The sequence below is a fragment of the Phodopus roborovskii genome, unplaced genomic scaffold (assembly GCF_943737965.1).
Source record: "Phodopus roborovskii unplaced genomic scaffold, PHOROB, whole genome shotgun sequence".
NCBI lineage: Eukaryota > Metazoa > Chordata > Mammalia > Rodentia > Cricetidae > Phodopus > Phodopus roborovskii.
Window position 1 is genome coordinate 1922700 of NW_026125675.1, and position 67616 is coordinate 1990315.

General features: G+C 48.9%; 5 protein-coding genes across 14 annotated transcripts; 3 read left to right on the forward strand and 2 right to left on the reverse strand.

Annotated features, from left to right (window-relative positions):
* The first annotated feature begins 277 nt into the window (after positions 1-277).
* Plxnb3 (plexin B3) lies at positions 278-15038 on the forward strand. Of its 4 annotated transcripts, XM_051178301.1 has the most exons (35): positions 281-646; positions 2012-3028; positions 3430-3609; positions 4285-4413; positions 4505-4605; positions 5274-5403; positions 5555-5711; positions 5805-5913; positions 5996-6110; positions 6240-6365; positions 6450-6566; positions 6921-7014; positions 7100-7269; positions 7484-7635; positions 7853-7958; positions 8619-8749; positions 8957-9133; positions 9225-9420; positions 9535-9774; positions 9880-10041; positions 10110-10261; positions 10371-10471; positions 10548-10771; positions 10927-11105; positions 11274-11340; positions 11743-12070; positions 12198-12301; positions 12400-12496; positions 12857-13035; positions 13180-13340; positions 13684-13831; positions 13978-14042; positions 14110-14185; positions 14315-14389; positions 14707-15038. In XM_051178301.1, the coding sequence occupies exons 2-35, from the start codon at positions 2021-2023 to the stop codon at positions 14809-14811; spliced, it is 5661 nt and encodes a 1886-aa protein (XP_051034258.1). In that variant the 5' UTR covers positions 281-646; positions 2012-2020; the 3' UTR covers positions 14812-15038. The 4 variants fall into 4 exon arrangements, 3 of the variants coding, with proteins under 3 accessions (XP_051034257.1, XP_051034259.1, XP_051034258.1); XM_051178300.1 differs by having other exon boundaries at positions 280-646; positions 9225-9774; XR_007834089.1 differs by lacking the exon at positions 13978-14042 and having other exon boundaries at positions 278-646; positions 9225-9774; positions 14707-14781.
* Positions 15039-16999: 1961 nt separating this feature from the next.
* On the forward strand, positions 17000-21620 carry Srpk3 (SRSF protein kinase 3). Its single transcript, XM_051178308.1, has 15 exons — positions 17000-17258; positions 17340-17470; positions 17650-17758; positions 17859-17946; positions 18220-18307; positions 18792-18898; positions 18976-19141; positions 19238-19263; positions 19683-19812; positions 19901-20140; positions 20226-20326; positions 20672-20779; positions 20852-20921; positions 21001-21093; positions 21230-21620. Exons 1-15 carry the CDS (start codon positions 17131-17133, stop codon positions 21412-21414), a joined length of 1770 nt encoding a protein of 589 aa, XP_051034265.1. The 5' UTR covers positions 17000-17130; the 3' UTR covers positions 21415-21620.
* Positions 21621-21698: 78 nt separating this feature from the next.
* On the reverse strand, positions 21699-31020 carry Idh3g (isocitrate dehydrogenase (NAD(+)) 3 non-catalytic subunit gamma). Of its 2 annotated transcripts, XM_051178303.1 has the most exons (12): positions 30855-31020; positions 27185-27226; positions 26525-26622; positions 26002-26114; positions 23906-23966; positions 23648-23780; positions 23319-23452; positions 22910-23012; positions 22678-22824; positions 22318-22412; positions 22170-22230; positions 21699-21914 (listed from the first exon to the last, which is right to left on the reverse strand). In XM_051178303.1, exons 1-12 carry the CDS (start codon positions 30933-30935, stop codon positions 21813-21815), a joined length of 1170 nt encoding a protein of 389 aa, XP_051034260.1. In that variant the 5' UTR covers positions 30936-31020; the 3' UTR covers positions 21699-21812. The 2 variants fall into 2 exon arrangements, with proteins under 2 accessions (XP_051034260.1, XP_051034261.1); XM_051178304.1 differs by lacking the exons at positions 27185-27226; positions 30855-31020 and adding an exon at positions 26842-26860.
* Positions 31021-31109: 89 nt separating this feature from the next.
* On the forward strand, positions 31110-34701 carry Ssr4 (signal sequence receptor subunit 4). Of its 2 annotated transcripts, none has more exons than XM_051178306.1 (6): positions 31110-31380; positions 32907-33022; positions 33770-33844; positions 34001-34090; positions 34326-34391; positions 34546-34701. In XM_051178306.1, the coding sequence occupies exons 1-6, from the start codon at positions 31314-31316 to the stop codon at positions 34648-34650; spliced, it is 519 nt and encodes a 172-aa protein (XP_051034263.1). In that variant the 5' UTR covers positions 31110-31313; the 3' UTR covers positions 34651-34701. The 2 variants fall into 2 exon arrangements, with proteins under 2 accessions (XP_051034263.1, XP_051034262.1); XM_051178305.1 differs by having other exon boundaries at positions 31111-31380; positions 32904-33022.
* Positions 34702-37373: 2672 nt separating this feature from the next.
* On the reverse strand, positions 37374-62480 carry Pdzd4 (PDZ domain containing 4). Of its 5 annotated transcripts, none has more exons than XM_051178310.1 (9): positions 62337-62453; positions 54045-54071; positions 43318-43553; positions 42058-42148; positions 41496-41594; positions 40175-40237; positions 39708-39809; positions 39433-39543; positions 37374-39259 (listed from the first exon to the last, which is right to left on the reverse strand). In XM_051178310.1, exons 1-9 carry the CDS (start codon positions 62394-62396, stop codon positions 37730-37732), a joined length of 2319 nt encoding a protein of 772 aa, XP_051034267.1. In that variant the 5' UTR covers positions 62397-62453; the 3' UTR covers positions 37374-37729. The 5 variants fall into 5 exon arrangements, with proteins under 5 accessions (XP_051034267.1, XP_051034266.1, XP_051034269.1 ...); XM_051178309.1 differs by having other exon boundaries at positions 43300-43553; XM_051178312.1 differs by lacking the exon at positions 54045-54071 and having other exon boundaries at positions 62337-62480.
* Between the last annotated feature and the right edge of the window lie 5136 nt (positions 62481-67616).

The window sequence follows — 67616 nt, forward strand, 5'->3', positions numbered from 1 at the left end:
GAGAAGGTCTTCTTTATGGGCTGTCTTTGTCAGCGCCTCCTCTGCCTTAGCCTGGACAAAGGCAGGCATTGACAGCTGGGACCAAGGCTACTGAGGCCAAGGCTGGCATTTCAGAGGCTCAGCGCCTTTGGCCCTGTGGTGGGGGCTTCAGGGCTATCCTGTGCTCTTTACAGCGACCCAGGGAACCTCAGGGAGGGAGCATTCTGCACTGGTACTAGAGTTGTGGGCCACATGGGGAGAACTGGCTCAAGAAAACCTTGTCCCTTTGTCTCTCCATCCCAGTGGGTGTCTCCCTGGGGAGTGGCACGGAGCCCCCTGGCTAGAACAGCCTTGGTGGGGGTAAAGAGCACTAGATAGCGGGTCCCTGGCCTGGGCCTCTGGACAGAGGGGACATTGTTGGTGTGGAGGCAGGGCTGCCTTGGCCAGGCCACTATTGACAAAGCTGCCAGCTGTGGTGGAGCCTGGTCGCCAGGCCCTTGCCCCCTCCTCTGTCTCTTTCCTCCCCCAGGGCCAGCATGAATGGGGCTGAGCCTCCACTGTCTCCCTCCCACTCAGGACAATGCTCCCCACAGCCATTTTGTGCCCGTCGACACTGCCCTGAGGCAGCTGATGTGAGGAGACCCCATTTCTGCACTCCGTAGTGGTGGTAAGTGTCTGGGCCCTGTGTCCCCAAAGATGTCACTGAGAGATGACAAGAGGGGTAAATTTGCCCAGGCTAGACATAGGGCAGCCTTGCAGGGAGCTTCTATATCCTCTGCCTTTTTGGGTAACAACCTGTTCTCCCCCATTGCACACATTCAACTCTGTCACAGAGACACATGGCACTAGAGGAAATTGTCTTTCCTGTCTGTGTTCTCCAGATAAGGGAATCTGGGGTCTTTCTGAGTGACAGTAGGTGGCTTTTGGATGGCACATGCCCACATGACTAGCTGTCCAGATCCCAGCTCAGCTCAGGCTCTGTCACCGGCTTCTTCCCTTTTTCTAGAGCTCTACTCAGGGTCAAATCTGTCTGAACGTCACCTAGTTAGGCAGTTGGTCAGTGGCTAGTGCTGCTGCTCACTGTTCTTGGGCTGGAGGAGGGCTGGGGGCTGGCCCTTGCACTCGGCGTCTCAGATTCAGGATCCCCTTCACTCATACCCGAGGCTTCCTCTGTCCTGCCTCCCTACTCCCTTTCCCCTGCTTCAGTCAAGCTCTCTCTGACCTTTCTCTTATGGCTCTCCTCATCAGTGCTCCTCCATTCAGGACCCTTCTGGAGCTAGGGCTCCACTGACTCTAGCTGCTGGGCTCCATCACTCTGGCACCCTAAGCTGTGCCAGAGTGCCCCAGAGTTCTCCAGCACCCTACAGGCTAGCTTGAAGCTCTCCTGCTACCCCTGTGCTGGCCACCCACTGGTGGGCTAAGGCTCTGACCCTGGCCATCTGTTCATTACTGTTTCGGGGGTCAGTGTGCCTGTGTATGATTGCATCTTGGCCAGAAGCCAAAGCTTTTTTGTCTGTCTCAAGCTAGTGAAGATCCCTGTACGCATGTGGCTTTGACTGCCTAGAATGGGCTTTCTCTCTATCCCTTTTGCCATGAGTATCCTCCCGTGACACATGATGTCCTGGCTCCATGTTCTCTTTCTTTGTCTGGGTGACCTGTTGATATGGCTTCTTCCTCTCGTGTCTCTCCCCTCTCCTGCCCTCTATCACTCAGAGTCCCTCTGTCATGCTTCTCGGGATCTGTCTTCTTTATAGTTTACATATGAGGAAGAAGATAAAAGAATTCTTTCCTTGTGTGTACCCTCATCCCCATGCTGTCTCTTTCTCCAGAGCTAGAACACTCTTTTTGTCCTTTCTGTCCTCTCCCTGGCTGCCTCCCTCTGAGCCCCTCTATGTCTTACCCCCCATTTGGCCTTCTTCTGGTCCTTTCTCTTTCCCAGTTCTCATTCTCTCCTCACCTGCTTCTGCCTTTTGGGGAATGGAGTACCTTCAGCATTCTCCTATCAGGTTTCATACTGCCTGACTTCCTCTAGGCTCCTGGGATGGCTCCCTGGCCTCTGCTGCTGTTCCTGCTGCTGCTGCCCTTGACCAGAAACCAACGCTTCTCTCTTCCCAACATCAGCTTCAACCACCTGGTGCTGGCACCAGACCAGGGCACACTCTACGTGGGTGCAGTGAATCACCTCTTCCAGCTGAGCCCTGAGCTGAAGATGGAGGCTGTGGCTGTTACTGGCCCTGTCATCGACAGTCCTGACTGCTTGCCTTTCCATGACTTGGCTGAGTGCCCACAAGCCCAACTCACTGATAATGCCAACCAGCTCTTGCTGGTGAGCAGCAGGGCCCAAGAGCTGGTGGCTTGTGGACAAGTGCGGCAGGGTGTGTGTGAGAAGCGGAGGCTTGGGGATGTGACTCAGGTGCTGTACCAGGCTGAGGACCCTGGCGATGGGCAGTTTGTGGCTGCTAATACCCCGGGAGTAACCACAGTGGGCCTAGTGGTACCCTTGGCAGGCCGAGACCTCCTGTTGGTAGCCAGAGGTCTGGCAGGCAAACTGTCAGCAGGGGTACCTCCCCTAACTGTGCGCCAGCTGGCTGGGCCACAGCCTTTCTCCAGTGAAGGTTTGGGACGACTCGTGGTGGGAGACTTCTCAGACTATAACAATAGCTATGTGGGGGCTTTTTCTGATGCCCACTCTGCCTACTTTGTCTTCCGTCGCCGTGGGGCCCGAGCCCAGGCTGAGTATCGCTCCTATATAGCTCGTGTCTGCCTTGGAGATGTCAACCTTTACTCCTATGTGGAAGTGCCCCTTGCCTGTCATGGCCAGGGCCTTATCCAAGCTGCCTTCCTTGCTCTGGATACATTGCTAGGTGCATTTTCAGCAGGCACAAGTCAGGCACAGGCAGCCCTGTGTGCCTTTCCCTTAGCTGACCTGGACAAGAGTATGGAACAGGCCAGGCGACTTTGTTATACCACTGGTGGTCAAGGTTCCAGTGGCATGGAAGAAGCCACGGTGGAGTATGGTGTCACATCCCGTTGTGTCACCCTGCCTCCTGTGAGTGATGAGAGCCTGGCTCACAAATATTAACCAGGGGTTCTGTCTTCACTTTCTTTGCCTTGCTCTGCCCCTCTGGCCTTCTCCCTCTGTGATATGAAACAGGGGTATTCTCCAGGAATAGCTACTAGTTAACCTCTTGGCTAGGTATATCAATAGGTAGTGGATAGCTCTGTCTCCAAGCTCTGACCTGCTCCCAGTCTCTTTCTTTCTATCTCTCTTCCTCTATGGGACAAGTTGTGATGTTGTGAGGAACAGCCTTTTAGACCCTCCTGGCCAGCATGCTCTGCTTTCTGATTCCTCCCAACTTCTTTCTCACTGGCTATGGGGTATCCTCTGCTCTCAGGGGAGGGCCTGCCCACCCCTCCTAGGTACTGATTCTCTACACCTTGCCTATCCAGGACTCCCCTGAGTCATACCCCTGTGGTGATGAACACACCCCCAGCCCCATCGCAGGCCACCAACCCCTGGAGGCCCAGCCTCTGCTGCAGCTGGGACAGCCCATCAGTGCAGTGGCTGCTCTCCAGGCAGATGGGCACACGATAGCCTTCCTGGGAGACACCCTGGGGCAGCTACATAAGGTGAGACCCTGAGCAATGCGGGTGTTCTTGAATGGCCTCCACACTGGTTTTGCTGCTTGTTCAGGTGGCCCTGCCACCTGTGGCTCGGGAAAATCTCAGGACACCCCACCTCTCAGCTGTGCCCCGCTGGTGGGTCAGAAGGCTTCCTTGCACCTGGATGTCTGGTAGGATCCACCTTCTGCTCTAGTCCCCAAATGAGATATTACCCAGGAACCTCTAGAGGCATCTGTGCCATCTCTAACTAATGGGAGTGGTGCTGAATGTGGGTGGGGATGATATGCAGACAGGCCCAGAAGTAGCCTGGACTCAGGGTTCTCTCTGGAAAAAAAACCTGCCTCCCAGGGAACTTTTTAACTCTATGGCTGCCTTTCTTCTCATGTAGCAGAATGGCCTGATATTCAAGAGCCTCAGTAAGGGTGCTTCTGCTGCCTCAGCCTTGTTCCTTCCTGCGAAGTGGCTTAACCTTGAGGGTCCTGAATGAGAGAAAGTGCCATGTCTCTATCTTGGTGTCCTAGCAGGAAGGGTGTCTGGCTCTGGAGGAATATCCTGAGAGTCTTTATGTCCCTGTAAAGGAACCAGGAAATAGTGTGCCTTCAATGGCCAATATTAAGCCATCAAGAGAGCTGCCCTTGGCTTGGCAGAGTGGCCCAGTCCTATCTTTGTGTTCCTTTCCAGGTCTTCCTAAACAGCTCCCAAGGCCAGATATACCATTCCCAGCAAGTGGGACCGCCAGGCTCAGCCATCAGCCCAGACCTGCTGGTAGACAGTAGTGGGGACCATCTCTATGTCCTCACGGCCCAGCAGGTAAGGCCTGTCTCTGGGACAGGGTGGGATGTGTTTAAGTGACCTGAGTGTTTGGAAACCCACTTTTTTCTCTACGTTACTGCTCATCCAGGTAGACCGAGTTCTCGTGGCAGCCTGTCATCAGTTCCTCAACTGCACCACCTGTCTCCAGGCTAGGGACCCACTGTGTGGCTGGTGCATCCTTCAGGGCAGGTGAGCATGGGCCCAGCCTTGAACCAACAGGCACTGGGGGGCCAGGAAGCTGTCGACAGAAACAACTGTAGGTGTGCCAAGAGGCCAACTTGGCTCAGTGTTACTGAGCTCCTTAATCCCATTTGAGCTCATTGGCTCACTGTTCACCTCTCGTTCCAGTAATCCTATTTCAAGCCAGGCCTCTGCCACCTCTCCCAGGACCCATGACTTCCTTGATCCACTCCAGCTTTCCTCCATCCCTGGCTGTCAGCCCAGGACCCATTTATGTAAACCTGAAATGTGGGCTACGAATGGGGCTCAGTGGAGTGCTTGCCTAGCATGCATAAAACTCTGGGTTCATACTACATATAAGCTAGACATGGTGGTACGTACCTGTAATCCCAGCACCTGAGAGGCAGGATGATTAGAAATTCAAGATCATCTTTAGCTACATAGTAAAGTTGAGGCCAGCCTGGGAAACATGGGATCTTGTTGGAAAAGAGGTAAAGAGGAAGAAAGTAAGGATTTTCCTTCTACTCATAGTTAAGGCTAAAGCCTGCACGCTGGCCATGAAGTCCTATGTTCCCTTCACTCCTCCTCCTTACTGCGCCCCTGCCAGGCCATCCTCCTAACCCCATGCCAGGAAGCCTGAGACTCACATGGTGAATCAATAGGCTCCTGCCTGGCAGGTGTACTCGGAGAGGCGAGTGTGAACGGGCAACCCAGCCAAACCAGTGGCTGTGGAGCTATGAAAACAACTACTGCCTTCACATCCAGAGCCTGCTACCAGCCCAGCACCCCCGCCAGGAACAGGGCCAGGTGAGACAATGATGTCGCTGCTCTTTCAGCCAGTATGGCCATTGTGTGTGGGAACACAACCTTAGCTGCTTCCTGTCCATTTCTTCCCCAGCATGGCCTTACACCTCTCTGCTATAGAGCCATGCCCCTGTTTCTCTCTCATGTGTCATAGATCACTCTGTCTGTTCCCCGGCTGCCCACCCTGGCCATGGATGAGTACTTCCATTGTGCTTTTGGGGACTATGACAGTTTGGCTCAAGTGGAAGGGCGCCATGTGGTCTGTGTCACCCCTCCTGGAGATCAGGTGCCACCTAACCCTCTAGGCTCAGGTGAGTAGACCTTTGATTAGGGACCCTGAGGTGGAACTGGAGTGGGGAGGAGCTACAAGGCCTTCTCTGCCACCACTGACTGCCCCCTTCCAGATCATGTCACCTTGCCTCTGGCTCTGATGTTTGAGGATGTGGTTGTGGCTGCCACCGCCTTCTCCTTCTATGACTGCAGCGCGGTCCAGGCCTTGGAAGTGGCTGCCCCGTGAGTTCCTGGATCTGGCTCCTGATGGGTAAGGGTGGAAATCCCACATGGTACCCAGCCTGAGAGCACCCCCGCCTTCCAGGTGTCGCACTTGTGTGAGCAGCCTGTGGAGATGCCACTGGTGCCCTCAGAGTAGCCATTGTGTATATGGAGAGCACTGCCCAGAGGGTGAGAAGACTGTCTACAGTGCCCAGGAGGTGGGTATGACCGACATACAAGCTCCTTGCACCTGATCAACCCAGAAGGTCACCCCAGCAGGATAGGACCAGACCTATACAGGAGTGGTCCCATGCAATTTTGAAGAGCTAAGGATGTCCTTTCCCTAGGTGGACATCCAGGTTCGTGGCCCAGGGGCTTGTCCCCAGGTTGAGGACCTGGCAAGTCCCCAATTGGTACCTGTGGGTTGGGAGAGCCATTTGGCCCTGCACATTCAGAACCTTCACTATTTCCAAGTGAGTACTCAGGTGCAAGGGGGAATGTGAGGGGAGAGGAGACAGTGTCCACAAGGCTGAAACTATGTCATCTGCACCTTCCAGGGTCTGCCTGCCTTATACTATTGCTGGCTAGAGCTGCCTGGAAAACTGCAGAAGCTACCTGCATCCCTAGAGGAAACATCCAGAGATTCTGGCCTCATTCACTGCCAGGCCCAGCAGGTGAAAGGCTGCCTGATGCCTTAGGCAGCCCCATTCCTCCACTCAAACACACACACACTCACACACACACACAGAGAGAGAGAGAGAGAGAGAGAGAGAGAGAGAGAGACAGAGAGAGAGATAGAGAGAGACAGAGAGAGCTCTGACCAGTCTCTCTTCCTGTTATGGTTACTTATAAAAGCCCATCCTGCACAGTGCTCCCTGGGCATATATCAGGAACAGGGTACCTGCAGCCTCTGTAATTCTGCTTAGAGATGCAAATGACAATCACACCATTCTAGGGTGTTCTGGAGGAAGTAAGAGGATGAGATGTCCCAAGTGGGGGTTGATCCTGACCCTACCGTCTGCCCACAGTTCTACCTGCCTATGTCCCAGCGGGAGCTACCAGTGCCCATCTATGTAACCAGAGGTGAGAGCCAGCGGTTGGACAATGCCCATGATCTTCATGGTGAGCTCTGAGGTGACAAGGCAGATGGAGGGCAGGATATGTAACTCATGGGCACTGGCTCAACATGCTGTCCCACCTTACCCAGTGATTCTGTATGACTGTGCCGTGGGTCACCCTGACTGCAGCCATTGCCAGGCAGCCAATGGAAGCCTGAGCTGTCTGTGGTGTGGTGATGGACAGCCTTCTTGTCGCTATGGGCCATTGTGTCCACCAGATGCTGTGGAACAGCTATGCCCTACACCGATCATTGATATGGTGAGACTATCCCCCTGTAGAGCCTGGCTTCCCTACTCCCTAGGGTCCCTGCCTCCACTGTCCAGTAGTTCCCCTGTGTCGAGCTGCTTGCCTTAGACTCCCAGTCCCTAGTAGTTTAGTCCAGACATTTCCCAGTAGTTGGATGACCAGGCACCACCATTGCAGACTGGGCTGTGGGTTTGGGAACCCTATCTGTCATCTTTCTCTGCTACAGATTGAACCCCTGACTGGTCCCCCAGAAGGTGGCTTGGCCATCACCATCCTGGGTTCCAACCTGGGCCAGGCCTTTAATGATGTGCAAAATGCTGTGACTGTGGCTGGCCGGCCCTGCAATCCTGACTCTTCTCTCTACCGCATCTCTGCCCGGTGAGGCACCTCAGCAGGCTGGGGAGGGTAGGGATACTGTGCAGAGTATGCCTTTAAAAACTGGTTGCACACAGAGAGGGGAGGCTTGCAGCCAAGAAATGTGAGGTCCTGAGTCAGACCACAAAAGGGAAACAAATGGCAGAGGAAGAGCAGGCTCCAGGCAGCTCCTCATAGGTTCCCCCAGGGCTTGAGCAGCTACTGGACCTTGATTCACCAGGATTGTGTGTTTGACATCTCCTGCTCCGAATGGCACTTCTGGGCCTGTCCAAGTGGCCATTAAGAATCGTCCTCCCAGCGTTTCAATCCAGCACTTTATCTACCAGGTCAGTAACTCCTCTAAGGTGGTCCTAATTACAGGGTATTGTGGGAAGGAGGACTATGTAAAGATGTTAAACTGGATGTGAGAGCAGTAGGAAAGACTGCTGCCTTGTCCCAATAAGTAAATTACATGATCTCACTGGAGAGCAGTCTGGGGACAGCATTGTGATTACAAGGACACTGTCACTGGCAGCTGCCCAGGAGGCAGGCAAGTAGTGCAGAAGCCAGAACAGCAGACAACTAGGGTAAAGTGCATGCAAAAACTTGTACCTCTGGTAGATGATGTGGAGAAAGTAGGGTATCCACAGATGCTATCCTGAACTTTGGGCTCATGGTTGGACCACTGTGGAGTAGAAAGCTTAGGATTAGAGCAAGTTTTGCTGCAGTACCCCAAGTTGGTGACTGGATCCTAGAGCCTAGAACTTGGGAGTTCTCAGGTATAAACTGCCCCAAGAGGAGGGGAAGTGGTAGCAAGGGCAGGGGCAGAGAGGAGGGGAACGAGCCTAGGCAGAAAAGTTGGAAGAAGAAAGGCATGGTACTTCAAGAAGTAGGGTGCAATTGACTGAAGTTCCTGACTCAAGAAACCAATAAGTGGTCCTTCTCCTCAAAGCTGGAGGGACTTGAGGATGGGCCTTGTTTCTACTCCAGCCTACTCTGTTCCCTAGGACCCTGTCCTACTGAGCCTGAGTCCTCAGTGGGGTCCCCAGTCAGGGGGCACCCAGCTCACTATCCATGGGCAGCACCTCCAAACAGGAGGCAACATTACCGCCTTTGTGGGTGACCAACCTTGTCTTATGTAAGTATCCAACTCAGCTCACCTACTCCGGGCCTGGCCACTGTCGATGGGTCAATGGATGCAAGGATTCCTTGAAATTTTAAAAGTGGTACTATGCCTATTTCTAATAACCTCTGCCCCTGGTGAGGGAAGCAAGTGAGTCTGTTCCTGAAAGACTGGGCCAGGTCTAAGGTTGAGCCCCAAATGAGAATATCCTTTCCCCTGCAGCCAGGAGCCTGTGTGTCCTGAAGCCATCATATGCCAAACCATGCCCCAAGCAGAACCAGGAGAAGCAGTGGTCCTTGTAGTCTTTGGCCATGTTGAGCGCAAACTGCTCACAATACCATTTCGATATACTGCCAATCCCCAGCTGGTGGCAGCAGAGCCTACTGTCAGCTTCCGGGGGTGAGTACTTGGCTAACCTGCAGTGAGCCACTGGAAAGATAGGGTTGGGCGACCCAAGATCATCTAATCTCTGACTTCCATCCTGGCACAGGGGTGGACGACTGATTCGAGTCAGGGGTATAGGCCTAGATGTCGTGTGGCAGCCCTTGCTGTCTGTGTGGCTGGAGGATGAGGACCAGGTAAAAGCTTTGGGGGTCCAGGGCCAGGTTGTGAACCCAAGGAGGAGCTGCAGTGCCCCTGCTGCAGATCCCCAGGCTTGTATCCAGCTTGAGAGTGGCTTGCTACAGGTGAGTACCCTACCACCACTAGCAGAGAATAGGGTCATCCCCAGGGAATGCTTAGTGAGGGGTCAGGGAGGGTCACCAAGACCACTCACTGATTTGCATCCCTGTCCCCTCCAGTGCTCCACCCTGTGCTCTGTCAACTCATCTAGCCTCCTCCTGTGCCACAGTCCAGCGGTGCCAGATGGGGCCCTTCCAAAGCGGGTTTTCTTTGCCCTAGACAACATGCAAGTAGACTTTGCCAGTGCTAGTGGGGGCCAGGGATTTCTGTATCAACCTAATCCCCGCCTGGTTCCACTCAGTCATGAAGGGCTTGCTCACCCCTACCGCCTCAAGCCAGGCCACGTCCTGGATGTGGAGGTAAGTGTGCCACCACTGTGCCACTGCTTGGGCACTCACCATCCTGAGGAGGATGGTGGTAGGGATGGGGATTCCACAAGCTCAGGCTCCTACTATGTGTCCCAGGGTGAGGGCCTCAACCTGGGGATCAGCAAGGAGGAGGTACGGGTGCACATTGGAGATGGAGAGTGCCTGGTGAAGACACTGACGCTTACTCACTTGTACTGCGAGCCACCCCTACAAGCCCCTCAGCCAACCAATGGTTCAGGCACCCTGCCGCAGTTCGTGGTGAGTGTGCACCCCTGGTGGACAGGAGTCGTGCTGCAGTCCCATGCTCAGGAGCCCTGCTTCCCTAGGTGCAGATGGGCAATGTGCGCCTGGCTCTGGGCCCTGTCCAGTATGAAGCAGATCCCAAGATGTCCACCTTTCCTGTGGAGGCCCAAGTGGGCCTGGGCCTGGGTGCTACTGTGCTGATTGCTGCGGTGCTCCTCCTTACCCTCATGTACAGGTGAGGATGCTCCATCTTCAGCACATGTGGGCAAATTTCCCATAGTAAGTCAAAGGCCAGAGGCCATCCTAGAGTGGGCCTGTGGTTGACGCCTGGCCTCTGGCTCCAGGCACAAGAGCAAGCAGGCCCTGAGAGACTACCAGAAGGTGCTGGTGCAACTAGAGAACCTGGAGACAGGTGTGGGTGACCAGTGTCGCAAGGAGTTCACAGGTGTGTGGGAGTACAGGTGGGAGGATAGGGCATTCACCAGGCTTGAACCTACATCTTGGTGGGTTCTGGCCTGCAGACCTTATGACTGAGATGACAGACCTCACCAGTGACCTGGAGGCCAGTGGGATACCCTTCCTGGATTACCGGACATACGCTGAGCGTGCCTTCTTCCCTGGCCATGGTGGCTGCCCACTGAAGCCAGGGCTTGAAGGGTCTGGGGAAGAGGGTCGCCGTGCCACCGTGTACCAGGGACTCACACAACTCTCTAATTTGCTCAACAGCAAGCTCTTCCTTCTCACAGTGAGAGCCACATGGATGGTGGGGACAGGCAGAGTAGGGGAATCTCAGCTGGTAGGGAGGTGGGGCTGCGGAATGGCCAGACTGGGGTAGAAACATGGCCACAGAAATAGGGAGGGTATGGGGCTTTGTGGAGTAAATGCCAACTCCCTATCTAGCTCATCCACACTCTGGAAGAGCAGCCAAGCTTCTCCCAGAGGGACCGTTGCCATGTGGCTTCACTGCTTTCCCTGGCTCTGCATAGCAAGCTTGAATACTTGACTGACATCATGAGAACTCTGCTTGGTGACCTAGCAGCCCATTATGTACACAAGAACCCCAAACTCATGTTACGCAGGTTGGCCTTGCCCTGGGTGTGGGGGCAGGGGCAGGGGCAGGGACTCACCTCTGACTAATATATGCTGAGTGGGATCTGGCCCTGGAATCCGGAGCCAGGAACTCAGGGGGTGGGACAGAGAAGATTTTAGGATTATCCTCACCAGGACACTGGGGCTTCTTCACACAGAACAGAGACGATGGTAGAGAAGCTGCTCACCAACTGGCTATCCATTTGTCTCTATGCCTTCTTAAAGGTGAGGTGCACTTTGTAACATGCCTCCCCAGCACTTAGGAACTTCTGCATGCTTGTGATCTCCATAAGTACTACTCAAATCCCCCAGGACCCCTGACTGAGAGTTAGGGTGGGCCATCAAATGAAAGTCATGAGATCCTTTTCTCTGCTCAGTGGATCCATGAGAAGCCAGGACAAGAGAGCTCGGTATGGGAAGGCATTGTGCTCCTTCTCCAGCTGACTGTTAGTTAAGCAGGGACAAAAAGGCCTAGAGGCCCAGCCCAGGGGCCTGTGTTAGCTGGCTGGCCTTTGCTCGTCCTTGCTGTAGGCTAACTGCCCCTTCCAGTCCCACTATGCCCTCTGCTGGGCTTTGCTGGGTCCACTAGCCCTGTGGCCAATGGCTGGCACATCTTAATGGTTGTAGGAAGTAGCTGGTGAGCCACTGTACATGCTCTTCCGGGCTATCAAGTACCAGGTGGACAAGGGCCCTGTGGATGCTGTGACAGGCAAAGCAAAACGAACTCTGAATGATAGCCACCTGCTTCGAGAAGATGTGGAGTTCCGGCCCTTGACATTGATGGCGCTAGCGGGACCTGGGACTTACCCGGCAGCAGGGAGCAGTGAGGTGCAGCGAATGCCAGTCCGGGTGCTTGACACAGACACCATCACCCAAGTCAAGGAGAAGGTGTTAGATCAAGTCTACAAGGGAACCCCCTTCTCCCAGAGGCCTTCAGTGCACTCCCTAGACCTTGGTGAGAAAGCCAGCCTTACTCCCTACTCAGCCCACTGATCCTCCCACACCTGCAGTTGCTCAGCTACTGCTAATGAGGAACTGAGAAAGCAGGCTGTGGGCTTATGGACTTCTCTGAGTTCCTCTAGAGTGGCGCTCAGGCCTAGCTGGTCACCTAACCTTGTCAGATGAGGACTTGACCTCTGTGACTCAAAACCACTGGAAAAGACTCAACACCCTGCAACACTACAAGGTGCTAGTGGGCAGCAACAGGACAAGGTGGATGGGCAGGGGCTGCCTCTAGAATTAATATGTGAAGGGCGCCCTTTTGTTCTCACTCCACACCTGCAGGTCCCAGATGGAGCAACCGTGGTGCTCATTCCTCAGCTGCACAATGGTGGCACTGTCTCCCAGAGACTGGGCCAGACTGGCTGCCCCTCTGGAGAGAGTGAGTCTTTTGGTTCATACATGACCATCTACCAAGAACACCAGCACTGCTGGGGTGACCCAGGGTTAGATTCTCTACAACCCCAGGCTAGACCAGCAGAAGTCCTGGCCATGCTATCTACCTCACCTGCTTTTCCCACCCCGTCTTTGCCAGTGGGATAGCCAAATCTCTAGGCTGAATCAAGGTGTGGTAATTCTTGATGCGTGAAATGTCAGGATGAGCTAGTCCCTGAGCCACCCACCTCTCCCTTGTCCCCCACCTTCTCACTCCTCCCCAAGAGAAATATGGGCTGCATGCATATCTTAGGTTACATGTTGAGGGCAGAAATATGGGACTGAGGCGAAGCTTCTGTGGTCTTAGGCACCCCCATGATGGAAGATGGTGAGGAGGGTGGAGTTCGGCTCTGGCACCTGGTGAAGGCCACTGAGGAGCCAGAAGGGGCCAAAGTTCGGCGCAGTAGCCTCAGGGAACGAGAACGAGAGCGGGCACGAGCCAAGGCCATTCCTGAAATCTATCTTACCCGTTTACTTTCAATGAAGGTTGGTGCTGCCAGGGGAGCCAGGCAATGAAGCAGGGTTGTCAAGGAACTGTGACTGAGTTGAGGAGGAGGTGTGGTTCTGATGAAGCAGGGGTTAGCCCCCTTCACAACCTGCCTTCACATGGTCTTCATGACCTGCCTGCAGGGAACCTTGCAGAAGTTTGTGGATGACACCTTTCAGGCCATTCTTAGCGTGAATCGGCCTGTGCCTATTGCTGTTAAGTACCTATTTGACTTCCTGGATGAGCTGGCAGAGAAACATGGCATAGAGGATCCAGAGACCCTGCATATTTGGAAGACAAACAGGTACCTTTCCTGTTGACTCCTCTCCTTCACACTATGTGCGTGGTCTACTGAATTTTAGTCCTCATCGTGACAGGGTAACAAGTCCAAGACAGGAAGTAAGACTTTACAGCATTATCTTGAGCTTTTGCCTTCACTCCCAATCCTAAACAAATAATAGGAGAATCTGAGCTCAGGTCACTTGGGCCACTTCCCATGGAAAGCAATGCCTGAGTTCCCTGCTGCCTAGGTCCCCAACTCCAGGACAGATATCTATGTGGAGGAGTGGGGAGCTGAATGAAGTACAAGGGGAGGAGGCCACAATGGCAGGCCAGGCCTCATCCCCACATCTGACCTGTACCTCCAGCCTACTACTGCGATTCTGGGTGAATGCCTTGAAGAACCCACAGCTTGTTTTTGATGTGCGGGTATCAGACAACGAGGATGCCATCTTGGCTGTCATTGCACAAACCTTCATCGACTCCTGCGTGGTCTCAGAGCATAAAGTGGGCCGGGTGAGAGCATAAGAAAAGTTTGTGGGGAAACCCAGTGCAGAGCCTGGATGCTGAGAGGGATAGAGATGCATAGAGGTATGAGATGGTGGTATAGGTGGTTCTCCTAGCTCCCTGTTTACACCTCTCACCTCCTCTACCTGGAGCAGGATTCCCCAGTGAACAAACTGCTCTACGCCCGGGAGATCCCTTGCTACAAGCAGATGGTGGAGAAGTAGGTATCAGAGCCTTTGGGGCTGGGGATCAGGGATACAGGCTCCTAACCCTGCTGACTTCTCCAGGTACTATGCAGACATTCACCAGAGCTCTCCAGCGAGCTATCAGGAGATGAACTCAACTCTGGCTGAACTCTCTGGGGTGAGTCATAGCCCAGGGGACCCAGTCCTCCACATTTAGGGGGAAAGTGACTGGCAGAATAAGAACAGAGAGTCTTGGGTCTTGAGATCTGGAATAAGAGACTCACTGCCACCCACATGCTACCCATAGAACTACACCTCTGCTCCCCACTGTCTGGAGGCTCTTCAAGAACTTTACAACAACATCCACAGGTATTATGACCAGGTGAGGCTATAGCAAGGACCCTTGAGGGGAGAGGGCGAGCACTTGGACCCACAGAACCAACCTCCTTGATGGGAGGACAGGGTTGGGGGTGGTCCAATCTAGATAAATGGAATGAAGGAAGGGAGCCATCCTGTGCTGGAATGGCCCAGGCTGAGAAGTGATCTTGGCTTTCACCAGGGCCAACCTGGGAAGGTCTCCAGAAGAGCCCCTACTCTATCACCCCAGGCCCTTGTTGAGATGGAGAAAGGACTGGAGAGTCCTGGGCTGATGGGAGGAGGAATGGGATTTCAGGCAGGTACACTCTACTGCCCTGATAGATTATCAGTGCCCTGGAGGAGGACCCCGTGGCCCAGAAGATGCAGCTGGCTTGCCGCCTGCAGCAGATTGCTGCCCTGGTGGAGAACAAAGTGACTGACTTGTGAATGAGAGCCACAGTGGTCACCTGAGACCTGCCAGCTTATAGAACAGTGAGCAGGATCTACCACCAAAGTGCTGTATGACCCTGACCAAGCAGTGACTGAGGAGGGGTCAGCAAGACTGCCTACTGACACCCACCTGGCTTGTTTCTAATTTATAAAGATCCGTACCCTCTTTACCACTGTATTTATTTGCTTGCTGGAAAATCACATCTGGAAATAAAATAGAAATATATCTTTAAAAAACAAAAAAGGAACAATCCCAATCCACCACCCCTGCCTTTCCCTGCCAAGTGTGAGCTCTCAGTACTCCCTCCCTGGAGCTGAGGGAGAGGCATGAGTGAGGGTTGTGGGGGAACCACCTGAATCCCCACATTCTAGATCTAGGATGCCACTTTTCCCATTACCAGACTTTACTCCCCAGACACACCCAGGCTCTGCACAGGTTTTCTCTACAGGCCTTTCTTTTATTCACCTTTGCCCTTGCTCTGATGTCTATAATCTTGGGGAAAGAAGTATTAAGCCTTCCAGACTTTGCCCTGTCCCTCCTTTCCCTATCTCTCAGATCCTACAGAGAGGCTGTCCTCTCCAACTATTCCAGCATCATCCACACCAGTTCTTTCTTATCATAGGACACTGGACAAAGTGTCTCCTACCTTGGGATAAGCACAGTCACTGCCAAGCCCCTTCCACTTCCTTCCTGATTGGCTTCCTAGCTCCATTTTTGTCCCCTTTATTTTCATCTAGAAGCAATTAGAGTGGGCTCTCTCCCTCTGGCACTCTTTTTATTTTAGTGTTAAGGTGTGTGGATGTTTTGCCTGCATATACGTCTGTACCTCCCTTGTATGGCTAGTGTCCAGGAAGGCCAGAAGAGGGTGTCAGATCCTGTGGGATATGGAGTTACAGACATGTGAGCTATCATGTGGGTGCTGGGAATTGAACTTGGACAGCAATAGACATTTTTGTTTTTAAAGATAAGGTCTTATGCATCCCAGGATGGCCTCAAACTTGCTATGTGTCTGGGGATGACCTTGAATTTCTCATCCTCCTAAGTATTGAAAATACAGGCACATTCCACCACAACTAGTTTGTGAAGGGCTGGGGATCAATCTTAGGGCTTACTACATGCTGGACATCATGCTACCAACTGAATAGACTCTTCCAAGTTCCAGAGTGGATTTGTTTTGTTTTGTTTTATCGAGACAGGGTTTCTCTGTATTGCTTTGGAGCCTGTCCTAGAACTAACTCTGTAGACCAGGCTGGCCTCGAACTCAGAGATCCGCCTGCCTCTGCCTCCTGAGTGCTGGGATTAAAGGTGTGTGCAACCAATGCCCGGCTCAGAGTGGGATTTCTAAAGAGCAAAAGTACTTGTCCACTTTGTTTAATTCCCCAGTGACACCCATAGACTCCAGATGAGGTTCTCAGTTGTTTGCCCAGGTCCTAGTCTTTTGTAGCATGCCAACATATGGCAGTCTCCAGTATGCTCTGTGTTGCCTTGAATGCTTCTGGGGACTTAATGCTTCCTGGTCTCTCAGGATACACAGGATTCCCTCAGTTAACACTCAACTTATGGTCAGCGACTACAGGGTTTTTGTTCTTCTGGCCCACAGCAGGTACCTGCAAGTGTTGGTGGAGACGGTCATCAAGGTAGAGGTGGCCAGCTCTGGAGCTAGGGGTAGGAGACTTTACAAGCCAACAGTGATCTCAAGGGCCTGTTGCTTCTGATGGGAGGAATGAGCTGCCTTTAGCTCTTGACCTTGATTCCCTTGCTCAGCCACATTTAGGGGAGATGTGGGATCCCACCTGTATGTGGGGGGTGTCTGTGAATTACAGAAAAGCTATAAGCAGTGCTGATAATAAGCAAGGAATGGGATTCAGATGGGATTGGCAGAGGTCACCTCCAGAAGGATACTCACATGGGTTAAGCGGGAAGTTCAAGAATACACCAAGTGACATGCAACATTTGGAGAGGGTTCAGCCTAAGGATCTGGTCACCATGTCAAACTACATTCTTTCATTGTAGTCTCCTCTCCCCACCGTCCTAGGGTGTAGGAGCTGCAGACTACTACATCTCCATGTAGATGTTTTCCTTGGTTGGTCTTGGACTGGGTGGAATCAACCTAGAGGCTGAGTCACTACTATAACCCCAGTTTGGTGACCCCTTCTGTCTCTAGAGTGTGGGAACGGAGGGTTCAGTCTAGGGGCTGGGCTCTTCAGAGCTGCCATTGGTGCACTGCCCCCTCCCTATGCTGCATACCTTGCCCACAGCTGAGCAGCTGGGAGGCTATTTATAAAGACGGGTGAGATCAGCGGCAGAGGCTATAAATGTACTGGCCACAGCTAGGCCCCACAGGAACAGTGGTCCAGTGCACCAGAGCTTTGGGCTGCGACACCAGGATGAGTGCCAGTGCTGGTGGTAGTGGTGGTATGGACTGTGGTGGCAGTAGCAGCAGGTATGTATGGCCAGGCTGGGGAGACTGAGGTCCCTTATACCTTGTGAGCTCACTGCCTGCATCCTCCCTCTTCACCCACAGCTCTCAGACTTCCTGTGGCCCTGAGTCCTCAGGTTCTGAATTAGCTCCAGCCACAGCAGCACCTCGGTTGCTGCAGGGGCTCCTAGGCTCTGATGAGGAGGAGCAGGAAGACCCCAAAGACTATTGCAGGGGTAAGGCCTGACCTTGACTGCATGTGGTTCACCAGATTGCCACAGGGGCTCAGGACAGCCTGGGAGGAAGAAGGTGCCCAGAAACTAGGCCCCTCATGGGACAGATTATCAGCAGGACTGGGCTACTTGAGGGATAGGAGAGTGATGTCCTACTCTGATCTATTGGCTTCCTTCTGCAGGTGGCTACTACCCAGTGAAGATAGGTGATTTATTCAATGGACGGTACCATGTGGTGCGCAAGCTAGGCTGGGGCCACTTCTCTACAGTCTGGCTCTGCTGGGATATTCAGTGAGTAGCTGGGATCTGCCTGTGGGTTTGAATGAGGCCACCACCATGACCATGTGAGTCTGGCAAAGGCTGGCAGCCAATAAGGGTTTCCATATTACAGGCGCAAGCGCTTCGTGGCCCTAAAAGTAGTGAAGAGTGCAGGGCATTTCACAGAGACAGCTGTGGATGAGATCAAGCTCCTGAAATGTGTGAGGCACCTCCCTTACTGTTCCTGGCTTCTCAAACTGCTTTGGGCCTGGCAATGTGGGTGCAGGGCCTGCTGGAGCCCTGCTGAGTAGGGCAGGGGCCCCCCAGAGGGGGCAGGCTCCAGCTGGCTCTGCCAATTAAGACCTGGAGGGCAGAGACCTGAAAGAGGCAGCTGCCTTTCTTTAAGTAGGCCCCAGAAGTGCTTAAGAGGAGCTGAACAGCTGGTGAGAAACAGGTTGGAGCCATCTGTGTGGCTCCTTGTCTTTTTGTTCCAGGTCCGAGACAGTGACCCTAGTGACCCCAAAAGAGAGACCATTGTTCAGCTCATTGATGATTTCAGGATCTCAGGAGTTAATGGAGTCCGTATCCTTCAAAGGATGAGCAATGTGACAGTCATAGGACCTCAGACATCTGGTCTGGGACTCTGCTCTTGCAGCGACAGCCCATGAAACAACCCCACAATGCCCTTTGAACATTTGTGCTTCTGAGTAGGGGGAACACAGGTAGTTAGGTAGACAATGATTATCTGTGGACACTGCTGAATAATCCCAAAATATAAAAGGCTGCTTTTGAGGCCTTTTGAACAATTGGGCTGGCATAACAGTAAGGCTGGTCTGAGAGGCATCTCTATGATGATCAAAGGTACCATCCCAACTTGCACATCTTTGCTGGTGACAGAAACACTATATATAATAAACTGAGACAGTGGTAGCCACCAAGATGGTCCAGGTAAAGTCCTGCCTTGCTGACCTCTGTACTGCTAAAGCCTAGATGCTCCTCATTGGTAAAGGGGAGGTAAACCTGTGCATTAGCTGTGGTTGCTGGCTGCCCTTCACTCCAAGTCCAGATGTGTGCATGGTGCTAGAGGTCCTGGGCCACCAGCTCCTCAAGTGGATCATCAAGTCCAACTACCAGGGCTTACCTGTACCCTGTGTTAAGAGCATCGTTAGGCAGGTAGGTGTTTGCCCAGGCTGCCCAGCTTGGCTGGGTGTGGCTGCTGGGGTTTAGCTATAGCTTTTAGCTTTTACCAGGTGCTACATGGTCTGGATTACCTCCACACCAAGTGCAAGATCATCCATACTGACATCAAGCCTGAGAACATCCTACTGTGTGTTGGAGATGCCTACATCAGGCGCCTGGCTGCTGAAGCCACAGAGTGGCAGCAGTCAGGGGCCCAGCCCCCATCCCGCTCTACAGGTACCAAGAGCATGTGTGGGGACTGGTATCAGGACTCAAGGCCACAATCCCTACCTGAATTACTATTCTTTTTCTCTCCCTAACCCCTACCCTCAGTCAGCACCGCCCCCCAGGAGGTCTTGGTAAGTTGTGGCACACCCTCTTCCCGTTTCCTTTTTTCATCCAAGCCAGAAGAGGCCATGTCCTCAGAGCTTGGCTCCTCAGCCACACCTTTTGAACTTGTGCAGTGGTACCTCCAAAAAGCTGGATACATGAAAAGAGTGATTACACAAGAGTGGGCTATGTGCTCCATACTGCCTCAATAGGAGGATACTGTGCCTTCCCCAAATGGCTACTTCATCTAAGCTAGGAGTGGACAAAAAATAATTTAGGGTGGGCCCACCAGATTCTCCCCAAAGCTTAAGTGAGTAGGAGTATAGGAGAGGCAGAGAAATAGATGGGACTAAGGGGGAGCATCATTTTTCTGACACCGACAGGAGTTAATTCTGGGGTCCAGGGCTAGATAGGGAAACCAGGGAGGTGACCCTGACTCTGGTGGCAGACTGGTAAGCTGTCCAAAAACAAGAGGAAGAAGATGAGGCGAAAAAGGAAGCAACAGAAGCGGCTGCTGGAGGAGAGGCTGCGGGACTTGCAGAGGCTGGAGGCCATGGAGGCCACAGTACAGGCTGAGGGTGAGGGGCCAGCGAGGGCAATGGGCCACTAAGCGTGCATGTGGAATATAGCCTTCTGCTCATGTGCCATTCTGCCCCTTCTCCCCAGACTCCGGCTCAAAACTAGAGCGGGGCAGCGGCTCCACCTCTTCTTCAGGCTGCCATCCAGAGAGCACCAGGGCTGGCCCCTCTCCAGCCTCTTCTTCCCCTGCACCTGGGGCTGACCGCAGCCTTAGTCCTAGCTCACAGACCTCAGGTTTCTCGGGGTCTCTGTTTTCCACGGCTTCCTGCTCCATCCTCTCAGGCTCATCTAATCAGCGTGAGACTGGAGGTCTTCTCTCTCCTAGCAGTAAGTGCAGTTAACAGTGGGTAGTGGATAGGCAGGACCAGGAAGAGCAGGGCCAGATCAGTCTCTCTTCCTCTTCTTTCCCCAGCACCATTTGGTGCTTCCAACCTCCTGGTGAACCCCCTGGAGCCCCAAAATGCAGACAAGATCAAGATCAAGATCGCAGACCTGGGAAACGCCTGCTGGGTGGTATGCTGAGCATTTTGGGATAACAGAGCCCTAAGCTAGGCCTCTGGCATGACCTAGGACTCACAGAGCCAGCAAGTCTCCTTGAGTACAGCGGACTTACTTCTTGCTGTTTCAGCAGAAAAGACTTGCCAGGCCAGAACTATGCCCATGGCAAAGAACAGAAGCCACTAGGAAGGAGCTACCCTCAGGTCACCTAGACAGTCTGTCCTGAAACATCTGGCGAATTCTAATAATCAGAGTGACCTCCATGAAGCTTCAGGGGCCTGGACCAGAGGCAGGACTGGGCTGTGGGGGAAGGCTAGTCTGGGCAGAGGCACCTGTTCGCAGGATTCCCTTTTCTTCCAGCACAAACACTTCACCGAGGACATTCAGACTCGGCAGTACAGGGCAGTGGAGGTGCTGATTGGTGCGGAGTATGGGCCCCCAGCTGACATCTGGAGCACAGCATGCATGGTATGCTCGTCCAGCTGCCTCCATGCCTAGGGCCCACACCTGCCACAGCCTCACTTTTCCCTTCCCTTCCAGGCCTTCGAGCTGGCCACTGGTGACTACCTGTTTGAGCCTCACTCTGGAGAAGACTACAGTCGTGATGAGGGTAGGGGAGGCAACCCCTGGCCTTGGCTTTAGGATCTCCAGCTGCCCCACTCTGATTCCCAACCTTCTCTGGCCTACAGACCACATTGCTCATATTGTGGAGCTTCTGGGAGACATCCCGCCAGCTTTCGCCCTCTCAGGCCGCTATTCACGGGAGTTCTTCAACCGCAGAGGTAGGAACCAAGTAGGTAGGTTTAGGCCACAGGGGATAGGAGAGCAGAGGGGAGGTCAGGGACCGTGATTCTGACAAGAGAGAATACTGGGTGCCAGCCCACGTGGAGACACAGCCTAATGCTGTGCACCCTCCAGGACAGCTGCGGCACATCCACAACCTCAAGCATTGGGGCTTATATGAGGTACTCATGGAGAAGTACGAGTGGCCCTTGGAGCAAGCCACACAGTTCAGCGCCTTCCTGTTGCCTATGATGGAGTACATCCCTGAGAAGCGGGCCAGTGCTGCTGACTGTCTCCAGCACCCCTGGCTTAATCCCTAATCTTGCTGGAGCTGTGGACAGCAGGGGATGTGCTGGCTTTGCCCTAGCTCGCAGTGCCTTGAGGGAAAGCAGGCAACTTCTACCAACCTGGGGGAGCTGCTCTCCCAACCTGCTGGGTGCTATTGTGCTCATTCCCGCCCCATGACAGGACAGAAATGCTGGGGCAAGTCCCACATCTCAGCCTGTTTATGTGTGATCCTCCCAGAGGGTCCTGAGTTTCTTTCTTAATAAAGTGGGAACCCAGAAACACTGGTGTCTTGGCATGAGGGAAGCATGTGGCCAAGTTGTGGGGCAGAAGTGGCTTTATTCTGGAGCCTGTCCACCAAGCTAGCTGGAGTGCTAGAGTGAGAAGAGGGTCCTATTGACAGGTTGAGATAACTGCAAGGATAGTTAAGCTGTTAAGCTTCCACAGCCCGGCCGTTAATGATGCGGATGTGACGAATGATGTCCTGGATGGCTTGGGATGTGGTACCTTGGCCTCCAATGTCTGGAGTATGCATCTGGAGGAAAACAGGAAGCTTGAACATATCAGGCCAAAGTCTGCCACAACCCCATGGTGGCCCACAGCTACCCACTGTTTCCAATAGTTGGAAGGGCAAGAAGCTACTAGCACCAGGAGGCCAGTACCACCCTTCCCTTACATGCCACAGCCAGTGCTGTTCACTAGCTGAAGCATGTAGGACTGGTCAGACCAGTATAACATGGGCTAGAGGAGAAGAAACTGGAGGTGGAAGAGAGGACAAGAAGAGCCTTACATTTTCATTGTCCATGGATGCTAAGACAGCTTTGCGGATGGAGGTGGCATAAGAGTGGAGCCTAGGGGATGAAGAGAACAAGCTTTTGGTTCTCAGGGCCTAGAGACAAGCCCGAGGACTCATGACTAGACATTAAGAAGCCACTTACTTGAGGTGGTCCAGCATCATGCAACTTGCTAGCAGTGTGGCAGTGGGGTTAGCAATGTTCTTATTGGCAATACTTTTGCCTGTGTTCCTTGTAGCCTAGAAAAGGAAAGAAGAAGGGTGTAGGCGAGAAAATGTAACTGCAATGCAGATACTTCTACTTGTATAGAGGTGTATCACAGATACAGCAAATGAAGGCATATCAGGGCTTGGGAGAGGGAATGGGGTTGCTCATGGGTCTGTGTTTCCTTTAGAAACCCTTACTCTTAAGCAGTACCAATGGCTACACACCACTGTAGGACACCAACTATGACACAAGGCTAATACAAGAGAAAGATAAGCAGAGTTGTGCTGGGCTACTCACTGTCTCAAATACTGCATACACATGGCCATAGTTGGCCCCAGCCACAAGACCGGGGCCTCCAACTAGCCCTGCACAGACATTGTTGACGATGTTACCATAGAGATTAGGCATCACCATGACATCAAACTGCTGAGGCCTGGATACCAGCTGTGGGAAAAGAAGTGAGCTGAGTTGTATAAGCCATGAGAACCAAGGGTGGGCAAAAGGCTATAGAGCCAGCTAGGCTGATTACCTGCATTGTTGTGTTGTCCACAATCATGCTGTCAAAGGTGATCTGTGGGTATCGTGCTGCCACCTCCCTGCAGCACTGGAGGAAGAGCCCATCACCCAGTTTCCTAGACGATGGGAGGAAGTGGGGATATAGGACACCAGCTTGGCCTCTCACTACACTCAGCAGGAGAGTCAGGGTATACAGAGAACTATGGAACCCTGAGGACTAACTTGTAACCTGTTCTCCATATGGAAAAATAAGTATAATCCCATCTATCTCACTACAGTGAGGACACAGAGCCTCAGGGTCAACAGGATACAGTCTTAAGTCTGGCCCCTGATACCCTAGATCCTGCTGTGGGACCTGAGCAGGTTCTTCCAGCTACTTTGGAGCTGTTCAAAGTAGGCAGAAAGGTATGGAACAGACATACATGATGTTGGCCTTGTGCACAGCCGTCACTTTCTTACGCCCACTCTCCTGAGCCAGCTTGAAAGCATATTCAGCAATGCGTAGGGACTTGGCCTTGGTGATAATCTTCAAGCTCTCCACCACTCCAGCTACACTCTGAGAAGAGGTCAGGGAACAACAAAGGGCTTAATGGGAGCACAATAGGATACATTCAGCCTTATCGCTGAGTATATCTGGCTTTTCCAACTCCTTGAGTAGGGGCACCTTTTCCTTGTTTCTGAAGCTTTCTCAACTCTGACCCTGACCATAATCATTACCACCTACCAAAAAGGATCATGTAGCTTTGCCTACCTCATGCTCCAGGCTGCTGTACTCTCCCTCTGTGTTTTCCCGAACAATGAGAATGTCTATGTCCTTGTGCCGGGTCACCACTCCTGGCAGGCTCTTACAGTGGATAACATTGGCATAGAGGTCTAGGCTGGTACTGGGAGTGTGACAGGGAGAAAGTCAAACCAGGCCCAACTAGCAACCAGCCAGGGTCATGAATGGCAGCACAGCCCACCCTGGCCTTCACTGAGCCACCACTCCATCCATGTACATGCTTCTCACCGAAGGATGTTGTTTCGGGATTTGTGGGATGGTGGCAGGTTATGATTTGTTTCGATGTTGCCTATAGGACAAAATACAAACAAGAAAGGCAAGCTAGAAAGGGATTCTCTGGACTCAGCTGCATTGTGATACCCATCCCCTACCTGGCCCAGGGAATGTTCAAAGGTTAGATCAATCAAAGGTTGATCCAAGTAAAGAAGATTGCTCTCATGAGCAAAATATTTCCTCGAACTGTAGGATATAATTGCCATTGTGAACTCCATGAGGCTCAATGAGGTAGGTGTGTGTGTGCATGCACGCGCGCGCGCGCGCACACACACACACACACACACACACACACACGAGCGAGCTCGTACATGTGAAAGGAAGAGGGAGGGAGCATGCACGACCCATGAGTTTCAAGAACTTTGACAAGCACCTGGCACATAGTAGACACTCCATAAATATTTACTAAATAAACTAATAAATATACTTGATAGCTAGCCACGATACCCTGCCACTTACTACCCAGGCTTGCTTATGAATAAACTGGCTGGCCATGCTGGGGTGAACAAGGTGACCTTGGTCGGGGTTACTGCTGGACCCCAAACTGATGTGTTATCCATGCCTAGCTCAGAGGCAGGTGGAGGCCCCAACTAGGCCACATCATGTCTGGGCCTAGATATCTATAGGAAGGAAAACAGAGGCCCAGTGAGGCCAATGAGGTAGTATCTGCTAGGTGATTAGACAGTGCCAAGTAGAAAAGTGTTTTTTGGCAGCCCACCAGGACCACCTCCCCACCTACAAGTTGTTCCCTGTCCAGAATGACTTGACCCAAACAGCTTATGGTACCCTGTGGCTCGTCTAAGGCCTATTAAATGTGGATGGGTTAAACTTATAAAATGATTTATTAAGTTAAGGTTGTGCCTCCAAGCAAGGCAAGCCCCAGGAAAGGTTGTTAGAATCCTTATGTATAATGTCATGACTATGAAACTTGGAGCCAAGGCAGCAGGCTGATAGGACAAAAGGGTAAATTATTGAATCTACTCTGAAGAGACAAAAAAGGGGGATATAGAGAAATGTGGTGATATCTTGTTTATACTCTAACAAATAAAGCTTGCCTAAACATCAAAGGGAGGAGCTATCTACTAGTTAACCAAAGAGGTCTAGCTATCACATGGGAAATAACATTCACTGGGACACTCTATAGGTTGAATGATGTTCATTTGGGGAAAAATCAGTTATATCTGAAACAGATGACCCCCGAGGGTTCCCACTCCAAGGATTCCATCCGGATGCTCTCCAAAACCCAAACAGGAAGTAAGAGATCGAACTTCCCCCTTCCCATGTCTGCACCTGTGCCCACATCCCAATGGCATGGTCAGTGCAAAAGGTGTGGGTGGGGTGGCTATCTTACTACAGAGGTCTGGAAATGTGTACAGACAGATAGGAAATGAGGTGGCTGGACAGAGAGAGGAATATAGGCTGGAAGAGACAGGAGCTTGGTTTCTTTTCAGTCTGAGGATTTCGTAGAGTAAGAGCTCTAGTGGATGGATGTTCTGCTTTTCTAATCTTTCAGCTTTCACTTCCTAAATTGGACTCTAGGCTTTTATTATTAAGACCTTAAGAACTTGTGTTCCAGCTGGGCATTGGTGGAGCACGCCTTTAATGCCAGCACTTGGGAGGCAGAGGCTGGCGGATCTCTGTGAGTTCTTGAGTCCAGCCTGGTCTATAGAGCTAGCTCCAGGACAGGCTCCAAAGCAATACAGAGAACCCTGCCTCAAAAAACCAAAAATGAAAAAAAAAACAAAACAAAAACAAAAACAAAAACAAAAAAAAAAAAAAAAAAAAAAACTCATGTAACGGCAAGCAAGAAGGCAAACTACATATCTGATCTTTAGTTTGTGAAGAAAAGCTGTGGGTCAAAGCAGATCCCAGCAGAGGTGTATCAGAACCATGAGGTCAACAGGCCCACAGAAGCCTCTACCCAGATGCCAAGAATAAGAGTCATTAATAACCTGAAAAATCCCTGAAACTGGAACCATGGGGACACATAAAAGTCAGTATATCAATAAAAAGAATTATGTATAGCATTCCAATCTGACCCCTCAGCTCACCCTTCAGGGCCACACGGTTCCGGCGGATGGCCATGATGGCATTTCGGATATCTTCCTCATCAGCGTTGGAGCTCACATGTACCTCTTCAAAGTCCACTGGTACACATGCATGCCTGGAGTAAAGCCACGCTAAAGAGGCTGGCGTAGGGCCTTCCACACCCCCTCCTGAAGCCTATATCAGTCTTTTTCCTGCTGGCTTCCCACCTTGACCTGCCTCCAACTAAGAGGGAACTGGACCCACCCATGCCAAACATGAGGGGGGGTCACACTTGACTTCCACAGGACTAGTGCCCCTTTCCTTATGCCCAGGTAAGCCTAGCAGGATGAGAAACATTGGCATCAAAGTCCTGGGTTTACAGGTGGGCTTTCGTGCCACCACCCCATTAGGTACTTGGGCAAAGCTGATGGGCTTCTGAGTTCTCTGTGCTTCTTGAAACAAGGTTCTTGGTAGCTTCCTGCTTGGCCTGGAGTACAACCCTCCCTGGGAGAGAAGGTAAGGGAGGAAAGTCCAGGCTCTACATACCTAAATACTGATTTAACATGCAACATGAGCTCCGGACCAATGCCATCCCCTGGGATCATAGTCACTGTATGCCGCCCACCATACTTAGCAGATGGAGGCTAGAAGAAGGAAGAGGGTAAAAGTAAGACCTTGGATACACCAATGTGTATCCTGACTTGAGCCACTTGCCTTCTTCCCACCAGTACCAATCCCACAGGCCAGCCAAGGCAAGCTTGCTGTTCTGGGGCTTCTGATGAGCAGTCACCACCACCCCAAGCCCACCTGGAGCAACCCAGAGTAACTAAGAGCCCCTCAAATCTAATACAGAAAATACTCACAATTGTTTGTTGCTAGAGGGAAGACAGAAAAGAAGAAGACATGGATCAGCCAAGGTTGGAGGAACAAGGCTGTGGCCAGGGAAGTGGGTTCTTTTCACAAGGGATTCTGTCTAACACAACTCAAGAGGCAAGGTGTGAGTGACCTCTGGAGACTGTGCCTCAGGGAGAAGGATATAAGAGGGCCAGGGAGCAACAGTCATGTGTGCATGGGTCATATACAGATATACAGATAGTACACACAGTCCCATACACATTATGTGCTCACACAGAAATACATGAGCACAGCTCTCCCCCTCACAAGTATTTGTACATGTGCAAATACACATCCAAGGCAGATACTTACTGAGGAAATGCTTCTCCAGGGGGCCTCATTGACACCTAGAACCTGTCAAAGAGAACCCAGATGCAACCTTAGCTATTCAATCCCAAAAGTCAAGTTCAAAAGACCTAGTTTAAGCTCTTGGCAGAGAGGAACTGATAACCAGTAATCAAGAGTTCATCATGTGTCTAAGACATTCCAAAGCCAACAACTGTTCCACAGGAGCACCAGACAAAGCTGGCCCAATACTTCATGCATGCCTTTGTGGATCAGCATAATAAAAACTATATGCCTCAAGCCAGCCGGGCGTTGGTGGTGCACGTCTTTAATCCCAACACACAGGATGCAGAGGCAGGTGTATCTCTGTGAGTTTGATGCCAGCCTGGTTTACAAAGCTAGTTCCAGGATAGGCTCCAAAGCTACACAGAGAAACCCTGTCTCAAAACAAACAAACAAATAAACAAACAAAACAAAAAACAAAACTATGCCTTAGCCTGACATTGTAGTTTTAATCCCAACCCCTAGAAGGCAGATATAAATGGAATGGATCTGTGTGAGTTCAAGGCCAGCTTGGTGTACACAGTGAGTTCCAGGGTAACAGAGTGAGGTCTTGTCTCTAAAACAAAACAAATACAGAACTATATGTCCCCATCCCATTTGTACATTGGCTTTTGATTCTCTTTTGGCCAATCACTGCTACATGTGCAAGGAAAAAGACATAAACTTGAAATGTTGCAAAAGGATAATCTAAACAAGCCACCAAGTCTAAGCAATAATTTCATTGTCTTTCCTTATTAGAAAGCCAGTACATAGTCACTATAATAAATGCAAATGGGGATGTAAGGAGGATATAGCATCACACTGCCCTGGGATAAGCACTGTCATCCCTAGGGAATGACCCTTCACATCAGACATTTAAAAAAAAAAAGGCCTAGAAACCAGGCATTGGTGGTGCACACCTTTAATCCCAGCACTCGGGAGACAAAGGCAAGCGTAATCTCTATGAATACCAGGCCAGCCTGGTCTACAAAGCTAGTTCCAGGACAGGCTCCAAAACTACACAGAGAAACACTGTCTCGGAAAAAAAAAAAAAAAAATGCCTAGAAAAGCACAGCCATTTCTGGAGGATTGACAACAGATAGAAATCTCTAGGATAGCTTTCACTTTGTGGTGTATCCTGGATGGATGATGAATGTCCCCAATCCCATGAATGGGAAGCAGCCATTTTTGGCCATGCTTGTAACACTCAGACAGCTTCAGAGAAAAAAGTTGCTTGTGCCAAACGGGCTAGGTGCTAAGAGGTAACCCACTGTCCTGGAAGGAGAGGTCATGTCCTCAGCTCCATAGGAAAGCTTTCCTCCCCTTCCTGCTGTGCCCCACTCAGGAATACCTGAGGAGGCACTGGCATGGCAGAGCTAAGTTCTTCTCTGCCACTTACCTACCAGTTGGAGTGTTCTATCCAAAAGCAGAGACACCATAGCCATTTTCTGAAGGGCCCTGTCTTCTTTCCAGAAGACCAGAAAGCTGGTCATTCCCTGCTGGGTTCCTCTAGCCCACAGTTACAAGGGACCCAATCACCCTGGCACTAGCAACACAGGAATGCCACTCAATGGCCCAAGCCAAGAACTAGGAAGGCTGACTAGTAGGACCAGAGTCCCCAGGGTCCCTTACTACATATACAGTCACAGGCATACCTGAAACTTCTTTTTCTTTCTAGTATTTGTTAATATCAGATTCATATTATCGGCATGTTCTCCATGCCTTCTATCAGAAGGCAGCATAGATAGCCCTTCCTCCTGGGAGCCTTCCCTGGGCTGTTAAATTCTACTTATACTGTACCCTGCTCATCTAAGAGACATAAGTCTACCTGATTATCACCTCTCAGCTCTCTTCCCAGCCTAAAAACAGTACACATGTTTGTCTCACTCTCCACTGTCACTGTGCCTGACCCACAAGGAACATTTCCTAAGTGAATAATAAGCACATCCGAAAATGAAGAAGAACCAGATGGAGACCTAGGATATGTGAGTCCACATCTACCATCTGCTACTCTTGAAATGGCTTTGTGTCTACATCAAAATCCATGGAATAGAAGCCTGGCATGGTAGCACACACCTGTAGTGCTAGTACCTAGGAGGATCAAAAATTCAAGATCATCCTTATCTACATGAAACTCTGCTTTAAAAGGAGGGGGCAGCTTCTTGGTCAGAGAGGTTATTTCAAAGCTAGTGTCCTTGGGAGATGCAAGGCTGACCCTGTAACTCCCAGCAGTTAATTCCTCCTGGACTTCAGCTGTGGCAATGAGCCAGCCTTGTAAGGGCCTGGACCAGATATGGCTCACAATCTATGCAGCCCTGTTCATGGTAGGCAACATCACTGCCAGGGCTGAACCTGTCCTACAAATGCTGCCTATGCCAGATGTCACAATGGGCTCTGTTCTAGTCCCAGAAAACTCCCCAAGCACAGACCCCTCATCTGCTCTATGCAGACATGGGTAGTTTCTTTTAGGAGGTTACAAAGCTCTCCCTCATGAACCCAGGTTGTCCAATCAAAGAAGCCCAGTATGTGGCAGGTTGAGAAGTTGAAGTCCATATTTTAAATAGACTTTCATAAAGCATTTGCAGCTCCCTCTCCCAGAGAACAGAGGACAGAAACATAGTTAAGTAGAGGAGGCTGCAGGCAACATGGAGTTCTAGGTCAGAGTTGGCAAATGCTTTGAGAACATGAAGTCCTCTCTCCTCACCGGACAGAGGGGAAATGAGTCCAGAGAGAGAGAAGAGAATTGGCCTAACTCCATGTTCTGGGTCAGTGGGAGAGCAAGGCCTGGAGGTCATAGCTCTTATTCCCCAAAGCTAGTTGTTGGTTTGCTGGTGTAAGCCGTGCTAACCACGAGCTAAATCGGCTAACCAAGATCCCAAAAAGAAAAGCCCCAGTGGCTTCCAGCCTCAGAATCCTGGTTCAGTGTCATTACAGGGGCTTGTTGGTCCTTTGGCTATAATCAGGTGTTAAGTTGCTTAGAAGGCAGTGGATCTGGAGCTGTAAGAACGTAAGAGGGATCAAGAGTCATTGGTGCAGGGTGGTGGTGGCACACACCTTGAATCCCAACCATTGGCAGGTAGGTCTCTGTGAGTTCAAGGCCAGCCTTGTCTACAAAGCTAGTTCCAGGACAGCCAGAGCTGCACAGAGAAACTGTCTCAAAAAATCAAAACCAACAAACAAAAAGAGGCATTGATAAAGGCTGATTCTCCACCTCCACTAGGCCAGGTGAAATAGCAGGCCAAGAGAGGGAAACCCAAAAAGGAACTGAGTCTGGAAACCAGACACCAACCTAGGTGGTAAGGGCAAGGCGGGCCAGGACACGTGACTGCTTCAAAAGGGCTTCCACAAGGACGCTAGGAAGAGTTCATCAGCCACTGCAGTCCACCTTTTCAGCTCTTCCGGAACCCCTGTCACCGGTCGCAGAACCCCCTACCTAGAGGAGCCAGACCAGAGCCAACTTCGGCCAACCTTCTCACGGACAACAGAAGCGACCAATGAACCCCAGCGTGCAGCCCTCTCCCCGCCCCTACTAAGGCCCGTACAGCCAATTGAACTCCAGGCTGCTCAAAGAGCAGCTACCCCACTCCGGGTGTCAATGGGGTGTGAAGGCCCCAAGTGAGCGCTGCAGCTATCCCATGGCCCATTCACCACTTACCTCCCAAGGACGGCAGAGGAGAGCTGGCTTGAATCCTGCCCTTGCAGCACCGCCAGCAGCTATCACCACCTTCAGCGCCATAACGAAAAGTGAGGACCCCTACAGGTCAAACCGTTAAGACATCGTTCTCGCGAGAATTCGGCACAGCGAGAGGTCCGGCCTACAGGGTACGAAACACTATCACTACGCACGCGCGCGGTTTCACCGGTTCCTACGCCACCTTCCGGTGCCTTGAGCACTGTTGCCGCCATCTTGTTGGGGGAAGAAGGAGGGAAGTACGACCGGTTGGGACCCTGGCTAAGGAAGCGGACACGTCAGTGCCGCTAGCGACGTCACCATGTCCGGCCCAGCCCGCCGGCGCACGATTGGGTGCTGAGGCCGCTTACGCGTCGCGCTTCCTCGTCTGCTCCGCATGTTCAGGGCGGCTTGCTCTCTTTTCCCCTCGGCAGAGAAGAGGCGATGGCGGCGATGGCATCTTTCGGCGCCCTGGCGCTACTCCTGCTGTCCGGCCTATCTTGCTGCTCAGGTAGCGGCGTGGCTGGAGATTGTTTCGGGCGAGTCTCTGTCCCATGGCAGGTGGTGCTGGGGGAGGAAGGGTGCGCGCTAGGCGGGGGTCTGGCCCTTACCGGGTCTAGTCGCTAATGGGTTCTTCCCACGCTGGGTGTCGTGTAGTGGCGACCAAAGCACCACACACATGTTCACCCGGCAGCGAGGCTGCTGGAAGAAACAGCCAAATCCTTCCTTGTCTGCTTTTGGCCCCAAAGCCGCACCATGCTCCTGAGTCAGAAGGTAGTCGCTTAAGAGCAGTGCTTATGAGTACCTGGCAATTCCCTGTGTGAGAAATAGGACTAGCAGAGAGTAATCAATATTGCGTAGGTCAGGTTTCCCCAAGAGAAAGCTAAGAGGAAGCAAGGACTCTCCAGGCAGAGAGACTTAAGTGCATGAGGCGAGTTAGACAGTGGGCCAAAGAAGCCAGCAAACGCTTTCAGTGCCTAGAGCCTTGACTTTCATGACGCCCTTGTATATCCATTCCAAATTTATAGCAGAATTGACCTGTGCACACATCCATTGATATTTGTGAGCCATTTGTAACACCTGATGATGGGGTTGAGCTCAGTCTAGAGTACAGACATACGTTTTGGAAGTTGTTAGAGTGCCTCAGACCTGAGAACCTGGATTGAACAGTACTTGGCTTCTATACATACAAGTAGCCTTCCTCTAACCTTTCTATTCATATCTCAGGGGATCCCCCAGTGTGTAGCTAGTAGTGTCTTAAAAAGGCAAACCTGGCTGTAAAACCTATTACGGGCTCCACAGTAAAAAGGCCCAGCTTAGCAAGGCACAGAAGGGTTTCAAGACATCACATTTAGAAGACAGTTGAATGAGGACTTTGACATTTAGTGTTTACTTAATACTCTGTGACATAATACCCTTATCTTTTTTTCCTGTAGCCATGTTTCTTCAAAGGTGCTTAGTTTACAGGGACAGTTTGGTTGTTTGAGTCCAGAGTTTACTTCTCTCATAAAACACTAGAACCATTCTTGACAGTGTCAGCTGGCTGGGTCTAAAGACCCTTATTTTGAAAGTCTTATGTGTTGCCAGAATTCCACTTAGTATCTGCTTTCATTAAGCTATGGAGGCAGCACATGGCTCTGAATTGTTTTTCTTGGTCCAGTGGGCTTCTGCAGTGCTCCAGGCCCAGGTGAGCTGCTTTGTGGTCTTCCTGTCCTAGATTCTGGTACTAATTCAATAAAGCAGCCCTGTGCAGTCCTCAAGACACACTACTTCTGCTCCTTCCATGTTTTTGCTTCAAGTTTCACTTTTGCAGAGCCTTCCCTATCCCATCTTGGCCTGTCTCAACATCCTTCACTGGCCTCTTCCATTATACTTAAGACTGAGAACTAGGATCCACTTACCTCCCAGATCCTACCTGTCAGGACCAGAAGAACTTGTGTGTCCTCAGCTCACCAAATCTGAGAGGCAGATCCCGGGTAAGCCCTTTTGCTTTTCCCCTGGAACACACAAATTGGCTTTGCCTCTTCCCCACAGCAGAGGCCTGCCTGGAGCCCCAGATCACCCCTTCTTACTATACAACCTCAGATGCCGTCATTTCTACAGAGACTGTATTCATCGTGGAGATCTCACTGACTTGCAAGAACAGGGTCCAGGTAAGACAGAAGGGTTGCAGGGGAAGAGATGAGGGTGTTCCTCACTGGCAGTTGACAGTGACCCAAGGATCCTATCAACAGGAAGAATGAGGATTCCAATTCACAGGGTGCAGGAAAGATGAGGGCACAGCGAGGCCAGATCCTAGCAAGTACTTCAAGAGCATTTTCCTGATCTGCTTGGTATGCTTTGCCTCCATGCAGTAATGTAGATAGACACCCCACTATTTCTTGGATAAATGTCTGTAATTGAAGAAATAATTAGGGTCAGACCCCTTGCCCCTCCATTTTCTTTCTGGTTGCAGTTTGCCTGAGTGTGTCTGTATGAGTGTTCTGTAAGTTTAAAATGGACAATCCCAAACTCAACCTCAGACCTGCTCTTCAAAAAATCTAGAAGAAATAGAACCTTTTGCGGGACAATAGTCAGGATTGAATACCTCATTTGGCACTTTTCAACATCTAAGGGTTAAGCTGCTCATAGGGGAGATCTAGCTCTAGTCACATCTACAGAAACAGATGAAGGAAGATGGTGACAGTATCCATGGGTGTGGTCTAGCATGGCTCTGGGCTGTGGCAAGCCTTTTCCTTGGGTCTTCCATGGCAACCCCTATCCATACAATATAGCCCTCAACTGGCCTACTCTTCCTAGTCATGGTACTGCTTTGGGCAGTATAATGGGGGTTCTGTGTATGCCCAGAAAAGGGAGGAAAATGTGACTCTTGCTTTGTTGTCCTCATCCCCCCCATCCAGAATATGGCTCTGTATGCTGACGTTAGTGGAAAACAGTTTCCTGTAACCCGGGGCCAGGATGTAGGCCGATATCAGGTAAGGGATACTGAATCCAGGGTTATTGGGGAAGTGGCTCACAGCAGAGTTATAGACCAAACACTCGGGCACTGCTCATAGTGTTGCTGAGCCATCACTAGCACAGTAGTCCCTCATGTGTCTGCTGTGCTCACCCTTTGCCAAATACCCAACCAGGTTTCATGGAGCCTGGAGCACAAAAGCGCCCATGCAGGCACCTATGAGGTCAGATTCTTCGATGAAGAGTCCTATAGCCTCCTAAGGAAGGCAAGTATCATCTGAGAACTCTGAGGCCTCGAGGGGGGCATGCCCCATTTCTGTAGTTCTCTCACCCCGATCACTCTGTATTCCACTTCTGTACCATCAGCACTATAGGGGCTTAGCTTGGATGGAGCGGAGGCAGGTGTCTTCTTGCCCCTGCATCCTCATTTGTCTCTTGCTCATTTCTCCCTTATCTGGGCAACCCATCCAGCACATTTTGACCCTAGCACCTCCCTTACAGGCTCAGAGAAATAATGAGGACATTTCTGTCATTCCACCCCTGTTTACAGTCAATGTGGACCACCGGGTAAGTGGCCTTGCCTTAGGAGCAAAGAACACATGGCACATTTCCATCTTTTTGGGTTAAATCTGAGGGAAAGCCCTGATTTCTGTCCTGAGGACAAGTGGTTAAGATTTGCTGGTCTACTCTCCTGAGCTGTCTTTTGGTCTTTTTCTTGTAGGGTACATGGAATGGGCCTTGGGTCTCCACGGAAGTGCTGGCTGCAGTAATTGGCATAATGATCTACTACCTAGCCTTCAATGCAAAGAGCCACATCCAGGCCTGAAGGGAGCACCCTCAGCCCTCTATTGCTTCTTTGAATAAACAGTTGCTATTTGCCATGAGTACATTTAAGATACAGGCTCCTGTGTCCACAGGGAGAGCTGGGGATCCAGCTGCCCTTATTCACCTGGACAGCAGAGATGCTGAGTGGAGAGCTGTACTTTTCCTAGTGTCTTCTGTCGTTACCTTGATTGCTAAAATGGCTTGGGCTTTGGCCTTCTCTTTTCTTGTTTTGGCCTCTTTAGAAAAGACCATCTTATTAGCAGGGCCGTGGTGAAATAAACCTTTAATCCCAGCACTCAGGAGGCAGAGGCAGGTGGGTCTCTTGAGAGTTCAAGGACAGCTTGGTCTACAGAGTGATTTCCAGGATGGCCAGGACAATAGAGAAACCCTGTCAAAATGGAAGAAAAGACCATCCCCCTAGTCCTCACCAGTTCCCCAGGTCAGAGCTAGGTCGCCCCCTGGCTTTTTCTCAGGAAGTCTCCCCATGACCAGCCTAGGGCAGGCAGGACCCTGTAACTCTTTAGGATTGCTTTGGGCTGCAGGCCTCCTTTATACCTGTGCTTGGGAATGGCATCTTTCCACACAGAGAAGGCAAGTGCCTTTGCTAGTCTCCGCCAAGTTCATCAGTCAGAACCATTGCAACCAGCCTCATCTTTGTGGTAGGGATGGTCATAAGCTACAAGCAAGTGCTTTTATTCTTTGCTTAGCAATGAGGCCCTGTCTTGCTGATGTAGTTGAAGTTGTCACATGTACCAACTACCGTAAGCATTGGTGAACACTCCTGGACTCGTAACCCTAAACACTCCATGTTGCTTACTGTCCTGCTGCTGCTCACAACATCTAGTCTAGTGCTGGATCTTTGAAGAGCAGCCTCCCACACCTCCAAAATTATGTTCCTTCCCTAGTGAGGTCTCTGAGCATGAAAGGGCCTGTCAGGCAAGGGTCAGGAAGCCCTGCTTATACTCCATATTTCCTCTTGGTCAGGTTTTAGCACAAGCTGGACACCAGCACTTGAGTAATCTTCCTTAGTACTATGGAAGACTAGTTGAGGGAAGAGGCTGGATGCTTAAAGCCACATTTCTAATGCTGTCTCATCTCCAGGATAGGTCATTAGAACAGCTGGTCACACCCTAGTACCTAGTCTTATAAAAGTAGGATTGGGTGGTGGCTTGGGGTGTGGGAAGTGTCAGAGCCTGTAAGTACAACTTATGTGATCAAGGTACATCTAAGAAAGGGGTCTGCCATCCTCAATCCTAGAGAGTGGTGCTGAGCGTATGAGAATTGGGTTAACAAGAGAATTGTAAATTTAGGAAAGGCCAGAGGTGGGAGAAGTAGCTTTTCCCCTTGGATGCTGAGGTACAAATGTTTAGACAGCCAGTGGCAACAGCTATTGGCCAACCAGTTGCTCTTTCTGGTTCTGGCCCTACCACCTGGCAATGATAACTGAATGTGAAGTTGGTATTCCAGAGCATCAGTAACCCAATGCTGCCAGCCCTCTTGATGCCACCTCTCCCTGAACTGGTCAAGGAAGCATAGGATAGGGCTCAAAACAGTATCCTGGTCCTGAGACCTTGTCAACATTTACAATGGGATGACTCCAAAGCTATCAGCAGGTAGAGGGATGCCCAAGGGATACTTGGCCTTGGTCTCCTTAACGGGGAAGGGGTAGGGAGATGGAGATGCCCCTAGAAGCACCTAGCCCTCTACAAGTCTCTTTCCCCTCCCTATTCACCAGCAGGGCTACAATGTACATTCCCACCTAGAGTTGTTGAGTGGCAGGGAAATAAGGCAGTGTCCTTGTGACCCAACCAGCCTTCCCATCAATAGGACTCAGCTTCTGGGAATGGGCCCCAGATTTCCCACTCAAATCCATCTTAACATCTTGTCCACCACCAATTTGCTTGAAAATCTGGGCATTTGGGAACTAACGAACCAACATCTCCCAACACAGCAGCATGATGACAATGAACACAGGGAGTCCAATCAACAGAGTAAAAAGGCAGCTTGCTTTATTCTTGGGGTGTAGGTGGGGAACAGGTATCCTGTAGCCTCCAATACAAATTCACCAAGCCTGAGGCACCCAACAAGTGGTACATTGGAAAGGTACATCTCTCACATCTCTCATTCAGCCAACTTTACTTTCATTAGGTCCAGACCTCCCAACTCCTACCAGATCTCTAGGCTAAGTGAGGTCTATGGTATCCACTGGGTTTAGCTTCTCAAAGCCCTGGACATCTAATCTCCTTGGCTCAGGCCACTAAGAAGAGTGGCTCTGCTCCAGACGGCATAGGCCAGGGGTCAGCAAATTCTTTTTAGATGGATACTGTGCCCACAATCCCTGTGATTTCATTCTCTTTCAGTCACTGGGGAAGGAAGTGGGCCCCATGGGTGTACCTTGAAAGCCAACTCAGATCCTCCCTGCCACCCCTCAGAGTAGAGACCACCAGGAAAGCTGCTGCTTATTCTTCCCCACTCCCTTGCTTTCCCTCCCACCCAACCCTCCCTCCTTTCCTCCCCCCAACCTCCTTCCCAGCCAGCATTCAGTGGGATCTACCTTTGTCAGGCTGCCTGAAGGATCTGCCAACCCCCAGAGCAGGTCCACAAAACAGAAAACAACTATTGACAAGCACATAAAAGGAAAAAAAGCCACAAAATTCAGGTTTGCCTTTGTCTACAAATAACTGCAGCTTCCAGGGGTGGGGAGAGGCCGTGCTCAGCAAGCTGGTCATTCTCTTGTGCTTAGGACAGTCCACCTCACCTCTCTCTGTAATGAGTTCCCTGTCTCCAAGAACAAACCAAGAACACTGTGTGCCCACACAAACATGCATGCACACACAGGTGCCCTTTATGGGTATACCCTCTATGCTGGCTGTTGGCATAGCCTATTGGGTAAAAGAAAATAGGTGGTGAGAGAGAGGGGTTCCTTTTAGGGGCTTTCTATTACCAAAGTCCTGTGCACACGTACAGATACAGGAGTGTGCATGAGCACAGCGTGCAAGCACACACAGACACATACTAGATTCTAAGGAAGGGTGAAGGTCAGGCTCTGTAGGCCTGCACTGGGCTCCTGCTGGGACAGCTCAGACAGTGGTGACAGAGAGCAGAGGGTTGTAGATCCTTTTTCCATCAGCTGAGCGGGCACCATGGGCCAGCATCTCCTGGATGGTGATCCAGTTGTCCAGGATCTTCTTGTTTCGCTTCTTCATGGTTTTACGGTGGCTCAGTGCAATGATGTTGAGCTCAGGCTTGCTGTCACCATTCTGCTGCTCCCTTAGACACTCCAGGCGGCTCTGCATCATGAACTCACGCCGCTTTCGTTGCTCCCTTGCTCGGATCAGGTGCTGCTTCCTCTCTTCCTTGCTCCAGTAGCGGCCCATCTTCATCTCACTTACTGCATCATCGTCAGTGGTCATGCCACTGCGTTCCTCACGAATCTTCAGGGCCCTCGCCTTCAGCAACCGATCTCGCACAGGCCGCTTGGCCACATAGCGGGTTCCATCACTTCGCACCTTCACCTTCCATTCCATGCGGGGTGCTTCAACAGCTGCAGCCACCACCCCACTTACCCGAGGACCACTAGCCAAGCTCAAGGAGCCATGGCCCAGATCCTCCAGTGTGCGTGGTGGGGCCAACTGCACACAGCTGTGGTAGTGCTCACTCTCCTGGCCATGACGGCGCCTGGAGAGGTAAGGGCTGCCTTCAGGGCCTACACGCTCCAGTGTAATACCTGTCTTGGCACTGCGGCGGACACGCTCCTCTGTGTGCGGTCTCCGGGCCCCCTCAGGATCCCGAGAGAGTGATCGAAACTTGGCTGGTGAAGGAGCCCCTTTAGGGTGGGTGATGACAGGAGGGCCAGAAGGGATCCGGTTCAAGTTGGAATTGCCAGCAGTAGATCGCTTCAGGGGGCTCTCAGGCAGAGGCTCCATGAGCAGTGGAGTGCTACGGCAGCTCTCCCCAGTGTTGTAGGCACTGGTGCTATCTTTGTCTGATTTCTCTGGTACTTCAGAGATATCAGACAGCTCGTGCTTTTTGGGCTCACTGGCTGCCAGGTCATAGAGGCTCTCCTCCTCCAGCAACCAGGCCTTCATACAGCGCTCCCGCAACTGCTGCATCTTCTGTGCCCGCAAGATATTGCGGCACTTGAACTCTAGGTGCCGAAGCTCCTCCTCCAGCATGGCCATCTCATGGCCTAGGCTCTCATTGCGGTTGACATCCAGGGCACTGTTCCCACTGGAAGCCCGGGAGAAGAAGATTCCTAGCTGGTTGCCATTCTCCAAGTGGCACTTGATCTCCAGCAGTTCCCGGTAGCGTTCATACTCCTCATCAGTGAGCCCAGGAAGGTCAGCCCCTCCCAGTCCTGCCCCCTCGGCCAGCAGAGAGTCCATGCTGAAGTGGAAGTCCCTGCTCTGCAGGGCATCCCCTTGTGGGCCAAACTTGCGCAGGCTTCCAGGGGTATTGGTGGTACTGGGGGGCTCATCCCCCAGCAGGTCATGTTCGGAACTCTCTTCATTGCGGGTACTCTCATCAGTCCGGCCCACCCCGCTGTCCAGCTCTTGGCTGTTGCTTAGTCGTGGGCCCCCTTCAGGAGCCCCCTTCTCATCATTTCCAGTCTGGAAGAGAAATGATAAAGTCAGTTAGATTCCCATAGACAAGTATGATGTAATAGTACTAGAAAGAAGTTCACAGCTTGTTCCTCTCCAGGCCCAGGTCAGAAACCCATGTATTCCTACAGCCCCTTTCTCCTCTTTCCCTCTCCACTAATCAGGCCATCATCCTTCCTTACCTGCTGGGCAGGGGGTGACTTCAGCTTCCGGGCACGGAGGTCCCCTTCATTCTCAGACCCAAAGTCATCTAGGAAGTCATCTCTGTCACTGTCTTTCCACCGCTTTGCTAGCTGCAGAGACAGACAGAAGTTAGCCAATAATTTAAAGACTTCCCCAATGCCCCTCCATATTGCCTTAGGTCCTATGCTCTCAGTGAAGTAAAACAGACCAGTAGCTTCAAGACAGAAAACCTATGAGGGGCTCTATGTCACCCTAATCAGGTGGACATACACACCTGGCTCTCAGGACGGGCCACCAGCAGGGAGATGTTGGTGTTCTCCTCCTGGCTCAGGATGGCCACTGCTTCCTCTCGGTTCTGGACATCCATTCCATTAATCTGCAGAGGTCCAGGGGACAATCAACAAGAATGATAATGGAGGACTCTGTGCTAAGGACAGGATCTTGAACTCTGGGAAGGCATAGATAAGCAAAATGCATCAGGGGAAAGGATGGCCTGGCCTCTGCAAGAGCATGTATGCTCAGAGAATGGGGAGCAGAGATAAAGGGAAAAGAGGGCGGGGGTGGGGGATGCTGGCAGGGATACATGTGAGCCACTTAGGACAGTTAAACAGAACCGAGATTTGGTCCAGGTTCCAGCGTATAAGGTTAGGTTCTCAGCAGAAAAGATCTAGGAATGGACCATGAAGAGAGAGGATAGGGCTGCCACAAGGCAGGCATGGCAACCTGACCATGAGTGCTCACCTGGATGATTCGGTCTCCCTCACGGATCCGGCCGTCTTTGGCTGCAATGCTGTTGGGATTTACCTGCAGGACACATGCATCTTGGGGACTTGGGCACCTATGGTGTCCTTTTCAGCACAAGTGGGTACGTATGGGTAGCCGCACATTGGTGTATTACCAAGGCAAATGCCAGACTTGCTCTCTTTACCACCTCACCTCAGAGTAACAGCTTCCAAGGTCTAGGGAGCAGGGGCAGGACTGTGGGCCCAGGCAGTTTGCTTCCTCAGCTTGGAAGATGCAGAATGATCAGAAGTAGCTCCCTAGCCTCTACCCAACACTTCTGTATTTTACATCTATCCCTTATACTGCTATACCATTTCATCAAAGTCTTTTTTTTTTTTTTTCAGTGCTAAGAAACCTAGAGCCTTGTGTATGTTAGGGAAGCACTTAATACTGAACTATACCATTGAACTATACTTTTGAAAAAAAGTTTTGTTTTATTTTCATTTTTTAAGTATGTGCACATCTGAGTATAGGTACTGGTGGTAGTCCAGAAGAAGGTGTTGGGTGCTCTGGAGCTGGGTTAGAGGTGGTTGTGAGATATCTTATGTGGCTTCTGGGAATTGAACTCAGGTCCTCTGGAAGACCAGTAAGAACCATACTTCCAGATTATCCCCCATATCCCCACACACTTTTTAAAAACAGTCTGTGTAGCTCTAGCTAACCTCAAGCTCAAAGAAATCTACATACCTTTGCCTCTTCAGTGCTGGGTTTAAAAAGACACATTACCCACATCTGACTTGTGTTTTTGAAATAGGTTTCCAAACAACTCAGGCTGACCTCAAACTCATTATGAAAGCCAAGGGTGACCTTGAACTCTTGACCCTTCAAAATGCTGGGATTATAGAGGCTGAGCTACCACACTAAATTCAGGCTTTTTTTTTTTTTTGGTTAGTACTGGCAAGTGGCTGGATACTTCTTCATACATCTGAATCTGGAGTGTTCTGGGCAGTGGGACTATTTCCATTTGGAAGGGTAGCTTTGTAGATAGCACTAGTGGAGGGGCTGCTGCTGGATACATAGACATCTTCCAAAGTGAATGAAATGGGGAGAGAAGAGGTGGGGTGTTTAAGTCCTTGATGTCTGGACAGACAGGACTGTCTCCCTGGATATACTGAAACCATAGCTACGCTGGCCTTGACACCCACAACCGACAGTAACCTATTGTTAGGTCTATGGGCAGCTCTAAATTTTTGACAGACTTTGTGGAGAGACCACAGAGCTCAGTTAGAACAGCTCTAGGGCTCTGTGTGCCATAGCCTGTCACAGCACCTCCCCATACCTCTCCAACGTAGATGCCCAGGTCCTCCTCATCATCTGTGCGGTAGCAGACCATCAGGCCCAGCTTGTCTTGGTGGCTGTTTTTACACAGCTCCACCTCCTGCCACAGGGGTATGGGAGGAAGTAGAGTTATAAAGAACTGAAGTGTATGAGCAGGGGTGTCTGCAGACCTGGCCCAGACCCTAGCCCTAGCACCCCCAACACCCCCATGTCTTCTGCTTCAGTTACCTGAATTGAGTATGCAGCCCTTGGCTTTGAGGGCTCCCTTCTCTTACCATTGTAAGTGTCGCAAGTGTTCAGTGGTTTCCCTACCAGGAAACGCCCAAGACATAGGATATATACACAGGACACATACATGCATGGGACACAGTCACCAACACAGACAGAAGGAACACACCACCTCACCCACACCCTCCCTGACTCAGGCTGCTCTCTACTGGGAAGGGTCATGAGGCCCAGCCACAAGGGGGCAGCAGGAGCCAAGCCTGGGCAGAGCTGCAGAAAGTGAGCCTGCTCAGGCTTTTCTGGCTAGTCAGACTGGCCAGGCCAGCCACTAGGCTCACCTCATACTCCAGCTCGTCCATTCGCTCTGCCTCCTGTGGGCCGCCCTCCATGAACTCCGCTGGGTCATAATACTCATGGCTGATGGGGGGGCTGCCCAGGAGAAGGGGGGGTCAGATGGGCCATCTGTTTCTTTGGTACCCTAGCCCCAGCTCCAAGCTGGCCAGTCCCAGTGTAGTAAGCAGAGAACCCTGTTCTAGATATAATTTCTAGGGAAGGTGTCCAAGCTGCTGCCTGTAGAATTCTTTTTTTCTACCCCAAAACAGGGTCTCTCTGTGTAGCTTTGGAGCCTGTCAGGGATCTCACTTTGTACATCAGGCTGGCTTCGAACTCACAGAAATCCACCTGCCTCTGCCTCCCAATTGGAAAGGCATGTACCACCACTACCTGTTAAACCCTCCTTTCTGATCTACACAAATGCTGTGGAAGGATCAAGAATGTTCCTCAAGTAAGAGCTCGAAGGGGTCCATCCTAAGAACCTAGGCAGGCACACCTAGTTCTCCCATCTCATCTCCAAGACCAGGGACTGTCTTCTCCAAAACTCTTAAGTGCCTAGGCTATGTCTGGCACTGTTCCCACTCATGCAGAACCCTCAGGAGTTATCCAGGCTTTCTGCAGAACAGACAAGCACCCCTCTGCCTCCAGGGAGGGGTTGCCCTCCTTACCCCAAAATTAAGACGGACTACCCACTGCCCTGTGGCCTACCTCTCTGAACAAAAAGGGCTCCCAGGACCACCTCCCTGAATCTCCCAGTAGGATTAGCAGAATGAGTCAGTGCTGTTCATATGGTCACAGCCACCAAGCCAGGATGAAAGGCCCCTCTTTTGAGAGGGCCAAAGAAAGAAGCCAAAGAGATGGAGGAAATTCAGAGCAGGTAGAAGAATGGGACAGGCAAAGGATGCAATAAGATTCAAGGAGAAATGCTTGTGAGGAGGCAGAGAAGATGGGGCAGAAGAAAGAGGATGGAGGAGCGGCCAGGTACCGAGCACATAGGCTCCCCCTTAGCCTTTCTGCTGGCTGGTGCCAAACCTGAGGCCAGAGGCCTGGAGGTTCCTGAGTCCAAGTGCTACTGTTAGCTATAGAGATTAAGGAACCTGCTTTCTGCTCAAGAGTGGCAGCTGAGCTGGGTTTCACCACCATGGATAGAGCTGCAGCAAGCCACCTGTGGGTCACACAGGGACAACTGCCCCAAATGGCATGCCCTCTCTGGAGGCAGGGCCTAGGCCCTCCTGAGGGCAACTCACAGCTCAGAGAGGACGTACGGCTCCAAGACGCCCATGGGTGGGGTGGGTGGGCGCAGCTTGCCCAGTGCCATGATATGCTCGAAGGTGATGTCGGTCTGAGTGCCACTGTCCACCAGCTGAAGGTCATGGCAGGAGCTGTCCCCCCGCAGACGGGGGCTGCGTCTCAGCACCTGGATCACCAGGGGCTCTTTGGAGGCACGCAGGGCCTCCAGGGTTTGTTCCTGAGACAGCTTGGAGAGCTCCTTCCCGTTCACCTGTGGCAGAGATATGCCTCTGTGAGAATCCTCATGGGCTGGCTCTTCCCCTCTGGAGGTGAAGGCAAGCAGGACCCTGCACTGCTAGCCAGCACCCAGACCTCTTCAGTCAAGGCATATGCTCTCCACCCACAGCCATAGCTACCCCTGGTGCCATCCTTCCCAGGCAGACCCATTTGACAGCCTCCACCCCAGAATCTGTCTGAGTATTGTAACTCTTTAGTGATGAAGTGTCTGCACAGGGTTCTGCCATCACCTGAAAACATGTGCAGTCGCTCCTCCACCAGGAAGGAAAGCCCTCTAATCTTCCCTTCAGGGTCTGCCTCTCCTCTAGCATCTAGAAGATCTAGCATCCCTTCTTGATGACTGAGATAATCTAGTCAGCCTTAGTGAATGTCAATTTGTGCCCACCCAACACTAGGGCCACACAATCAAGTACAGAAAAAAAAAAACCCACAGGGAAGGGGAAAACAGTAAAATGTACAAGGAAATGGGCTATTCCTCCTGATGACAACCGTCTTGAAGAGAGAGAACCTCCTGACATTTAAAAAAAAAAAAAAAAAAGATGTAGAATTACAAGGTGTCGTAAAAGATGTGACAAGGCCAGCACAATTTCCTGGGCACTTGCCATGCACCAGGTTGCAGGCAGGGCTCCAAAAATGAGTCCCCATGAAATCCAACAACCTGACAACTTTAAGGGAGACACAAGGAATGCCTCTGTTGAGCAGATGAGGAAAGTGAGGTTCAGCCAGGTGAACAAATTGAGTTAAAGAGAGCCTTACAGTAGTGGCCAGAATGACGGGCAAAGGAGGATGCCTGAGGCAGAAGCAGGACTGGGAACAGCTAGGTAGAAAGAGCAGAATGCTGGGTAGGAATTAGGGGTGGAGGGAGTGGCTTTTCAGATAGAAGCAGGCCAAGCCCCTGGCTGGGAAAGGAAGGAAGCCCATCACTAGGTGGGAAAGTAAGTACCTCTTGGCAGAAGGTTGCCTACAGCCCAGCCAGTCTGTTAAGTTCTAGAGCAGTTTGCCTCACTCCTTAAATCTTCTTTTGATATGGGACAAAAAAAGTGATGGGACATAACAAGCAGATGCCACCGCAAATCAGGGCACTTGTCAAAGGCCAGCAAGGGAAGCAGGAAGCAGTTTCTGGAGATGGTAGGTGCTGAAAAACCTTTCTGGAGTGAGCAAGACCATACCCATTGGTCCTTACTGGGATGAGCTTACTGGTATGGAGCCAGCTATCACCCCCACCTAGAAAAGAGGTAGGCAGCATCCTTGTGTAGGTGCAAAGTAAGTGATGGGCCAAAAATAGAGGTGACCCTTGGGAGGCTGGAGAGGATCACTGTGAGTTTGAGGCCATACAGAGCAAAACCCTAAGAAAAGAAGAGATGAGTATGGTGGCTTGTGCCTTTTAATACAAGACCTTGGAAAAAGGAGGCAAGAGGTAGGAAGATCAGAAGTTTAAAAGTTACTCTTAGCTACATAACAAACCATGCATTAGAAGAAATCCTGCCAGTCTTCTTTTTATGTATATTATAAGGTAGGGGAGATCCTTCAAATCATACTGCTCATGTCCCTACTATATAGCAAGACCATTTGCAATTTTTTAATATAAAGTGTTTAGTACCTGGGTGATGGTGACACACCTTTAATCCCAGCACTCAGGAGGCAGAGGCAGGCAGATCTTTGTGAGTTTGAGGCCAGTCTGGTCGACAGAGTGAGTTCCAGGGCAGCCAGGGGTGTTATACACAGAAAACCTGTCTTGAAAAACAAAACAGAACAAACAAAAAAGAATTGGGATATTTTTCAAGTATCTTTGTGAAATATGTAGTTATCAACAGTAGATAAATCTTTCTTGAAGCAGAATTACTAGAACATTTTCAAGGGAAACAGCTTCCCTTAAGCAAGACATATTCTAGAATAGTATTTCTAAATAATTAGATGGAGCTGGGTGTGGTGGCACACTCAGCATGACTCAGGAGGCACAGAAATCAGTTCAAGGTCATTCTCCTCTATATGGAGAATTAAACATCAGCCTGAGCTACATGAGATTCTACCTCAAAACAAAACAAAACAAAAAATGGGAAAGAGGAGACTGGAAGGAGGGTGATAAGAACATAGAGAGGGAGAAAGGGAAGGGGAGAGCCAGAAAAGCAGTCTTCTATAGGGGCCACAGTTAGTCAGGGAGACTAGGAAAGGACTATATACAGGACACTAGCCAGGGTGTGTGCAGGGAAAGGCCCTTGACACGGATGGGAGGAATGGCCTCCCCAGCAGTGGCTAGAGTCTGCTGTTACAAATAGACATGCATATCAGCACTGTGACTGAGAACTTGCAGCTGAATGAATAGAATTAGAAACAAAGGCAATAAATACTAAGCCTCCTGGCTCTCTAATTGCTTTACTACACTCCACTGTCATCTGTGTGCTTGGCATTATTTCCATTCTGTGTGTCCGGAAGTAAACACTTGATGGTGTGTGGCTTCACATTTCTTTACTCTGCTCATTGTGGCTTGAATACAGCTCACAACTTAGTCTTGTTTTGTAACATCTGCTAACTCATCACTACTCTTAAATGGAAACAAAGAGGCAGAAGAGGTCAGAGATGATCTAGGTTTCTGTGTGAGAGGAGTTACCCTGAAAATCCCAAGGCAGCAAAATCCCAAGAGCACAAGCACAGGGTGGGATGTTCAGGTGACACAGAACCACAGGAATGCCTTTCTCCCTGGAATCATTAAGTTACCCAGCAGCCATGTTACCATGGAAACCAGGCACAGGGAAGAGCTTGCAGGGCAGGCAGGTGGGGGCTGGGAACACTCTTAGCACCTTAGAAAAGGAGCAAAAGAGACTGCCTATAGAAGATCAGAGGGCTCTCCTGGCCTAAGTAGTGGTCAACTCCTTGGACTCCTCTCCCTCTTCAGATCATGGCAACCATCAAGAACTAGTGAAGGTATATAGGAAAGAATTTGTTACAAGGAAGAAGTAAGAAATCCTTCTAGAGTGGATAAAGGCTCCCAATAAGATGGAAATACACAAGGCACTGACTGACTGCACAAAGCCGTGTGGGACCAGGTACATGGCTAGAGACAACAGCAGCTCTTATCCTACATGGAATCCTGTCTGCCTGAGGCATTTCTGACCTTCAGACTACTCTCAGTGGTACAGTTTCTGCTTAGCATGCACAAGGCTCTGGATTCTGTTTCCAGGACTAGAAAAAAAATGGCATAGGAATCCAGTCGTTCTTCCTCCCCTTCATTTACACAAACAGCAGTGTCCAAATGCTGGGACTCAGCTATAAGACACTCAGGATGCCCTCTGCACTCATATATCCCTTGCTGTCACCTGTTACAAGCTCCAAACAAATCCAAATAGACCAGTCATGTAATTGAAGCAAGGCAAACACCCTGCCTTGGGAATGAATGGGATATAGGAAAGAGGACACTCCAAATATGAAAATGAGAACAGAAAAAAAATTGGAAGCATTTGAAACAAGTGCTGTACAAGTACTAGCCCAAGGAAAACCATCATACAGCACTAAGAAAACAAAACTCAGTAACTACTTAGAAAAGGACATCAATGGGCAGCAAAGCCATTCATGGGAAAGGTGTTCTAAACCAGCCCAGTGCTAGATGAAAAGGATGCCTGTTAGGATTATTAGGACTAGGGATACCAAACTACTAAGAGCATGTATTGTGTTGTGACATATTTGATTACACTGTGTAAAGGTATGTCACTGTGATTGGTTTAGTAAAAAGCTAAATGGTCGATAGCTAGACAGGATTTCCAGGCACAAGGATGCTGGTAAGAAGGGTAGACTCAAGGAAACATGGAAGAAGCATGACATTTGGGAGATGAGGGAACAAACCATGAGCCACCTAGTAGTACATTAATAGAAATGGGTTAATTTAAAGTAGTTACAAAGAAGCCTAAGCTACTGGCCAAGCATTCATAATTAATAAGAAGAAGTCTCATGATTTGCAAGCTGGCTGGTGAGACAGAGAAAGACTCACAACATGTGCCAACTAAAAGCATATTCTGGACTACAGTATGTGTGTGTTCTGGACTAAGGGCATTTATATCCTGGTAGAAGATGTATAGCACACAGGCAAAATTTGTGCAGTTTATGGAAGAACATGTGTTTCTTTCTGCAGGGGAGTTAAAACATAATCTTACTAAGTTATTCAGGATGCCTCTTAACTCTCTGTAGCAGAGGCTAGCCCTAGAAATCTATTTTCCTGCCCTATGAAGTAACAGGTACACGCCATCTGATTCATACCGGGTTCTTTTAAAGACATCAGCAGCAGAAAACCTGCATGAAAATCACTACACAGAATCTGTCTGAGAGAGGAAGACCAAGGGTGATGCATCAGCAGTTTCACATCTGCCATAAATACCTCCATTAAAGAACAAGTGGGAAGCCAGGCATTGGTGGCACACGCTTTTAATCCCAGCACTCAGGAGGCAGGGGCTGGCAGATCTCTGTGAGTTTGACACTAGCCTGTTCTACAAAAGCTAGTTCCAGGACAGCCTCCAATGCTAGAGAGACCCTGTCTTGAAAAAAAAAACTAAAAAAAAACACAAAACAAACAAAACAAAAACAAACAAAAAAAAGTGTGTAGGCTGCCATGGCCCAAAGTGAGGCGGGGGCAAATTCTTGTACCTTGTTCATAAGTACTTATGTGTGTGTAAGTCAAGTCAAGAAGGCCTCAAGTCACTCAGGCTAGAGTTCAATATCCACAGTCAGAAGGTTTCACCCACAAGCCAGAGCCAAGGGACCTTATCATCTCAGGCCTGGGCTGCCAGGCAACAGGAAGGGTCATTTTTTTGGTGGGGGTTGCTGACACAGAGTAGCCTTGGACATCCTGGAATTCACTCTGTAGACCAGGCTGGCCTCAAACTCACAGAGATCCACCTTTCTCTGCCTCATGGGTGCTAGGATTAAAGGCATGTGCCACCACTGCCCAGCCTAAGGACAAGTATTTATAATTAATAAGCCTCGGTGTGGTTATTTGGTAGTGATTGCCAGAAAATAGAAAAACTCTTGTCTATACTCTTCAACACCTGTTTGTCACTTCTTGACCTTCAAAAACATTGGAAACAAAACAAAAAACAAAGTGCAAGGCCAGACAGTGGCACACTTCTATAATCCCAGCAACAGGAGGTAGAGAGAGGCAAGAATGTCAAGAGTTTAAGGTTATTCTCAGTCAAGTAAAGAGTTAAGGCCAAACTGGGCACTGAGTGGTGCTATACACCTTTAATCCCAGCACTTGGGAGGCAGAGACAGGCAGATTTCCGAGTTACAGGACAGCCTGCTTTATAGAGTGAGTTCCAAGACACCACCAAGAAACCCTGCCTTAAAAAATTAAAAAACAAAAGAAAATATACAAGTGAAAGAAAGTTTGGGAGATGACTCTGAAAGTATGAGTCTATAAAATCAAATTACCAGTACCCATGTAAGAGCATGTGCCTATAGTCTCAGAATTGAGGACTGAGGAATGTAGGTCCTAGAAGCCCATTGGCTGGTTCACTGAAAGTTGAACAGTGATAGAAGAATACATTTGGCCTCCTCCTCTGGCCTCTACATGCATGCAAACAGATGCAAATACCTGTACACACATGTATATGTAAGATACACACACAATGAATACACCACAAATCAATTAAAAATTTAAGGTGGGTGGGTGGGTGGGTGGGTGATGGTGGTGGTGGTGGTGGTGGTGATGCCAGCCTTTAATCCCAGTACTTGGGAAACAGAGACAGGTGGATCTGTGAGTTGAGGCCAGCCTGGTCTACAAAGTGAGTTCCAGGACAGCCAGGGCTGTTTCACAGAGAAACCCTGTCTCAAAAAAAATTTTTCTTTTTGTTTCTCGTGGAAGGGTATCTCTTTGTTGTTTTGGAGTCTGTCCTGGAACTAGCTCTTGCAGACCAGGCTGGTTTCAAACTCAGAGATCCACCTGCCTCCCAGGTTCTAGAATTAAAAGCACATGCTACCAATGCCCAGAGGGACTTTTAATGTTTTATATTGAGATTTGATACTGATATATTAGATCTTGGAGATAAACAAGAAAGGAAAGGTTATGGCTTAATAAGTGATATATTTGTGTATCAAGTTGACAACTTGTACTTTTTTTTTAAATTTTTGTATTTTCAACTTGACACAAAGGTAAACACATCTGGGAAAAAGTGTCTTTATTAACAAAATGCCTCCATAGGAGGGGCCCAGACCATTAATGGGGCACATGGTCCTGGGTTGTATAAGAAAGCAGACTCAGGCGATCTCTGTGAGTTTGAGGCCAGCCTGGTTTACAAAGCTACAAAAAAGAACCCTGCCTCAAAAAATAAACAGGAAGGAAGGAAGGAAGAGAGGGAGGGAGAAAGCAGGCAGCTGAGCCGTGGTAACTTACTACACGTTTAATCCCAACACTCTGGAGGTAGAGGCCAACCTGAAATATATGAAATCCTGTCTCAAAGAAAAAACATTCAATACCAGAAGTTGTCTGGACTGACAGTGTAGTTTAGCAACAGATCAATTGTCTAGTAGCATCTCCATTACAGGGGGTTGTGGCTAAAAATTATTTCCTTCATCAAATCCAAGCCTGTACCTCCTTTAGAGCAATGTGGAAGGAACCTTCTTTGTTTCCAGTATTAGAAAAATGTCACTTACTGAGAAAGACTATTTATTGGCAGAAAACGTTTATCAAGTATAACCTACTTACTTCGTAACAAACCAGAAGAATACTTATCTCCCAACACTTCCTATACCTCCAAATCCACTGCAATTGCCAATGACTCATCTTCACAGGCTTCTTCATGCTTCACTAGCACCACTGATTTTGTACACAGTCACATCTTCTTTGAAACAATAGAAGTAAGTAGGCACAGCACCACACAAAATATACAGAACGTCTCAAAGATCTATACTAGTCTCAAAGATCTATACTAAAGTCCCCTGCAATTGCCACCCAGGGGCACCATCCCCTGGCCTGGGACTTTGTTTCCTCTGGATGACAACACCCAGGTCTTCTCACTTCCTGATTTGTTACTGAGTTTGGACAGATATAGCACTGGCCACTCCTCATTACAGCCTGACTCAGTATCCCCTCCAGACACACAGCCAACAGAATTTTACTTCAAAGTATAAAATAGTCTTCTATAAAGTAATAAGAAATGCCTTTAAAGGAACTATTATTCAATTTTAATTACAAGTACATTCGAAGCAGTGTTATTACTGTGGTAGAATACACCTAACACAAAACTAACCACTTTTTAAATATACAACCAAGCTGAACATAGTGACACAGGCATTAAGTTTCAGCATTTGAAAGGCAGAAGCAGGCAGATCTCTTAAAAAGTTCCAATACAGCCTGATTCAAATAGTGAGTTCCTGGCCAGCCAGAAGTACACATTGAAACTTTGTCTCAAAAAATGAAAAAAAAAAAAAAAAAAAAAAAAAAAAAAAAAAATCCAGGTGGTGGTGGTGCCAGATCTCTGAGTTTTGAGGCCAGCCTGGTCTACAAGAGAGAGTTCTAGGCCAAGATCCAAAGTAGTACAGAGAAACCCTGTCTCAAAAACTCCAAAAAAGGAAGGAAGGAAGGAAGGAAGGAAGAAAGGAAGAAAGGAAGAAAGGAAGAAAGGAAAAGAAGGAAGGAAGAAAGAAATCCAGATGTTGTTGGTGTACACCTTTAATCCCAGCACTCAGGAAGGCAGAGGCAGGTTTGAGGCCATGGTCTACAGAGCTAGTTCCAGGACAGGCTCCAAAGCCACACAGACAAACCCTGTTTTGAAAAAAACAAAACAAAACAAACAACAACAACCAAAAAAAAAAAAAAACAAAAAAAAAAAAAAGGAAGAAAGAAAAGAAAAAATATCTAAAATTAAACACACAACCAGGAAATGTTTAGTGCATCTATAATGCTACACAGATACCTATTTACATCACCCAATATCATTATTTTATTTCAGGTTTAAATTGCCTAGAGCAAATTGACCAGGCTGGCCTTGAACTCAGAGACTTGCCTGCCTCTGCCTTCCAAGTACTAGAATTAAAGGCTTGGGCCACCACTGCCTGGCTGCAATTCTTTTCATTCCAAAGCAGGGTCTTTGTAGTTCAGGCTGGCCTTGAACTCTTGAACTTGTTGTCCTCCTGTCTCTACCTTCCTAATGTTGATTATGGATGGATATCTGCTTTGTGAATGTAGTATATGTGAGGAAAATGGGGCCCCAATGTGCCATCTCCAGTGTCCTGTCAGAGACACTCAGACTGGGCATCTTGTGATAAGAGTTGCCCATAGTCGCAGGGGCAAAACACTGCTGATTGCTGGTAGAAGCCTGGAAACTGAGAAGATGGGGAGAAGCTCTGCTCCCACTCTACACTAAAAGGAAAAAAGTTGAAAGGTAAGAAGGACCAGTGGCAGCTGCTTCTCTGTGGGAGTACAGGACTTGTAACACAGCCCCACCCCATGCTCAAGAATATAACTGGGACATTTTATCCCAGCACTTGGGAAGCAGACAGACGGATCTGAGTTTGAGGCCATCCTGGTCTTCAGAGTGAGTTCCAGGACAGCCAGGACTGTTACACAGAGAAACCTTGTCTCAACAAAGCCAAACCAAAACAAAATATAATTGAAAGGTGGTAGGATGGAACAGATAGAGCTATATCCAGAAGTAAATGGCAAATGGACATGCAACTCTGAGTTCCAAGTAGGCTGGGGGTCCCCTGCATACATAGGGCCAACCACTAAATATGTTGAGATACATGCAAAGTAGATTATTGTTCTCTCACAGAATGGAATGATGAACCTGCTGAGATGTCCAAACATGGATGGACCTTAAAAATGATGTATATTAAGCAATAGAAAGCAGACACAAAAGGCATATATTATATGGCATTCCTTTTAAATGGAAGGTTTCCATCAGGCAAATCCATGGGGACAGAAAACACTGTAATGGTTGCCAGGAGCTAAAGGAAGGTGAGTGGGGGAGTGGCAGTTTAATGGGTCTCAGTTCTCTTTGGAGGCAATGAACGCACTCTGGAATGAAAGTACTAATGGTTGAACATTGTGAATAGATGAAATGTCACTAATAGCACATTTTACATTATGTGTATTTTACCACAATAAAGATGAAAGCTGTTGCCAATGTCCACAGAGACCAGGGATGTCCTTACAAAAGAGAGGAGGGTCCAGGATTGAGGCTTAGCTAGAAATGGAATGCTTACTTCCTTGTTTTCAGAAAGGATGTTACCTATAATGTACTCTCTGTAGCAGATATTATCTTTAAACTCCTATTCCTATTTCCTTTGTTTTCTAAACACTGGCATTATAGGCTGGCCCCCATGTTTCCTTACTTGCAGCTTGAGATCCTGAGACCCATAAACATCTCCAATGCTAGCTATACTTAGCAAGAGCCACCAATTTGAGTATTCTGTAACCATTGTTGCTGGGTTGTTTGTTTTTTGGTTTCTATTTGTTTATTTGTCTTGATTTGTTTTGTTTCAGACAAGGCTTTTCTGTGCAGCTTTGGCTGTCCTGGAACTCACCCTGTAAACCAGGCTGGCCTCAAAATCACAGAGATCCACCTGCCTCTGCTGGGATTAAAGTGCTGGAATTAGGTCTTGGATTAAAGGCATGTGCCAGTAAGCACAAGTGTTACTGAATTTAATTAAAAACCTTTCTTGATTTGAGATCATGAGGAGGAGGTCATGAAGTGGAAAAATGAGTGGAGGGCTTTGGGGCACCTTGACATTGACTGGTCAGAAAATAAATTCAAGAGAGAAGCCAAGGGCAAGAAACCAGACTTGGGAGGGGAACAAGATGGATGGAGAAGGAAATGGGGGGGGGCACAGGGGCGGCACACAGATTACAAAGCTCAGTCTGAGTAGGTATAGCCTTCCTTGGAAGCTTTTGCAAAGGTGGATGGGAGCAACTCAGGACACCTGCTCCCTTTGTTTTTGGGGGGATGGGGGTGGGGAGAGGGACACTTTGTCAGAAAGGCATGAATGCTGATTAAGATTAGTGGAGGAAAGAATTCTTTAAGGCCAGAGATTGAAAAGGGGTAGGGAACAAGACTTTGTGACTGGGGCTATGAGGTAGTGGCAAATATGCAAAGGGCCCCAGGAGCGCTGGCCCCGCCTTCTGGATCGGAAGCTGCAGACAAAGGGAGCGTGGAGGCTGCAGCGGCCACAGCGGTGACAAGGCACAAGCAGGCGCACTGAGGCCTCAACAGGACCCCAGAACCGGTCTTCCCACCCCTGCATTGTGTTGTTCGGCCAGCCGGATCTCTGCACTGCCTTCCTACTCCTCCCAGGTTTCCAGAAACGCAATGGGAAGGTAGGGCCAAAAGAAAAGAGCCCTACCTCAGAGTACCCTGCAAGGTCTGAGATCGCCTATATGGCCTGAGAAATGGTCCTTTGCATTTTCATGAACAACCAGAGGGGTAGCAGGTGAAACTACATCATTTCTACGTAACCCGGATGCCACAATCAGTCAGCTTACCCCATTCTTCAGATGAAGACTCTGAGGCTGAGGAGAAAAGAAACCGGAAATTAGCCTCCATTTCCCACCGACTTGCTGGCTGTTCTGTTCTCCAGAGTACGCAGGAGATATGCTAGAAGCAGCCTCCTATGCCCAGACGAATATTATTGGGATGTCGAGGTGAGCCGATCAACAATGTAAAAAGAAATCCCAAAGAAATACAGCAGGTCCTCAACATTCTGGGTTTATTCCTTTCCCCCAACTCAGTGGCCCAACAAAAGTCTCCATTTATGTTTTCCCAACTCAGGGTTTCAAACTGTCACCTTCCAAGAAGAATAAACACCTGTTTTTACTTACTCATATTTGCAGAAGCATGAGACAACCCCAAACCATCACTCCATTGACCATATCATCTAATTTATCACCATTCCCACCTGGCACTTCTGAAACTCTCCAATTGTACCATGACACCCTGTAGTGGTATTTTGTTTATAATCTAACAAATAAGCTTGCCTGAATATCAGAGTGCACAGCTAAGCCACTAGTTATCCCCCACAAACACACTAAGCCACTAATTGGCCACAGAGTATTACAGGCAGTGGTGGCCACGCCTTTAATCCTAGTACTCAGGAGAGGCAGATGAATCTCTGTGAGTTCAGAGCCACCCTGGGATACATGAGAGTGAATCAGTCTAAAAGAGAAACAGAGCTCACACCTTTGATCACAGCACTTGGGATGGATGACAAGTAATTCCAGCACTAGAGACGAATATAAGGCAGGAAGGAGCTCCATGCAGACTCAGGGCAGTCTGAGGTTTGGGACACAGATGCAGTCACCCTGAGGACAGGATTGTTCCCCGTCCCCCTTTGGTCTCAGCCTTCATAGAGGTAAGAACTCTTAAGTGGTTTGGCAATTGTTTTTCTGATATTCAGGCAAGCTTTATTTGTATGATTAAACAAAATATCATAACACCCTTATAATTTCTTCTAATCCTGGATCGAATCAAGGAGCACACATTATTTTAGTCTAAACAACCTATCCATTTTTCTTTTTCACCTTTCATGACATGGCCTCTTGGCAGAGTCCTTATAGAAGAATATCCCAAAATCTAGTTAATGACTTGTTCTCTGTAATGAGATTCAAGACTATTTTGGTGAGAGCACTGGACATATGGTGACAGCGTTCTTACTTCTGTCCCATTGTATTCCAAGGTTGGGGATGCCAGCTTCATCACATAGTCAAGGTAGTGGCTGTAAATAAAGCTCCCTTTATAAGGTATACTTTTGTGACAGGGTCTTGCCATAAAGCTCAGGCTAGCCAGCCTCACCAATCTTGGAATTATACCTTTATCACCATTCCTACCATAAGGTACATTTTCTTCTTTCTTGTTCACAGTAGCAGGGTTGACCCTTGCCTAAGCCACTGATGGCTATAAAATGTCTTAACTTGTAGCATGGAAACAGCACACATTCCACCCACATCTGCCAACCTGGGAAAGGCTATGTGGCTGCTCATTCACCACTCCTAATGTCTCTGTATCCATCCAGAACCGACCTGTCTAGAGCTGGAAGGCAGACAAGGACAAGAGAATTGCAAGATCTTTTTGAGTATCTGAGGAAACGGGTATGTTCCAAAGAAATGTGCATGGTGTTAGGAGAGTCAGCTGCACAAGGCATAGAAGAATAGACTATAGATTGTGCCCCTTAAGGCTTGATTCAATGTCCTCTGGAAGTCCTAGATTTGTAATTTAATAGGTCTGTGGTGAGGTCTTACCATTTATTTGTAAAGATACTGTATTTCCCCACTGATACTAAAGCAACTTGAGGGTTCCACTGACCTTTTTCAAATTCCTATGTGAAAAACAACCCCACTCCCACCTTGTGAGAAGGAAATGCAGACTCCAGAAAACAAACCAACACCAGCCCCCAACCCCACTGCCCTTAATCTGGATTTACATTTGAACAAGGATCTCCTTCTGGTGGGGGTGAAGTCTGGGGGGGGGATAAACCTGGGGTGGAGGAGTTCATGAATTAAGAGAGGGAATCTAGACTCTTCTACAAAGACTTTTACAGTTCAGGCTCCAGCATTCATTCCACTTTCCCAAAGCTGCTGTGTGGCCTTAGAGTAGGCAAAGACCTGGCTGTCTTTCCAGAGGCCAGCTGACAGGAAGCAGGAATGCCCTATAAGGTCAACAGCCAACTTCCTGAAACCATGCCCTTTGGGTGTTTTTGTTCAGTTTTCTCATGCACAATGAATATAAGCTGCCAAGAGTCAAAGCTCCCACCACCTCCAGCTTACCTGGTAAAGCAAGAGCAAGGTACACAGTTAGCCATAATCAGAATGATAGAATGATGTTATCTGCTCCAAGCAGTAGTAAAGATCAGACAGAATTCATTATGAAAAAGGAAGGTATCTTGGCACCTGGGCCTGCAACGTCTCAGCCTGTTCCTTCTGTGCAAAGTATGCCTCTACTGTTGTCCCTGTCCTAACTCACCCTGCGTGCTATTACTTCCTCACAATTCGAGCCCTTTCCTCTGTTTTTTCCTTCCTTTTCTTTCATATTAGAGAAAACTCTCAGAATAAGACAAGAAAGTCTTCAGTCTTCATCAGACCTGGATGTTAAACAGGTCCTGATGCTTGAATGTGTCTGCCAGAAGTGGAAACCTGTTGAGACAAGTTCAAACTACGAACAGAAGTTAAAATTTATGTGCCTAATTGGAACTTTTAGGCCCATAGTCTTAGTAATTTGGAAGGGCAGGAGTCCCAAGACCAGCAGAGAGAAAATAACATCCCTCAGATAGGGAAAACTTAAGCTGAACTTATCTGGAGTCCTTTGGACGTGAGAAGTGGATCCAAGTTTTATAACTTTTTTGATCCTCTGAAGCCTATATGAATTTTTATTTTTACAAAAGGACATAAAAGTTTTAGATATATTAGTATTACCAACCAGTCTAGCATTCACATTATGTACATGCGTCTAACCCAAATCTGTAGTTTTTGCTAGGACTCAGATACCCATTACCTGCTTTTTCTACAATATGGATTTCAATACAACACTGACCACGAAGGAGATACATTCAAGCAGCTTTCATTAGCTCATCCACTATATACAAGTGCTCTTTCACTATTACTTAACAAGTAGGGGAAATCGAGGCACAGAGCCATCCATGGACTTGCTCACAGGAAAGGGTTGGGGGCAGAAATACTCTTACCTACTACCACATCAACCTGTTGGAGGAAAAGGAAAGAGTAGGCCATGGAGATACCCCACAAGGCTGAAAAGAAACACATTTACTGTGGGTTATACTTGTATAAACATGAAGTTCTAAGTTTTGAAGTTAACTGGAGTAATCACCATATGATAACTGCATGTGTTTGGAATGTGAAGTGAAACAGGTTTTGCATATTATGTCTACATACCTACAAAACCATTGTAACAGAGACAGTAGTGATTGGTGTCATACCTGAGGATCTGGATACCCCTACTGCACTGCTCATCCCTGCAACTGCTAATGTTTGTCACAATTTATTTCAATGGATCAGACAGCCCTCAGAACTCAGAGGTAAAGAGTTAGGGATGCAGTTCAGTGGTAGGGCATTTGCCTAGCATATACAAGGCCCCATGATCAGTCCTCAGACCCACATAATAATAATAATTTGCTATTTGACACCAAAGGCTTAAGTGTGAATCTCATCTACACATTTGAGACAAGCCTATTTCAAAAAGGGGGAAGGAGAAAATCCAGAGTTCAAGATCATTTCAACTACAGAGAGTTCAAGGCCAGTCTGGGCTACATGAGGATAAGGGAGGGAGCAGGAGACCTAATGTAGATCTGCATCTACATTGTATCCCAGGAACCTACATGGTAAAAAACTGACTCCTATCTGGCCAGTGGTGGTGGCAAGCCTTTAATCCTAGTACTTGGGAGGCAGAACCAGGTGGATCTTGGTGAGTTTGAGGCCAGCCTGGTCTTCAGAATAAGTTCCAGGGCAGCCAGGGATACACAGAGAAACTGTGTCTTAAGTGGGGGTGGGGAATGGTTATATATCTTAGCATCTTAGCTCTGTCCTAAACTCACCCTTCTAATGTTGTACATGGGCATAATGCTCCCTAGAAGAAATGAGTGGCTTCCAGTGGAGAGAGCAGGTACCTTTGTGGAGGCTGATTTACTAAGCACCAACATAGAAGGAATGACAAGTTTAGGATAACAAGGAAGACAAAGATAAGGTCTGTGGAATGTGGGACCTTGTTAGATACATGAATGACAAGAGAGTCTGCTGATAAAGGGTGGGGGTGGCAAGCAGAAGCATCAGTAAGACTCTATTTCTACCTCAACATGAACTCACCCTTTTTAGCCAGGTATTGGTGGCCCAAACCTTTAATGCCAGCACTCAGGAGGCAGAGGCAGTGGATCTATGTGAGTTCAAGGCCAGCCTGGTCTTCAGAGCTAGTTCCAGGACAGCCTCCAAAGCCACAGAGAAACCCTGTCTTGAAAAACCAAAAAAAAAAAAAAAAAAAAAAAAAAAAAAAAGAAAAAAGAAAAAAGAAAGGAAAAAAAAAAAAGAAAAAAAAGAAAGAAAAAAGTAAATTTGTTTCTATTTATCAAGACATAATTACAGTATAAAGAAATTTCTGATGAAACTGCTAAAAAGGGTGTAGAATAAACAAATTAAGTTAAGACTGCAAAATACAAGATTAATGTGTGAAAATCAGTGGGAGGTGGCTGGAGATTAAGAACACTGGCTGCTCTTCAATTCCCAGAACTCACAGAGCAGCTCATAGCTGTCTGTAACTCCTGTTCCAGGGGATTTGATGTCCTCACACAACAAAACATAAAAAAAAAAAAAAAAAAACTTATTTTTTTAAAAAAAGAAAGAAAACCAGTGAATTCGAGTCCATCTTGATCTACTACAGAATGAGTTCCAGAAGACTCAAAAACTACACAGAGAAACCATGTCTGGGGGTGGGGGGAACGGACACGTATTTCTATACTTTGGCAATGAGAAAGACAAAATGAAATTTAGAGAAAAATTACAAGCCAGACACAATGGCTCATGTACTTGAAAAGTTGAGGCAAAAGTTTAAGCCTGTCGTGCTACAATAGTAAATTCTAGACTAACCTGGAATATAGTTAGGCTGTTTTAAATAGAAATTCCACTTACAATAGCATCAAAAACAATAAAATACTTGGACTGGAGAGATGGCTTATTAGTTAAGAGCACTGGCTTTTCTTGCAGAGGACTTGGGTTCAGTTCCCAGTACCCACATGGCTTACAAATGTCCATTCCAGGGGTCCCTTCAGTCCCAGGTGTTCTGATGCCCTCTGTGGCCTCTGAGGGCACCAGGCCACCTGATCCATACACAATTAAAAATGACGATGATGATAAATCCTAACACAAACTTAACAAATTAAACAAGTTATATTTGAAATAAAAACCTGACCCAAATAAACAGGCAATACTCTACCATCTGAGCTATGGATTCAATTCCACCCAATCAAAATCCCAGTTAATTTTCAGAAAACAAGCTGACCGAAAAATTCACAAGGAAACAAGGGACCCAATAGAGACAAAACAATTTTTAAAAAGATAAAAGCTGGAGGACCAACTACTTCCTAACTTCAATACTTCTTACAATGCTCCATCATAATGGATTGACTCTTCTGCAAAGTGGATATATAAATGGACAATAAGCACAAGAAAAAAAAAGCTCTACAGCATTTAGCAAACAGATATGCAAATCATGAACTACACAATGAAAGCTCTTGCCTAGTTCCTCTAAGTCTTTGGCTTCCATCTCCAGCACTACATGTGAGCAAACAAAAAACCCACAAAAAGATGCCAGTTTATATCATAAGCTAGCTATAAGTGTTGATAAGCATGTGGAGAAATTGGAACTCTTATACAATTCTGGTGTTAGTGTTAAATAGTACCATTGGAAGAAATGGGTGGAATTATTGTGTGATCCAGCAACTCTGTTTTTAAGTACTACTCAAGAGAATTGAAAGCAGGGATTCAAACATTTGTATACCAGTATTCATTGTAGCATTATCCACAATAGTCAAAAGCACCAAATTGTACTCTTTGAAAAGATATTGTATTGTAAGTTTGATGTTAATAAAGCTATGGTTTTATTTTAAGTTCTAGTGTGTCATGGTGAGAAAGGCTCTACCAGCAAGTTTCAGAGACCATCAGTTGATAAGAATGAAGTCACTTTGAAAGAGACAGGGAGGGAAGGGAAGCTGGGCAGTAGTGGTGTACACCTTTGATCCCAGCACTTGGGGAGGCATTGGCAAGCGGATCTCTGTGACTTTGAGGCAAGCCTGGTCTACAGAGCTCCAAAGCTACAGAGAAACCCTATCTAGAAAAACACAAGAAAGAAAACAAAAAAAAAAAAAAAAAAAAAAAAAAAGAAGAAGAAGAAAGGAAGGAAGAAGGGCACTCAATATGGGGAAGTGCACATGTTTAAGGAAACTCTCCTGAGGCCTATGAATGAATATCCCTTTCTCACAAGCTCCTCACCTGGGCTAAGGAATAGCTTTCACCGCTTTCCAAAGTTTCTACATTCCTTCCTTTTGTTTTTACTTAATTTGAAAGGATAGCTCTGCCTTTGAAAACCATCTGGTCTGCCAAGGAGAACCAAGAAAATGAAAATTGGTGTCCGAATTTTAAAGAAGTAGCATCCCATGGAAGCTGAGCACAGAGGATGAATGCTGCTTGACATGGCCTCCCTTCTAACCAGGCACCTAGCTGAAAGCAAGTCCTTTCTGTAAGGTGGGAGCTCTCTTTTTAAGAAGTCCAGCAGGGATTCTCCCGCCTAGGGTCACCTCATCCTTCAAGCCCTTTGAAACCCCAATAGAGGTAGCCCTAGTTCTGAAATCCAATGGGTTTTACTGAACCCCTTTCGTAGGTTCCAAGCTAGGTCATTCCAGATGAATACCACTAGAAGGTTGGCAACGAACAGGTGAAGGTGAGGGCTCCAAACAGTGGGAACTAGACAGGAGAAACAACAGCGAAACGGCGGGAGGACAGAAAAAAGGAATCCAGAGCCAAGTAGAAGAGATCAGAAGCCCCAACAGATTGGAACATGACCATCCCTTGCCTACCATCTCTTGCCCATTATTTCCTAGTCCTGCTAGTAATGAAAATAAGATCACAGCAAGAATGATGAGTTACTGAAGCCACCTCAATACCACCCCACTATTATGGTTGACACCATCTCTACTGCTACTCCCGTCGAGTTCCTGAAAGGAATTTCTTTTTTTCGTCAAGGAGTCTACAGGTTCTCTCAGAATCAACACCTTCTGCGCGCACTTGTTTAGTCGAGGCACAAGTCACTAAACTCACCTGTCTGCGCCCACATCTGCTCCTGCTCCTAACTCCCTTTGATCTCTTCCTCTCTACACTTAGTTAGCCCTTGTGCATCTCAGTGAACATCATCTGGGACACATTTCTCTAAACAACTCTCAGAGTGCACACAAAAAGTACACACGGGCGGGGATGGAGAGCCTCCGCACACACAGACAGGGCACAGGCACGCACTCACGTAGTTACGACACGCACAGGCAAGGAAACCCCACTCGTGGCTGAGCTCAAGGAGTGGGGATGCGTCAGGGTTTCTCCTCCCGCCCGCACGTGTCTCTAGCATTGCCCTTCTTGTCCCCAAGGCCCAGCAAGCCAAAGCGGATGCTAACAGGCAGAGCGCATACTGGGCATCACCGATCCCAGTGTTACCCACTCACCCAAGATGCCTGAGGCCTGGGAGTCATGACTGGGTCAGACCAGAGAGTTGGGTGCGAGAATGGGTATCCAAACCCAGCTTGGTTGTCTATTTATTGAGTCTGGCCTGCCAGGACACGATTTGCCCTCTGGCCCGCGGGAACTCTACAGCTTCTTTGGTTCTGGGTTCAACCAGGGGAGCGAGTGCGCTGGGAACCAAGCCGGTTGCTACGCAACGTCCATCGTGCAGGGGCCATAGAGCGCCTCTCAGTTCAGAGACAGAATTACCTAACTTCCCACCTGGGCTGATCTGGACATTCGGTTCGTGGCCCCTATGCATTTGGGTAGGGTGCCTGGTGATGTGTCTCAAACACCTATCTCCATCCCGTTCATTCCATCCGTAGATGGTTTCCTACAGGGCATCACCAGCCATCAAGCATCATATGAGGTTGAGATCGTCTTCCTACCTTTTCCTCTCTGAGCGCTCTCTCCCTCCCCACACCTGCTTCTCCACCTCCACGTGGCCCTCCCCTGAGGTTTACAGTTTTCCTTGGCCCGGCTGCGCCCCTTGCCCCAGCAGCGCAGGCGCCCTACCTGAAGCATCACTTTGTACTGCTCCTCCGGTTTCTGGACCACGCACATATTACATCCCATGGTGCTGGCCGGCGAGGGAAAGAAGAGGGCGGGAAGAGGAAGGCGTCTTTCACTGGCCGGTGCGTGGGACCTTGGGGTCCGGACCCGGGCCCTGGGCCATACCCTACCGCGGGGGGCCGAGCCGCCTAGCGGGGGAGGGGGGCACGCCCCCAAGAGGAAGGCAGCTCCACGCCCCTCGACTTAACTCTTTGCTGGCCGAAGCCAGACACAGGCATGCTCCCTCGCACCCAGGCAGGGAAAAAAGGGCAGCGGGGGATGGGCGGGAGCGCCGGGCGTTGCCTGGCTACCGCACCACCCCAGGAGGCGCGGGAGCACGCCTGGCCGCTGGGGCCGTCAGGGGCCGTGGGCCACGCGCCTCCCCGCCCGCGGGGCCCGCCGCTGCCGCTGCCGTTGCCGCTGCCTTCCCCGGCTCCCGCCCATGGCCTTCAGCCCCGGAGCCCAGCCTCCACGCTAGGCGCCGCGGCCCGGCCCGCCGACAGAGGGGCGGCCAGGCCCGCGCCAACTGCTGCTTCGCAGGGTCCGGCTTCTCGAGCTCGCTCAAGGCGCCCTCTCAGAGCCTGGCCCGCAGCGGGTCGCTGGTCTCCAGCTTCTGCCTGGGACGCCAGGCACGCGCGCGCGCCGTAGCGGCGGCAGGGGAGGTGTGCGGGAACGGGGCGCACGCGCGCGGGAGAAGGCGAGGGGCTGGGTGCGGGAGGGAGCGGCGTGGGGGGGGCGAGAGTCGGCGCGGGAAGCTGGGGGCGGGGTCTGGGTGGGAGCGGGCAGTGAAGCTCCTGGCACCCGATGAGGCCTGTGTCCCGTGGCTAGGTGTTTAGCTGACCTGTCTGCTGGGTGTAGCTCTGAGAAAGAGGGTCCTGTTTGAAGAAGCATCCCAGGACTCCTGGAAGAGAGTTCAGGGCCTTGGTAAGGAGAGACTATTTCACCTTTTCCCAGGCTCTGGACATATCAGCCCCAGTGTCTGCACTCTTCCCTCTGTCTCTCTTTGATGACTAGTTCCCTGCTTTAATTGAGCCATTCCCTTGCTGTCTTTGAAATGAATACCTTTGTTTAGAGAAAAGAAAAGCATGGAGTGCTCTAGGTGGTGAAAGGAGAGGCCTCATGCTTTGAGGCCCTCATGAGCACCCACCTTGCTTGCCCTGGGACTGCTGCCCACCTGTTTCTCAGTTCCAGCCCTCACTCCTCATGCTTCTTTTTTAGCCTCTCCTCTACCTCTTTTCGCCCACAGCCTGCCCCCCTTCTCGGATATGACAGGACTCCCAGCACTCGAGAGGCAGAAGCAGGTGGATCTCTGAGTTCGAGGCTAGCCTGGTCTACAGAGTGAGGGCTACACAGAAACCCTATCTCAAAAAAGAAAGGAAGGGGGGAAAGAAAGGAAGGAAGAAAGGAAGGAAGAAAAGGAAACCCTAACAAATACAAAACCCAGGAAGACTTTGGGGGAAGAATGTAACTTGACACCCAGCCTCTTTCAGGGACCTGAACCCTACAATGACAGAACAGGTCTTCTTCAGCTTAATGATGGGGTGGTCCTTTCTTCATTCTGCCAGAAAGCGTTTGCTGCTCTCTGTTTCTCACAGGCCCCATTGTTGTGTTCAATTGATTTATTAGACATAATGTTCATAAAGAATGTGGGGCCAGGCTGTAGAGATGGCTCTGGAAAGAGCACTGGCTGTTCTTACATAGGACCCAGGTTCAACTCCCAGCACCCACATAGCGCTAACAACTGTCAGTAGCCCTAGTTTCAGGGGCTTCGGTACCTGCTATACCAATGCCAATAAAATAAATACTTTTTAAAAAGAATATGGGGTCTGTGTCCTTCAATCCCAGCTGCTGAGACAGAATACCTAATTGAGTAATTTACAAGTCACAGAAAATATATTGCTCATTACTCTGGAGGATAGAAAGCCCTAAGATCACAGCACTAGAAGATTCTATGTCTACTGAGAGCCTGGTCTACCATGCTGTCTCCTCACGTGGTAGAAAAAGCAGAAAAAACAGGCAGTGCTCTGGAGCCTCTTTCTTTCTTGTTTTGTGGGACTGAATTCTATTCCAGCCCTGAGGTATTGACTTCATGAGAGCAGACCCATATTATATCACAGCTAACTACAGGTTCTCCTCATACCACCATCACCTGGGTAGTCAGGATTTAATACAAAAATTTTGGAGATACATACACTCAAACCACAACACACTGTGCCCACATTGTTTTTTGTGTTATTTCCATATAAATGTCTAGAAGTTTCAACAAACACCATGAAGTGCTGGGATTAAAGGTGTACACTACCACCTCCCAGCTATTATTTTTTACATAAGTAAAATAAGGTGGTGAGCAATTGAGGCAAATATCTGACATTGACATTTTACCTCAATATACACGTGCATACACCATGCACACATGAACAGGTACACCTACAGACATCACATAAATGAACAGAGTGGAACATGCATATAATCTCATTATTTCAGAGGTAGAGGCAAGAGTTCAAGGTTGTCCTCAACTACATAGTAAGTTTGAGGCAATTCTACTTAAAAAAAAAAATACTTTAATATATCTGGAAAGATTACTCAAAGGTTAAGAGTTGGCTTAAAGAACTGGCTGTTCTAGCATAGGGTCAGGGTTCTGTTCTCAGCACCCACATGGCAGCTCACAACCAATCTGTTATCTGTAACTTCACTTACAGAGGATCTGACATCCTCTTCTGGCTTCTATGGGCACCATATGATGTGCACACTTACACACTTAACAACATACAAATCTTTCCCTTCCCATGAGGCTGCTTTACACTCTCTTATTCTCCCCTCCCATCTAAGCTCTGTCTGCATGGCAAGTTTGCCCCTCAACCTGCCATGGTTTGCACTCAACAAGGTCATTCATGAGCAAAATCATAACAACTACCACACTGACTTGAGACAGGATCTCTTTAAGCAGCCTTGGCTGTCCAGGAACTTGCTATGTAGATCAGACTGCATCTGGGATTAACTAAAATCCATACTATTGGATACTTTTGTGAGGAATTTGTCTTTTTTCTTTTTCTTTTTTTCTTTCTTTTTTTTTTTTTTTTTTTTTTTTTTGGTTTTTAGAGGCAGGGTTTCTCTGTGGCTCTGGAGGCTGTCCTGGAACTAGCTCTTGTAGACCACCCTGCTGAGGAGGTTTTCTTGGTTAGATTATTTGAAGCAGGTCTGTTCATTTAGAAAAACTGATTGATATATTATCCTTTTGGATTTCCTTTTGTTTCATGTAAAATAATGTCAGACTTGCCTTTATTTTTCTAGTCCTTTGTCTCCTCTTTTTATGCCACACTGCTATGGCTACAAGTTCTAGGACAATGTTAAACAGAAACACTGCACACAGGCATGAATGTTTTGTCCTTGATTTAAAAAGAAAAAAAAAAGGCCTGCACTGGGTGGTGGTGGTGGTGTTGGTGATGCACGCCTTTAATCCCAGCACTCAGGAGGCAGAGGCAGGTGGATTTCTGTGAGTTTAAGTCCAGCCTTGTCTACAGAGAGAGTGCCAGGACAGCCTCCCAAAGCTACAGTGAAACCCTGTTTCGAAAAACAAAACAAAACAAAACCAAACCCCAAAAAACAAGACAAAAAGAACGAAAGAAAGAAAAAAAAAAAGGAAAAAGGCCTGCTGATGGTGGCATATGCCTTAATCCCAGAGAGACAGGTAGGCAGACCTTTGAGTTTGAGGTTAGGCTAGTTAACAGAGAACGCGCCAGGACCGAGAAAGCCTGTCTCAAAACAAAACAACACAAAAAAGTGCTTTATTTTGGGTCTGGTAGCACACAAAGGAAATCCTAGTACTTGGAAGTAAGAGGTAAGCTCCACTAAAAATGAATGGTGGTCCATAGCTGCAACCCCAGCATTTTGGAATTGGAAGCAGGAGGATTGTGAGTTTGAAACCAGCCTGAGCTATTTAGAAAAATACTATATCAAAATAATAAAATCAAAATAACAACAATATACTTTCTTACTTTTATCTGTATTTTTAATTATTTATTTATTTTTGTTTTGTTTTTTGACACAGGGTTTCTCTGTATTGTTTATTTATTTTTTTTTTTTTTTTTGGAACCTGTCATGGAACTAGCTCTGTAGACCAGGCTGGCCTGGAACTCACAGAGATCCACCTGCCTCTGCCTCCAGAGTGCTGGGATTAAAGGTGTGCACCACCAACGCTTGGCAATTTTTTTTATTACATTTTTAAAATTTTATGTGTGAGTGTTTTGTCTCCATATATGTATATGTACCACTTACATGCCTGGTGCCTACAAAGGTCAGAAGAAGGCATTGGATCCCCAGGAAATGGAGTGGTTCATCGTAACAACACTATAACAGTACTGGGAATTCAACCTGGACCCTAGAACAAATGTTCGTAGCCATTGAGTTGGCTGGCTGCCTTTCCAGCTCCTCTGAATGTATTTTATACAACTCAAGCAATTTCTTCTTTGCTTTTTGGTTTTTGATCTTTCCAGACAGGATTTCTCTGTGTAGCTTTGGAGGAGAATGCCTCTCTTTGGGGAGAGAGGCAGGGAGAGGCCACCAGGAAGAGACACCATATAGAGACCAGGAATATAAGACATGCCAGTCGTTCCCTGGTAAGATAAGGCCATGTATAAATACTTAGATTAGTAGTTATGGATTAATAATTAAGACAGAGCTAGCCAGTGAGAAGCCCAAGCCATCGTCCAAACAGTTTTATAATTAATATGGCGTATGTGTGTTTATTTGCGGCAAAGCATCTGTGAGACCTGGCAGGAAAAAAAAAAAAAAAAAAAAAAAAAACTACAGTGACACCTATATCTTGAAGTGTTTTCTTCTACCAATCTCAGAGTTTCAAATTTCAAATTAAGGTATTGAGAGACTAGGAGTTAGACAGACTCCTGGTAGGTAGGCAGACAGATAGGGAGAGGGGCCATGGTAATAAAGGTAGTAAATTTCCAAAATGGTTGACTTTTTACTGGCACAGTAGGCCTCTAGCTGATGGACTGGTTCAACAAGTTCAAGACCTGATCAGGATACAATATACAACAATTGCCTTTTAATTCTTTAACTGGCAGTGAAAATGAGCCTGCCCAAGGCCCCTACACTGTATCTGTATCAGACTGCTTTTGTCACTATGGCAGTTTGAATTTAGGTGTTACATATCAGCAACTTCCTATTTGGTGTTGTTGGTTTCCTATTCTTTGACTCTTTTGACTTTTTGTGTGTGTGTGTGTGGGGGGA

What these genes read in the sequence shown, in the direction of transcription:
- Idh3g (XM_051178303.1), bottom strand. Translation starts at nt 30,935, where the DNA reads ATGGCGCTGAAGGTGGTGATAGCTGCTGGCGGTGCTGCAAGGGCAGGA. An exon ending in TGGACAACACAACAATGCAG is followed by an intron (nt 22,825 to 22,909) that starts GTAATCAGCCTA and finishes CTTTTCCCACAG; the next exon opens with CTGGTATCCAGGCCTCAGCA. An exon ending in ATGATGCTGGACCACCTCAA is followed by an intron (nt 22,231 to 22,317) that starts GTAAGTGGCTTC and finishes TTCATCCCCTAG; the next exon opens with GCTCCACTCTTATGCCACCT.
- Ssr4 (XM_051178305.1), top strand. Translation starts at nt 31,314, where the DNA reads ATGGCGGCGATGGCATCTTTCGGCGCCCTGGCGCTACTCCTGCTGTCC. An exon ending in CTTGCAAGAACAGGGTCCAG is followed by an intron (nt 33,023 to 33,769) that starts GTAAGACAGAAG and finishes CCCCCCATCCAG; the next exon opens with AATATGGCTCTGTATGCTGA. An exon ending in CAGTCAATGTGGACCACCGG is followed by an intron (nt 34,392 to 34,545) that starts GTAAGTGGCCTT and finishes TTTTTCTTGTAG; the next exon opens with GGTACATGGAATGGGCCTTG.
- Pdzd4 (XM_051178309.1), bottom strand. Translation starts at nt 62,396, where the DNA reads ATGGGATGTAATATGTGCGTGGTCCAGAAACCGGAGGAGCAGTACAAA. An exon ending in TGGACGAGCTGGAGTATGAG is followed by an intron (nt 41,595 to 42,057) that starts GTGAGCCTAGTG and finishes CCCCTGTGGCAG; the next exon opens with GAGGTGGAGCTGTGTAAAAA. An exon ending in AGTCACCCCCTGCCCAGCAG is followed by an intron (nt 39,260 to 39,432) that starts GTAAGGAAGGAT and finishes TTTCTCTTCCAG; the next exon opens with ACTGGAAATGATGAGAAGGG.
- Plxnb3 (XM_051178300.1), top strand. Translation starts at nt 2,021, where the DNA reads ATGGCTCCCTGGCCTCTGCTGCTGTTCCTGCTGCTGCTGCCCTTGACC. An exon ending in CCCGCCAGGAACAGGGCCAG is followed by an intron (nt 5,404 to 5,554) that starts GTGAGACAATGA and finishes CATGTGTCATAG; the next exon opens with ATCACTCTGTCTGTTCCCCG. An exon ending in CCCGTTTACTTTCAATGAAG is followed by an intron (nt 13,036 to 13,179) that starts GTTGGTGCTGCC and finishes ACCTGCCTGCAG; the next exon opens with GGAACCTTGCAGAAGTTTGT.
- Srpk3 (XM_051178308.1), top strand. Translation starts at nt 17,131, where the DNA reads ATGTACTGGCCACAGCTAGGCCCCACAGGAACAGTGGTCCAGTGCACC. An exon ending in TGTGGTGGCAGTAGCAGCAG is followed by an intron (nt 17,259 to 17,339) that starts GTATGTATGGCC and finishes CTTCACCCACAG; the next exon opens with CTCTCAGACTTCCTGTGGCC. An exon ending in TTAAGAGCATCGTTAGGCAG is followed by an intron (nt 18,899 to 18,975) that starts GTAGGTGTTTGC and finishes AGCTTTTACCAG; the next exon opens with GTGCTACATGGTCTGGATTA.